The following is a 72,089-nucleotide window of genomic DNA, read 5'->3' on the forward strand; positions in this document are numbered from 1 at the left end:
CACCAGAAAAAGTTCTAAATGCATTAAAGATTTAAAATGAAAAATGAATCTATATAAGTATTGGAAGAATGGATTATTCCTCCATAATTTTGGGAACCAAAAGCAAAGTAAAAGGACAAATGACAAACTAGAAAAAATATTTGCAACTTACATCACAAAGTCTTAATATTGCTGATATGTAAAGACCTTCAAATAGTAATAATGAAAGAGATCAACATCCCTAGAGAGAAATGGGCCAAAGCTAAAGGACCAGCATTCCTATACATTGATGATGAAAATGCAACATGGTACAACCCATATGAAGATGAATTTGTCAATATTGAGCAAAATTACATATGTATTGCCCTCTGACCCAGAAATTCTACATCTAAGAATCTATCCCAAAAATATTCTAGCAAAAAATGTGAAAATATACATGCATAAGACTCCTTTATAACATAATTTGTAAGAGCAAAAGACTGGAAACATTTGGGACTGGTTGAATAAACTATGATATGGCCACGCAACAGTATATCATGTATCTATATGAAAGAACAGGAAATAACTCCATATACAGTTATGGAGTGATTTCTAGAATTTATTATCAAGGGGTAAAATCAAGGTGGAAAAATTGTACATAATATCTACCACTTATCTCTGAGAGGTAAGAGGATATAAATATGCATGTATATTTATTTTTATTAAAATACAGAAGGATAAACCAACATCATTTTGAAAAATGTTTAGCTATAGGAGAAGGAGCAAACAAGTGGCAAAAAGAATAGAAAGTATTAATAGATTTCTCTGCATATACCACATTTTATAGGTTTGATCTTAAAAGAATGTAAATATTTTTGCATTATTAGAAAACAAAATAAAATTTTAAGAATCAATCCCTAAAAAACAAAATAAAACAAATAAATCTAACTGTATATTGAATAGATAAAACTACACCAACATGAATAATCTAAAATGACTTTAGAACATCACAACTTGACTTTATTTCTAAGGAAATACTCTCAAGGGATAAAACAGTGCAAAAAAACTTGAACTGCATTTTAGTAAATATAATATTGATAGATGTGTTAGTATCACAGTAATTCTGAAGTATATTATATGTGTTTAATATATACATTGTGAGATAAAGCAAATTAACAATTATGTGGATGTCTTTGGGAAAAGCTGTAGTCCTGAATTTAAATTGGACTTTTCAGTATTAATTCATAATTCATTTTATATATGTGTATGTATTTCCTTGCTCTATCTACTTAAAAAGCCTAGAAACTTTGATGAACCTAGTTAAGAGTGAGCAACCTTAAGAACTAGACTATAGTCTCTACGTATAACTTCCCACTGAAAGGGATTATGGCTCCTTGGAGAAATAGCTTTGTCCGAAACAAAGAAAAGAACAAGTTAAGTCTAGAACATCTTCTCATATCAGAAAAACCACAAAACAAAAGGAAATGATCAAAAATACAACAGTGGTATCAAAAAGACTTACGAGTCAACCTGAAGATTGCCAAAGATAGCCAATTTGAGTGTTAGGGAATTAATATTGTTAAATGTTGGCAATCATATTGTGGTTTTGTAGATAAACATCTATTTCTTGGAGATTCATGCTGAAGTATTTGAGAGTGATGTCATGATGCAAAAAAATTATAGCAAAAATAAATAGTACAAAAAATACAGTGAGAAATAAATGAAATATAGGAAAATGTTTATAATCTTTGAATCTGGATTGTAGATACATGAGTATTTATTGTACATTTCCTTCCAGTTCCCTATATGTTTCAAATGTTTCATAATAAACATTTTAAAAAGTAAAGCCAGGTCCTCTCTTTTTGTCTTTTCAGTTAACATAAGCTTGAATTCCCTCTTGGCCATACTTTTTCTAAATTTCACAATTTGAATGTAATAATATAATAACATTGAAAATCAAAAGAAACAACTTCAAAAGCCAATAACTAGTTTAAAACTCATTGCAAAAAAAAATGTAACTTTAACATCACACTTTGCTTTTGATTTTAAAAATCAACTTTATTATCAACATTATTCATCAGGCTTAGCTCAAGTGACTTTGATAATTTCAAAAATATCTACTTTACTAATGAATGAAAATGTAAGCTATCATGTGCCTTGGGTTGTGAGTTTTCTAAAGACAAATTTTAAAAAGTGGTTTGCTTCAAGAAAACCATTTTAGAAAGTTTGTAGTCTGCTTAGGTGCTTACTTTGAAGAGGACAACTCTCATTTGGATGCTAATTTCATATATATTTGTTAAAAATGCATCCCAATTATAGCTCATATTTTCCTAACACCTTCATTCATCTTTAAACTTCATTCTGTGCATAGTGCGAATGATCATTGAATATAGTAAAGATAATGCAACCAAATCTTTTGGATATTTTAAAGCTGATTATTGTGCCACACATATTTCTAAAAACCCACTTACTCGTTCTTTCATTTTCAGAGGCCTTATGAGATAATCATTCTAAATTCACAGTGCAGTTATTTTTCAGGCATGTTTTAGAGGTTATGTTGGTCTATATGAGGTCTGGTTGTAAGGAAATGCAAGCACAATATAAGTGGTCTTAGTCTATTTCTTTCCAAGGTCACCCTATGACCAAGATGCCTTCTGGTCAGTTTCATGTGTCAGGAATCAGAGCCAAATGTCCTTCAAGAGAAAGACTCTAAGCCTCTAGGCATTGATGTACTGGCCTCTGTGCTCTGCTGCTCCCTTCTCTGTCTCATCTTAATACAGGCCTTGGAGAGCATCTAAAACGAATGACTTGGACTGGAAGGCGACACCTCTAAGGCCATCTCTGCTGGTGATTGGAGGGCAGTGCCCAGCGTCCCCCGCTGCTAAGACTGTCATTCAAAGCTGTTGCTCCTAGTGCCCTGAGTTAGTGCGCAGAAACAACTGGTTTTCTCAGCCCTCAGCAATTCCATACTCGGGGTCTCTCGATCAACTTGGCCTGCAGCCTGCGTGGTTCTGGAGCTGGGCTGCGTGCAGCAGGAGCTTCCTGACTGCACATATTTCTTTCTGGCTGTGGCAGGATCAGCAGCTCTTTTGGCAACCCAGGTTTTTTTGTGTGTATATTTGGAAGATATCCCTGCAAAAGGAGCCTGGAGTGGGTTTCTTTATCTCTCTAAACAATTCTGTAACCATTTCTGTTTAAACTAGCTAGGGAGAATTGTGTTCATTACATCTAAACCATGACCTTTTCAGAGGTACTCTATTTTGTTAAACAAAATATTATGTGAGACCTCAACATACAACATGGATAAAAGCAGCGTGGCTCTGGTTGTGTGCATTTGGAGGAGCGATGAGGTGAAGGGGGGCCCAGCTCACATGTCCCCCAATTTTCCATCCCACCATCTCAGAATGGTCCCTGAGGCACCTCTGAGGGACCCTAAGACTCCCAAACACAATTCGAAAGTCTATTAACACGCTCGCCATTAATTATGAAACCCATGCTTCAAGTTGTAGCAATTGTATAAATGAGGTATGGTGTTCCCTGGGTGCATGTGTGCACTCACAAAATATTCCAGAAAGAGATACAAATTAGTTTTCAAAAGCCTCGGATAGGTATATGGGTGCTGGTTTGAAAGCGCCCAGCCTGCACTGAGATCACCACCAGCCTGCGTGCCTGCAGGCAGCCAGGCTGCGTGTCCTGCCCATAGTGCTCTCACACGCCGCTTCCTGTTAGCTCTGTGGCGGGGCCACTCTCTGAAGATTCCTCCGTTGCTGGAAGTCCCTCCTCTCAGAGCAGCTTCTGCTCAGAAAGATGGTTTGCCCAGACGCACGGGCCCCTCCCGCACAGCTGCACATCAGGCCAGGGAGACAGGTCATTTCCTCTGAATATTTAAAGCTATGATTTGTCTTTGGCCACTGATGTTGCCAATGTCCCCACTTCAGATGGCTGCCTGCTTTCTGCGCCTTGCTGAGAACGCTAGCAAGCCCAATGCAGGCCACCTCCTAGCCCAAGTCCCTGTATCTCAGCAGACGCCACAAAGGACATACTCCACTTTCATCCTGTACTGCCTTTGAATGCTTATTTGCCCCTAATGGCTTAGAGGGACTCCTGAAGTGAGAAGGCCTCTCACTCTCTTCTCCTCTGAGCTAGTCCTAAGCAGCCGGCTTCGTCTCCGTCTCCGCAGAACCCAGCCCTAGGCCCGCAGAGTGTAATTTGCCTCCCCAGAAAAGTGTCTGCAGCCTCCAAGATGCTTCCCTCCATCCTCACTCTCCAACAGGCAGTTCTATAAAGAGGAGACGGTACACTTTTCTGTCCCAGCCCGGTCACAGCTAGGGCATGACTGTGGTCAAGTCCCTGGACTCACTATGTCTCAACCTGGATTTGTAATATGTGGGGCATAAGGGTTCTCTCTGCTTTGAGAGAATATAGCTCTGATTTAATAAATGCTTCTAGCGCTTGACAAACATCCATGAGGTGTTTCTTTATAGATCCTCGAGTGTTGGTTGCTGTGATTCTCTGAAATAGACTTCACAGTTTAAGAGCATCTGAGCTCATGGAAGAGAAAGATGCTCTATACCTAAGAAGTTATTTATTAGCCCTGGTTGGGAACGTTTGAACTGAAATTTTAAAATATGCGTATCAATTAACTGGCATGTGAAGGTCTAGCGTATGTAAGTGCCTGTGTTTAGTATTGAGTGCCCTTGAGAGAGAGGGAAGGGAATTCTTCTTTTGCTCCTGGATGGAAGGTAAAACCAGAAGGTAGGTACAAAGAAATGTAACGTTTAATAAGGGAAAGATGTAGGAGTTCATTCTGAATGGCCCCTATTCTATTAAAATGGCTAGGCGTATATGTTGAAAATGAGGGACTGGAATCTTAAAGTAAGTGATAAAGTTGTTGAGACATTTCAGAAATAAAGGCATTAGACCAATGGTTCATTAACGTATTTTAAGTATTTTAAAGCACACATCTAATGTATATATTTAACACATTTAATACAAATGCACTCAATGCAAAATACACTTAATGTATTTTAAAGCATGCATACTGAAAGAAAAAGGCAAAATCATTCTATGTATTAGAGACTATGATTATAGCAATAAAATTTCTTTTGATTATATATTTTTACTAATATATTTTTTACACATAAAACATAAATTATTAATTAAATTCTTTTTAGCCAGCCAATTGGCACACAAAAGCATAAGCACCACAAAACTTAAATCATTTTCTTGCACAGAAAATCTCATACTTCTTTGATTTTGAGCAATATCTACTCCATCTGTTTTAAAGTCTCTGATTTAAACTTTTCTAGAACATTCATGCTGCTCCCCTACGTTCTAACCAGCCTTGCAAACTGATGGTTTCAGTCTCAATGATTTTTCATGGACAGCCATGACGTTTGAGGCCATGAAGAAGGTCCACAGTGTTGGGCTCACCCTAGGGAGACAGATATCTGTCTGGCATCGTCAAAAGTAGCAGATGCCCAATGGAGAAACAGTTTCTGCCCTCTCCATACGCTTCTCCTATGTGCTTCTCTACATACACAAATGTCCTCAAGTCAAAACTGCCTTCCTCTCTAGATCTGCTTCCCTTTACTGCCCTGTGGCTTCCATTTAGTCCACTGCTAAATAATTAATTATCTTAGTAATAACTAATAATGGTAATAATAACAATAACAGTAATGGTAACATTTACACAGTGCTAAGTCTGTGCCAAGAACTGTGGTAAGTACTTTCCTTATATGTATTCATTTAGTACCCCTGTGAGGTAGGTACAGTTATTACAAAGTCTCATTTGACAGATGAAGAAACTGACGCACAGAGAGGTTAAAGTTCCAGAGGTAGCAGAATTAGGTAGCAAACTCAGGATTGGAGCTTAGGAGAGGCTTCACCACCACGATGCTGCTTCCATGCTAGGGGTATTTTAAACATGTGATTTTTTTTTTTCTTTTAATTGAATTAAAATTTGTGTCTCTCATGAAAGAAAAAGTGTTTTGGGTTCCCTTTAAGAAGTTCCCAGAAATAGGTTCAAGCAAGCAGGCTCTGTGCCCAGTGCCCTACTGGGGTTCCAAGAACTGTTGGTCTGCAGCTGTGGCCACGGCGCCCCTCCAGGCACTCCCGGGCTCTGCGGGCAGCCCCGCCAGCTCTCTCCTCCCACATCTCACGCAAGATCTGCAGTGTTGGGGAGTGAAGGCAGCATTCCACATACTCCGTCACCCACTGATTCAGAGAAATGGCCTTTTCGTGCACTTAATATCCTCTCTTTCAAATTAATCACTAGCATTAAAAACCCTTAAAGATGTGCCTTGTTGGGAAGGCATCAGTTATTTTGCATCATGCCCAGCCTCACTTTTGCTGAGTATGGGATTAAGTATGAACAGCTGCATCCAGTTATGGACAAGGGAGGAAAAGGAGATTCACTTCTTTTGAATTCCAGAATCTTCTGGGAACACATGACCACAGCTCAACGTTCCATCTTATTCTCGACAACCCAATGACAAGCTTGATCTTCAAACGCTGAGCGGAATTGTGATAGAGTTAAGTATTTTGAATAACAGCCTTTGTTGTGAACAGCCTCATACACTCAATCCCAAAGTATCTGGAGTTCTTTTTGACATTCAGCTTTTCTAGAGATCAAGGCTTTGAAAGAACAGGCAAGATTTCTGATTCATCTCTGCCTGGATTGGATGTTTTTGCAGGCATTAAGTAAAGGAGATTTTTCCAGAACCTTGAGTTATAGGAAAGAGATTTGTCAGCCTTCCACTTGAGAACTCTGTGAGATTTCAAAAGCGTTAGCGATTGGGGCAAGAATGTGAAGTCACTAACAGGCGTAAATTCAATTAGGATTATTTTAATTTTCCTTTCCACCAGCGCTTCATGGAGTCCACTTTCAAGTTCATACCTGACTTCATTAGACATGTAACTTTTGCTCAGGACAATGATCAGTCGTCGGCTCTTCTCTATCAATGAGTGGATCTCGTCAACAACAGCTGAAAAGGCAAGAGGTGCCACATTAATTCAAGAGATCTGAAAAGGTCGTCATGAGATAAAAATTATTTTGCACGGTCCTACTTTATATTATTTAAATCTTAACCTTACTAATGAGGTTTTTTTTAAGACAAACCATTTATTTTCAGTTTTAGATGCCTATGACAAACAATCATCTAGGACACAACAATAATGAACATTGAGCACTTACTCAGTGCCATGCCTTCTTTTAAATTGTTTATGTATATTAACTCATTTAATCATCATAATGACCCTATGAAGAAGGTATTGTTATTACCCCCATTTTACAGACAAGGAAGCCAAAGCACAGAGCAGTTAAGTAACCTGCCCAGAGTCACACAGCTGGTAAGTGACAGAACCAGAATCCAAACCCAGGCGGAGTATATTTCCCCTCACTATTATACTACTTTGCTTCTCTGTGTGCACAAAGGAGCACATTAAAATCAGAATTTAAGGACTGAAAGACAAACGAAAGACCAAAAACAAACCTAGCCATTATTTTAGACCAGGGGTTGGCAAATGTTTTCTGTAAAGGGCCAGATAGTAAATATTTTAGGCTTTGCAGGTCACACTTTGTCACAAATACTCAACTCTGTTGTTGTGGCTCAACATATATACAAATGTTTGTGGCTGCATTTCAATAGGGGTGGCGAGTGGGATTTTGACCCATGGGTGGTATGCCAACCCCTGTTCTAGACGTCTGACCCTTCTCAAACAGAGGTTTCAACCAAACCTAATTACAATTGAACACACAAACATTTTTTTACTTGTATTTAATAACTAAGAAGAAATCTATTTTCAAAACGACTCCTAGAAAATAATGCAGATGTAGTAAAATTATGCAAAGCCAAGCATAAATGCTTTCTAAATATCATATGCCTTCTTAGATACAAAGAATTGCCACACAAAAATACCACAGTGATATATGCGCCTGACAATTCGCCACATTATTCCTTTTGAGAAGTTGTTTACCACTAAACAGTAGTATATCTTGTCTTTCTAGTTAGTCATATTTCTCCTTTCTAATTTGTAATACAGGAGGAAAGAATGCAATTCCTTCTTATTCACTGCTGTAACTTCAATGCTTAGCTCACAACTTGCCACAGGGATGGCTGGCACTCAATGAATATTGGATGAATGAGCGAATGATGCTAACAATGACATTTGTGGTTTTTATTAACATCAGTATCCAAAATAATTTGACACCAGATTTCAAATGCTCTGGAAGACTTTGGAAAAAAACAGAGAAAGCATGGAAATGTTACTATTTTTATTTTAATTTTAACTATAATTTGCTTCACTATTTGTGCTGTGGCCATTTGTATTCATATATTAATGAAAACCATTGAATTCCATAACTATGATCTAATAGGAATCACCAATTTCCTCATTTCTCCCTTTCCAACTCTCCAATTTTCTACTCTAATTTTCACACCCATATCAATGCAATAAAGAACGAACATTTCCTAGTAAGAATTAACCTGTGTCTATAGTCCAAACATGGCTTATATAAGGAATGGGTTCTGCGGTACAAATATTCTCACTGTGGGTCATTGCTTAGATGAATACCTCACGATAGCACCAACGCCGGAGCTGGATCTGAAAATGAAACTCCCAGTCCCTTTCCCCAGATTTTCAGAGAATCATGAAGTGGAAAGAATAGAGCTCAAGAGGAGAGACTATGGGAAGCACACTGTTCTCTCACAATTGATTATGTTGACTTACCTGGTTTAAAGGACCTTGTTTATTTGTTTGTAAGGAAAATTGGATAAGCTGTCTCTAGGGCTAGTGATTAATTTTTCAAAAAGAAAATATCCCAGATATTTTTGTGTCTGGCATTCCCTTCTTACCTCCTCCAGGCATTACGTCCCTTTCGAATATGCATAACTTATACCCAAAATGCTTCTCCAACACCCTGGGCAAGATCTCCACAGCAAAAGTGTACTCTTCTCCATTTTCAGGGCGACAGTCTTTTAGGTAAGACACAAAAGCATCATATGTTTTTCCATCTAGGAGATAAGGTTGACTCTTTTTATTAATGTGTAAACAAAAGTTTATTTAAGTGCAAACCTGAGTGAACATGACAAATAATGAGTATAGAATCATTGAAAAAGAAAACTGAAATATAGTGTTGTTTATATTTAAACCTCATATACTAACCAAGCAACCAAATAGCCAAATTTTTTTTAAGCATCTGCTTTAAGACGCCCACTGCTCGACATCATAGAGGGATAGAGAGAAATAAATACTATAGATCAGGGCATTAAAGGAATTTAAAGACAGGCCAAAGAGCCCAAATATGCCCTCATTCCAGGAGTGGAAATCAAATCTCACTTTAGCTTATTCACGTCACTTAATCCTACCACCATCCTAATTTCTACCCTCACAATGACCCCCTAGGAAGGGAAGATAGAAACAAAGCTGTGTTGACACTGGAGAGTGGGAAGAAACAACAGAGGTGATTGAAACAATATGCTACAGGAACACATGCTGTAATATTTAAAATACTATAAGATATTTAATGTCAAAAGGAAAACTTCTGATCCATTGAAAGGTTTTCACTGATCATAACATCTGCTCCTATTTAATTTTCTGATAATGAAACAGTATTCCCATGGCTAAGGGAACAAATTCTAGAGGAAACGAGTTACCTAAAGAACAATAGACCATTTTCCTAACTAGATAACTAAAAAATTGTACAATTCTCTCTTTTAGCTTCATCCAATCTATTTGAGGAAGGCAAAGCAGACACATGTACCAACCTGAGAAAAGTTACAAACACACATTCGCAGAAGGAAAACAGGGTAACACAAATGAAACAAACAAAATAACCTGGCCAGGGAAGAAGGAGTAATCCCCATGGACATGCATTCTAAACGAAGAAAATTTTGAGTCGGGTCCTAAAAAATACAACTGATGCTGACTGGAATCGGTAGAGGAAGAAAGGAAGTGGTAGGGGCACGGTCTGTGTTTATGCCATGACAGTTGGTTAGACGGCAGAGGAGTCAGATTGATGCTTGGGTATTTAACGGGATTAATGAAATTGCTACTGAGTTAAAGGCTAATATTATCGGATTCTTCATTGTCAGGTAACAGGATGAAACCATTCATGCCCTTTGTGGTGCCACTTCGTTTGTGCTTAACAGCCCAACCCAGCATCCTCAACAGTGGTCAGGCTAACCAAACACCACTTTCCCTTTCTAGCAAAAGCGTCTTCAGTTCTATTGATACCTACAGCACTCTGATTCAGCAGTTCCAGTCAGAACGTATTGTGGATCTAAAGCAATTGCTTTGCAGAACTGCATGCATACGAAAGATAAGAAATTTTGATAAAATTGCAGAATTACATAAATATCAAAGGTAGAAAAAGTTGGTAAAAATAAAATCAGTTATTAGTTTAATCAGAAAATAAGTCCCCCAAATACTTTTTAATTACTGTGAAATATAGCTATTTGTTAGTGATGTAAGGGCCAGTGTTTCCACTGGCATTGTCATTTCGTCAGTGATGAAAATAGGCACCAAGATGTAAGACAACTTAATCAGCACACTTTTTTAAAAAGGCACACTTTTGGTCTTATAATTAGGGCATAACAGATTGCAATAAACCTGGAAGACAATTCCATCAAATATGCGTTTATGTTATATACAATATAGCTTTGCTCTTACCCATGAAAAATTAGTTTTTCAAGTATTAATTGCTTTCAAATTATTTTAAGCAATTCTCTTAAGAGTTTTTCAAGTATTAATTGCTTTCTTATTTTAAGCAATTCTCTTTTTTAAATATAAATCTGCTAATTTATGTCACAATTTTACTTTAAATCCAGGTAACAAAAGATTTCGTGGCTTTGAGAATTGACAGAGCAAAGTCCTCAAGATAAGGAATTTTAAAGCTAGTAGTAATTTTTTTGTCTGTTTGGTTGGTTGGTTGATTTTGTATAAAGGAAACCATCATGTGAATGAATATGTGGGATTACAAGGAGTGAGGTAGACCCATGCTTTTCAAACTCTGTGTCGTGAATGACCATGTTTTAATTTAAATTGCTTTTTTAATTGATTAGTTTCATTTCCAATCCTTCATAAAACAATACTAAACATACTCTCGAATATTGTAGCAATATTAAATTGCTATAAAAGTTTGTATTTTTGCACTTATGTCTCCATTTCTGCCCTTTTCATAGACTTTCTGTTCGTGGACCACACTTTGAGTAGAAATGATTTAGAGCACGTCTTTAAATGTCTCTGTGCGCTACCATATTGAGAGCTAAAGAGTGTAAATTGAAAAAAATCAGTTGTAAATCAGGTCAAACACAGCTTAAGAGAAAAAAAAATCTCAGTTGAAAATCAGAAAGGGAGAAATTAGTCAATGTCCATTTGATGACAAATACTGGTCTATGCAAGCAGACACTATTTGGAGAATATCAAATACAGACATCTCTCTCCATAGCAAAATCGCACACCCACACAGGCTCAAAGCTCAATTTATTAACTTTGCAGATTTTATATTGTTAAGTTACAAGCTGTAAATGTAAAAAATGTTTCTATAAAAATCTCAAAGGAACTAATATAAGAATTTATTTACAAATTGAGGTTAGGAAGTCTTTGTACTTATGACTATAAAAGAAAAGACATTTCAGTACATTTTTAAAAGTCTTCTGCATAGCACACTATTATAACCAAAGTCAAAAGACAAATACAACCTAAGAATATTTGCATTTCATATTATAGGCTAACCTCCCTAAAATGCAAATAGCTCCTTGAAATAAATAAGCAAAAAAGAAAAGAAAAGAAAAGAAAAGCCAAGCCAAGCCAAGCCAAGCCATCAGCCCAATGGGAGAATAGACAAAGGATATGAATGGATATGTTGAGAAAGGACATGCAAATGAGTCTTAAACAAATGAAAAGTTGCTCATGCTCTTGTATAGTAAGTGAAATGCAAATTAAAGTGAAATACACTTTGCCATATAACATTTTACCTATCAAATTGGCAAAAATCCAGAAGGTTGTGGGTAAGGCTGTGGGAAAACATTTACTCTCCTCCTTTGAAGGTGTTAGGTAATATAGCAGTAGGGGAAGGCAAATTGGCAGTATCTATGAAAATAACAGCTGCATCTGCCCTTGGTATTTCCAGAAATTCCACTTGGGTGAGTTTTTCCTTCAGATATACTGCACACACATGAAATAATGATGGTATGAAGCTATCCATCGCAGTATTTTTGTAATAACAAAAGATTGAAAACACCTGAATGTCTATCAAAAGGAAACTAAATAAACAGTGGTATTTCCACACAAATAAAATACTGTGCAACACTAAAAAATGAGGGACTTCTGTATAATGTAACATGGAACTGTATCTAAGGTACAGTAAAGAAAAGTTGAAAAGAGTGTGCATAATAAGCCAACATTTGTTTTTTAAAAAGGAGTGGAATAAGTATATTTATAGTCAGAGATGCTATCAATGAGGGGGAGAATGGGAATCACAGACATGAACCAAGCTGGGACAGGGTCTTCCTACTGTATAGGTTCTTAGACATTTGGGTTTTGAAGGTTTTTTTTCCTACAGACATACACACAAACACACATACAAAACCAAAGGCAAGTGCAATGGATTAGATTGATTTTCCCTAAATTCAGTAATCACCTTGAAACTTAAGGACTTCTAATCACTTTTAAGTATAGGGAAACTGAGTCATAGCATCACCAGGTAGACATGGTAGTAGATAAAACCCGGTCGATATAGGAGACTAGAACCTGGGTCATTTGGTGTCTATCTCAGGGTCCTTACAGGTACATTATGCAGTCTCCTTTGCCAAGTTAAAATGATGAGCCATAATACAATTCAATTCAATTAAGCCAACTTTATTGAGTGTATGCCCTACACAAGGTACCTAGGTGGTGTGTATACAGTGGCATCCAGATATACAGTTCCTGGGCTCAGGCATCTCACAGGGCATTTAGGAGGCTATGACATGCATACATGAAACAACTAGAGAATAATTTTTGGCACCATATACATAAGCACAAAAAAAGGTGGCACAAACAACATTCATAACGGATGGTATATGCAGAACAATTTTTCCCCATGGAAAACTTCTCCCACAGATTAAGTCAACGATATAATCAAAGTAAGATGAAGATTAATGGTTCCTTATTTGATTTTTCAATGAGAGCATAAGATAAGAGATCCCAGCATTACGGTAATTGTTACCTGTTAATGTTTCATCTCTTCCCATTAAATGTCTATAAAATAAAACTAAGTCAACTCTATAAATGACACCCACAACCACTAGGCACACTACTGCCACCAGGATCAAAGTGGCTATGATCATTCCTCTCGTGAAGACGTGGCCTGGGATATCAGCTATGTCAGCTAGAAAAGAAAGAGAAAAAGAAAAAAATAATAATCAGAGAAATGTTAGCAGTGTCCTCCGTCATCACACTGCGGTTGTCAGTTTTGACCTTTAACACTAATCCAGTTGTCCACCCAAGTGCTGACATGTTCCATTGAGTTACTCCACTTACCTGCCTTTGGTCTGGAGTAGTGATCTTTCTGCTCAAATTTTTAAAGAATAAAAATGTATACAAGGATATTCATAGACCTAAACTGAAAACACTGTACAATAATGTATTCTGTCTGCACCTGTGGAAATCAGATTTCTGGAGTGATAAAATACTAGGCTGAAATACAGAGGGACTCGAACCTAAGTCTCAGCTAGCGGGTTGAGAACATAAATAGAGATGCATAGTTTTGAGAGAGAGAGAACTCTGGACTGAGCTTGTGTGGGTTTGGAGTCTGGCTCCATCAGTTATTTTGTATCCTAGAAAAAGTCATGGATACCCCTAAACCTCAGTGTCATCATCTGTAAAATGAAGATAATAATAGTTCCTGCTTCACTTGTAGGGTCGCTGCTTTGAGAAAGATTAAATGAGATATTATACATAAAGTAGTTAGTGTAGTGCCTGGCATACAGCTCTCAGAATTTTAGCAAATTTTATGTATGAAAGTGCCCTTTTATAATTAAGGGCCCTTAAAATTGGATTTCCCAGATTGATTCAGTTTACTCTCATTATGGACAATATGAGATAATATAGAGGAATATAAAGAATAACGTAATTTTTAACAACCATCCCACAATATGGTGATGGCCATGTGAACATGACAGTATATTTCCTTCTGAGTTTTCTTTTTGTCCCTGAATGTTTACACTTAATTGAGACCACATGGCAGTCACTGTTTATTTCTGAATATTATAATATGAGCATGTCAGTAGGTCATTAAAATTATAATTCATATCCCAATATTTTTCTTGATTGCAATTTTTCATAAGTATACATAAAACTGCAATGAACAAATGCATATACATTTATCTGTATTTCTGATTATTTTCTTAGAATAGATGCCAATGGTGGGAGGATTTCTAGGTCAAAGAGTGAAAACATGCTTAAAACCTTTGGCATCTTAAATAGCACAATTTTTAGGGATTATCTTTCCAGTAAAATTAGGATGCAAGTAAGCAACTAAGGTTGTTTAATAAGTGAACTCTGAACAGATCCAGGCCCTGGAGTTCCTGTATCTTTGAAAGGTCTACACAGTCATGACTATGCCACACATATACACAAACACACATGTGCACATTGGCACCCAGTTCCTCCAGGGGTTATGGTGGGTTGTGAGATACTGTTCCCCAGCCTACATTTGTGACCACAGCAGGAGAAATGACAAGGGCAGAACCTTCTAGGGCAGGGATAGGACAGTCCTGCACTGCTCTGAGAGGGCAGAGGTGGCTGTTGGCAACCAGTCACCAAGAAACTCAGGCAAGGCAGTGGTTCCAACGAAAACAACACATTTGAAAGCCTCACCCTCACACGTGCATAGACAATAGCATAGGCATTCACACAGGGTTTGGGGGACACCTGTGACAATTCCTGTAGAAGTTAAGAGCACAGACTCTAATCAGGTCTGAATGTCAATACCTTTACCTGCTATGACTCTGGGTAAGTTTCTTCACCTATAAAAGCTTGTTGCTAAGATTAGATGAACTCATGGGAAGAGACTAGCACAAAGCCTGTACTGAATGTTGGCTATTATTATGGCATATGGTGGAGGGATGGCTCTGTGTGTACTAGGTGAGCTGCCAGAGGGCTCCAGGACAGCAGAACTGTCAAGGGTGGCCTCTGGCATTAGGCTCTCTCTGCCCCACTCCTTCCATTTCTCACCAAAGCCAAGGCACAGTCATCTGTGTGCGTGTATATGAAGCTCTCTCTGTGCGTTTGTGTGTGTCTGTGTGCCTCTCTCTGTCTCTCTGTTTCTCTCTCATCTCTGTCTTCATATTTCTGTCTCTGCCTCTCTATCTCTGTGTCTCGGTTCCTCTCTGTCACTGTGTGTATCTCTCTCTCATTCCGTCTCTCTGTGTCTCAGCCATTTCTGAGTAGCTACTGAGCCACTGGCCCTGGGCTGTGCAATTTTGGTAGAAGATGGAGGTGGGTGACTCTATCAGGTGGGCACTGAACAACTTTAAGAACCCACAGTGCAAGCTCACCCTACACTGATCTGCAAATTTCCCTACAGATGCTCTGGGTGGAAACACTGGGTATACGGGGGGTTGCCCTGATTGCCTCCCCATGGCCTCAGTCCCCACAGTTCATGTCCCTAAGCTTCACCCACCTGCCTGCTCTGGCCCCCTGATTTCTACATGGGATTGGAATATCAATACAAGAGCAAACTTTGTGTTTTCATTCTCTGCTTGGAATCATGACAGAGAGATTCCCAGCAGGGACTGAGCACCAGTCCCGCCACTGAAAGCCTGTGACATGAGATGAATCATGTCACCCCTAAGGAGCCGGGTTCTGGTGTGGAACGTGAGGAAGTGATGATCTTCCATGAGTCCCTCAGCAGCAATATGCTAAGTTTCCACAAACTTCCAAAAATAAAACTTTCAAACCTTTTTTCACCAAGATGAAGCTTTTGGTGTCTGTGCCTCCGTCGCCAGCCACAGTGCAATTATATAAAAAATTGAGGTTATTTTCACTAATATTCTCAATTATCAATAGTTTTGAAGAATAAAATTTGCCTTCTGAAGTCCTATAAGAAAGTAAAATAATTTAGTAGTAGGCTTTGTTCATCAGCAAAATTACCTATGAGAGGAGAATTTCTATGTTTAAAATACCCAAAGGCAGCTACCCTGTTGACTATGTTTCTGGTGGGTACTTTTTTTTGTTGTTGTTATTGTTTTTTAATAATATACCAAGAGGCTGTATCCGGTGGATGCTTTTAAAGGTAGACCACAATAATCCTCCCGCTCCTTTGTGGAGCACCAGGACTGGTGGAAACAGCCCTCCAGAGGCAATCTGGGGATGGCATTGTCACTACCTGGAACTAAAATGCGGGGAGAAAGGATGCTAAGTTGAAAGCATAAGAAAATATTCTCTGTCTCAATTACTTTCTCCCCTCCCCACTGCTTGTTCTTCCCACAGAAAGGTCACCACTAATTGTGACAATGCTGTAAGTTGTTTAGCATAGATACAGATTCATATCAAGTTTGTCCATTCAATTCCAGAGATTATTTTTATTTTGTTAAATCTTAAAAAAAAACAAAAAAACAAAAACCACTATTCTCAGACACCCCCCAGGCACAGGAGAAATACCAGTTAATGCCTTGCGACAACCACTGGCAGTAAGCTCTCTTCCTCTTCCTCAGAGGATTCAAGCTGTCTTGTGGTTGTGTGAAGCAAACACTCATGACGTCTACTTCCCCCGCCAGTGACATGCTCGGAGGGGCTGCACGTCAGCACAGCCAGGCGTGGCCCCCACATGCCTGAATGCCTAGCAACAAGCGTCTCCGGTACCCAGGACATGGACCTTACTGTAGCCTCCAGCTAAGTACATTTTACAACCATTCTGTACAGAAGTCACCCATCCGAAAATAGCAACCATCTAAAACCAATGAAAACCAGAAGACACAAAAGGCCACTGAGAAGTCAAAACAGATGACATAAAAAGTGTGTGGTATGCATCCAACCATAAAGAAAGATCTCCCTGCTCTCTCAGCGTATGCTCATTCCTGAGAGGTTTGATGAGTTGGTCTTCTATTCCTCTGAAGATCAGAAAGAGGCCATTAGCTGGGAGAAATGCCAACCTCCAACAGAGGTCTGTGGCTGGGGATAGGATATGCTGGCAGGACAGCCACACCATTCATCCAAATTCAACATTTATTGGGCACCAACCACGTGCCTGTTTTTGGGCAAGGAGCCAGACCTTGCTGTGTAAAGAGCTAACAGACAAATGTTAGCAAGAATTGAGAGCTGCCGGCATAATGACAAAGAATATACCAAAAACAAGTGTAAAAAGCAGAAAAAAAAAATAATAAGGGCAGCTAAGATGCTAGACACTTTAGGATCACCACCGACTAGACCCTGAGTAGTGTATCAGTATAATAATTAATAATCACAGTATGACCTAAAGCCATTCAGAAAAGTTTAAATGACCATATTCAGAGTATGTTTTGTTTTAATAAATCTTTAATTAAATTGTTTAATTTAATTAAATCTTAAATAAAATTGTTTTAATAAATCTTCCTTGTTGGAAGAATGTAGGCTATTTAAGGATCAATATACACGTCCTTTGGAACTTTTATGGCACATTAGTAAAAGTAATGCACTTACATTTTTCAAAATGCAAAAACCATGGCCTAGGTAATTACTCTTTTATAAGAAGCTACTTAAAAATCTCCATCACCACTAGATCCTTACTGATCAAAAGCTACCTTTAATATACTTATTTATTTTAATTTTTTTTTAAAGACTGGGTCTCTCTATGTTGCCCAGGGTGGACTCAAACTCCTGGGCTCAAGTGATCCTCCCACCTTAGCCTCCTGAGTAGCTGGGGCCACAGGCACACACACCAGGCCCAAAAGCTGCTTTTGTAAGGTGATGCTAAAAACCCTCATTGACCTTCTCATGGACATTCTTTTTCTAACTCAGATCTTGGAAATAAATTTCTGCATAATCCATCAACCTAAAGTATGACAACTGTAATTATAAAATATGTAAATTATAATTATAATTTAAACTAATCCCAAACACCACATCAGCCACTTAGGAATCCAGCATTTTTTATATCATGTATATGTGATATAATTCTTATATTACATATACATGATACATGTCATGTATCACATATACATACCAGTTTCTACTTTTGTTCTCTTCATGTACATTAGGATCTGATCCATTTTCTGTCTCGAAGATCCAATAAACCACATCATTTTTGTTCAGCAAAGCAGAGCAGTTGAGCTGTACATCTTTTCCTAGGTAAAAGTTGACAACCAAAGTTTGGATTTTAGGAACTCAGATATTTCAAAGGTTTCAAATTAATATAATCAGTGTATGTTAACCTAATACAAAATGTAGTGTCACGTCCCAGAAAGAAAATAGATATGCCTTGTTTTTAAATTTAAAAAAATAATAAAACAGAAGAATTAGGTAGTAATTACAAGTCATCACTAAGATGTGAATTGGCTTCTCTTTAAATGTTTATTTTTAAATCAATTATTAAAACTTAGGGTGACCAGTGAACTTTCTTTTCAGTATACAATTTAGTAGGTGGTTTCAGTTCAACACCTCACTGCACTTTCTAGATAAACAAAATGGATGAATCACGAAAAAAATTAAATTAAATTAACTAGACATTAAAGACATCAAAGTGCAAGAAAAATAAAGAGAAAGAGTTGAACTAAAAGTGTAGTCTGGAAAGATCCCTTCCAGCATGAGCTGAGATAGCCAGCCATTTAATTCCACGGAGGAATTTGCTTTGATTTGAAATAAACAGGAGTCTCGGAGACAAGAGAATCCAGGAAGCTCCCGACACGTGCACAGGCTTGGAGGATTATTGCTAAAGGCTTGAGCAGCGTGGGAGGCTGCGAAGGCTGGATGCCATCACCTGCAGTCTATGGTGCTTGGGAGAGCAAGTCCCATTAGTGGAAAAGGCCTGTGACAAGCACATGACTACAGTACCCACCCCCACCCCCTGCCCCAGCTATTGGAGATGAAAGGCAGGTTAGATCTCACAGACCTGCATCCTAGCCACCCCAGCTCAATTTGGAGTGAACTGAGACACTCAGCCCCTCACACCACGTGCCCAACAGAAGAGCAAACACTCATAGGAAAAAAAAGAATACAACCATCATTCACTTTGGTTGTTTGATACACAAAGATCGGCAACAGTAAAAAAAATAACAGATATGCAAAGAGGCAGAAAATGTGAACAATAATCAATAGAAAAAAATAGACGATCCTCATCCTGGATTTAGCAGATAAAGACTTTGAATAACTATGTGAAAGAAAATAGAGGAAATGATGAATAAGTGGATGAAAAGAGGGACATTTTAAACCAAGAAGTATAATCTACTAAAAAATGTCAAATGAATATTATTTGGTATGTCATGTATATATGATATAACCAACTATATCAGTAGTCTATTAACTATAGGGGGACTAAAAACTATACTGGCTGCATTTCAAAAATGATCTAAAAACGCACAGTTTATGTGAGACACACTTTAGGTGTAAAGGCAAAGAAATGTTAAGAGTGAAAAGATGTAAAGAAAGAAAAAACCTGCCAATCCCAAACAAAAGAAAAGTGATGTGACTATTTCATATTAGAGAGTATAGGCACTGAGAAAGGAAGTATTATGATAGACACAGAGACATTTGATGGTGGTAAAAGTGTCAATTCAACAGGCACAAATTTGTATGAGCACGTAAGATAGCCTCAGCATACATAAAGCAAATATTGACAGACCTAAACAAGATGTAGACAAATTGACCATAATAGTTGGAGATATTGACATATTTCTCTCAGCAACAGGTAGAGCAGGCACACAGAAGATCAGTAGGGATATAAATGATTTGAACAATACCATTAACCAACTTTACCTAATTGACATTTAAAGAATGATAAAACCAAAACCAGCAGAAAACACCTGCATTTCAAATGCACTTGGAATATTCATCAAGATATACCATATTCTGGGCCTTAAGCAAGTCACTACAAATTTCAAAACATTGAAGTGACACAGTGTATAATCTTGGACCATAATGAAACTAAACTGGACACTGATAACAGAAAATAGCTAGGAAATCCTCCACATCTTTGGAATATAAGAAACACAAGTTATCCATAGGTGAAACAAGAAATGACAAGGGAAATTTAAAAAAGTGATTTGAACTGAATAGTGTGCAAATATGGCATGCCAATACTTACTAAAAACAGCTAAAGTAGTGCTCAGAGGGAAATTTAGAACTTAAAATGCACATACTCCAAGAGTAGATAATTAAAATTAATTCTCTAACATTCCATGTCAAGAAACTAGACAAAAAAGTGTCAATTAAACCCCAATGAGTAGAAGAAAAGAAATAATAAAGATAAAAGCAAAACTCAATAAAAATATGCAGCAGGCAAACCACAAGTGCAAATGGCATCGTACCCGAGCTACCCTGGGCATATGTGGTCACAGAAACAACTGTGACTCCAGCTGTGGTTGTAGAGTGTGGACTTTAGAAGCAATCAACACAGCCTTGAAACCCAGCTCTTGGTAACTTTAAACAAATTACTTAGCCTTTCTATGCTTCAGTTATTCAATCCATAAAATGGGGATAAACAACTCTTAGAGTTGCTTAAAGGATTTAATTTAGTAATATATTTCAAACACCTAGCACAAGATCTGGTTTAGCGTATTTAGCACACGAAATTCTTCCTTTCCCTCGTGAAAGAAATCATTCCATTGGACATACTGATTCATAAGGCCTACCTAGACAAATCCTAAATGTACAGTCAATTCAGTCCATTGATTCAAAGTGAATCATTAATCAAATATTCAAACCACAAAATATAGAATCATCTCTCCAGAGTGTTCTCACTGAATTTCCATATTTAGCAATGACAATAGAGAAAAGCCACACACATGGCGACGAAAGCCCTAGTTTACAAACCACAGGCAGTTCCACTGCCTCTCGAACAGACTGTTCCTTTTAATCAGTTTAAAAGTGGCAACATTCAAACAATGACATGCTTTTGTTTTAGTCTTGTAATGTTCTTCACTAAATATGCAATGTGTTGTGCACCTGATGTCCTTCAATAAGAAATCATATTTACCCTCAGAAGACTTAATTATGCCCCCATTCATAAACTCAGAATATATGTATGTCAAAATATACCTAATTCCACTTCAACGTGGGTAAGCTTTGGTCCAAGAACAGCTGGAACTATATTACTATGATCTAAAAATGAAAAAAAGAAAAGAAAAATGCATTAGTTTTGCCTTGAGCTTCTCTAGGACACATATCTGTTATAATATGCTCATTTGATACAACGAAGATTCAAATAGTCACGCTCTGTAGTTACTTGGGTCAGATTTTCATTAACTAAAGGTCTCAGCTCATATGTTGGTTGCTTCATTTCCCATCAACTCCACACTCACAGAACTGTTAAAAGCACCTTGAATCTGGGTTTCTCTCAGTTCAGATCTGTGGCTTCTGCTCACCCAAGCTAAAGGCAGAGGAAGACTTTCCTCCAGGGGGACAGCTGACAGACCCCTGAGATGACCAAACTGCAGGGTGAGAAGATGCAAAGTCACTGGGAAGTGCATTCTGTCCTGCCTGATTCCTGATTCCTTCCCTCTGTCCTCCTCAGCTCCTCACTGATAGATTTACAGGGTGCAGGGCCAGGGGTGAGACAAGACAAGCCCTCACTCTTGGGCACCAACCTCCCTGGCAGGACGCCGAGAGGAGTGTCCCTTCAGTACTGCACTGCGGGTGTCTCACCTGACTCACCCGGCCCTGGCCCTGCTGGTGTGCTGGGCTGTAGGCTCCGTTCTGCTTCTGTTCCCCAGTGACTTCTGACCCCAACCAGGAGTACTGCGCATCTAGTGATGCTTAGGAAGGAAATCATCTCCCTGCAGCCTTCTACTATTACTAAATGCTAGATATAGCCTAAGGCAGCTGATACCGCACTACATTCGCAAGCAACTGTGGAAGTAGATTTAACATATTGACTGTCACTCTAGAAAGAAAACAATTTTTCCCTGGGGCCACGGTGTTTGAGTAAAACAAAACAATCCTTTCTAGTTTATTGTTTTTTATTGTTTTCTGTGCGTAAGTTATCCACACAATCCACGTTTTTTAGAATTGTCAATGTTAATTGTAACAAAAAGAATATCAACAAGATTTTCACGAACCAACTGCAGGATTTTGCTTTACCAGACCCCAGGATCAAAACTAGCCTCAGTTAAATACAACTCAATGGTAGTCAATGTGTTAATGAAAAATGTGTTATTTTTTATTGTTTTCTGTGCAACTCAAATGGCGCTAGAATCAATTTTTACACTGCACACCAGTTGACTTGTATGTGACTTATGACATACTTATTGAATTTGTTTCGCAGAATTGAGTCTTCATATGCTTCACGAGGCCCTGGGCTCAAAACTAGCGTGAGTTAAATACAGCTTACATGACAGTTAATGTGTTAAACACAGTTATCGTTGGCCTTGGTATCAGCACTGATAACTTTTGTCATGACCCAGACTATTCCACTCTAGCAACTTCAGTGCTTCTGGGCTGTTTCTGAACCGTGTCCGGAACAGCCCTCCTGGAGCCTACGGGCGCTCAGCAAGCAGAGTGCCTGGCTGTGCGGATTACACCGTGACTCAGGTCCTCTGCTGCAGCACCCATGCCACCCAGAGCCCTCTCATAAAGTGCAGTGCTACTGTGTGAGGCATGGCAGGGGCAGTGGGGGGGCAAGGACGCTGGAACAAAGCCAGCGCAGCGGATCCACAGGTGAAGAGTCAGGACGGGGTTCCCCTGGGGTCCAGGCTGTCTGGGCAAGCCTGGAACACTGGTAGACAGGCGGGAGGAGCCGAGATGTATCCAGAGAAAGAACTAACTCTCAGGTCTATGAATTTGGAGCAACGTGGGCTTGATTCAAGGACCAAGGAGCAGGAGGTGATTTTTGAGTAATGGGGAAAATTGCTACTGGCTACTTTCTCTGGATCCATTTTTCCCCAGAAACTTACATGGGAGACCTGGGAAAAGGTGGTACGGAGGACATCATCATTAAAGGACACCTTGAGTAAAGGGTGCTCTCTACTAACACTCAGATTACATCATTGGAAACCCAGATCAGCACTGGGTTTCTACAAGTGGTGCAAAGGGAAGGGGACAGCCCCATTTGAGGTAATGGAAAGAAGCCAACACCCTAGTGAGTGAACCTGGCATGACTAGTCTGCCTGTGAAACTAATGTCACAGAGTCGAAATGGCACAGAGATTGCCAGCAGGGAGAGGAGATGTCACCAGACCAGCCAGAGCATGAGAAGAGGAGAATGGGAGATCGGGGTGGGGGGAATCCAGAGGGCTGTGATTCCTGAGCAGAAGCTGAAGGCAGTGGTGCTGCTGGGGTTCAGAAAATGACACCACAAAGTGTGGCACTTTGGCAGGCTGAGTGCTTTGAACTAAACGATGTTGGAAGGCCTCAGAAACAGCCTCAGAACTCAAATCTCTTTGACCTTCTCCTTCCTTCCCATTTCTCACCTGAAACTAGTCATAGAAACCAGACTTACTCTTCCCTGAGTTGGGTCATAGAAACTAGAACCCCCTTTCTCCAAAGCAAGCCATAAAACCTAGAAATATTACTCTAAACTTCCCCCACCTTTCTGTCCAGGAGCTGCCTATAAAAAAACTCTCTGCCCTAGCTTGTCTGATAGAAGGTGCTAAGACCCTCATTCCAGAGGGTCCAGCCCTATACTTGGGAAGAAGGAATCCCACAACAGAGAGGCCAAGAAGAACATGAATAGTCAGGCCTTGCTGGGTTTCCCCACTCAGTCCATTACCAATAGTTTATACCCTTTTGTCCAATCACCTGTCTACACAGCTGTCCATGCTTCATAGAACCTGAGCATAAAAACAAACAGTTTTCCCTGGGTCTCGGGGTCTTCATTTCTGAAGGCTCCCATGCCACATAAAACTTTGATTAAATAAATTTGTTATACCTTTCTTTTGCTAACCTGTCTTTTGTTACAGGACTGTTGGCCATGACCCTTACGATGGGTGAGGAAAGGGATCAACACCTTTCCGCCCCTACAGTGCTCACCATGTGGCAGCTGAGAGATCTATATCCATGACCACAGGTGAACTGGAATAAAGACACAATATAGAGAAGGTAGAAGCTCCGAGTCCCACTGTCCTCAGCACAAATCAGAACACCTCCTGACTATTGACTCCAACTCCAAGCTCTACATTTATCAAATCCAAAGAAAAATGGCCAAGATGGTGAGGAATCTAGGCTGTTGGTTGTCATAGGTGGCACCATTGAAGGAACTGTTGCTGTCTCCGTAATTCACTCAACAGGCATGTCATAAGCACCTACAATGTACCAAGTGCCAACTGCAGGTGTGCAAGGTGCAAAGATGAGGAATAGAACTCAGTTCCATCCTTCTTTCCAGAAACTTTTCAGGTTGCTGACAGAGACACACATGGAATCGGATTCTGACAGCAATCAGAAATACAAATTAAGAGGCCACAGAGGCACAGATGAAGAGGGACATTTGAGCGGCATCCTGAAAGACTCAGTTGGCGTCCTCCAGGAAGACAAGGGACATCAGATGAGCAGTGAGATAGGGAATAGCCTGTGCAGCGGTGGGGGGCGGGGGGGCGGGGGGCCAGGCAGTGAGAGATGGCCCTAATAGCAGAGCTCTCCTGGCCCTGGAACCACCCTTGAACTTTGCACACACTTGTAAGTAATTCAACTCGCCCAAGGTCACAACCGCATAGCACTATTGTAAGGATTATATGAAATGATTCAACTCAAGGGCTTGCCACAATTCCTGGCCCAGAGTAACTTCATTAAAAGAAATGATGGATATTCATACTGCTTCCTCAAAGAAGGAGGGAAAGAGTGGCTGATGGACTGACAGCAAAGACGGATGGAGAGAGGATGCAGGTACTGACGTATCAAAGGACCAGAGATTGATATGAGATTAAAGAATATACATACAGGAAAGTAAAGCTGAATAATTTAGGGCAGATGATTAGACATAGATTTAAATTTAGGGGGTTAAGAATTCAGTTATGGGATTACCAGGTTCTGGGCTGTGGCAGGCAGAATAACAGCCTCCAGAGTTTTCCACATCCTAATCTCTAGATCCTGGGAATATATTATGTTACAGGTCAAAAGGAGCTTTTCAGATATGATTAAATTAAGGATCTTAAGATGGGGAGATTATCTTGGATTTTCTGGGTGAGCTAGTGTTGTCACAAGGGTCCCCATAAGAGGGAGACAGAAAGGTCAGAGTCAGAAAGAAGATGTGATGATGGAAGCAAAGGAGAGAAAGAGAGACAGAGGGATTTGAAGATCCTACGCAATGGGCTCTGAAGATGAGGAGCACAAGCCGTGTTCTGGTGGCCTCTAGAAGCTGGAAAAGGCAAAGTAACACATTCTCCCCTTGAGCCTCCAAAAGTAATACAATCCTGCAGAAACTTTGATTTTAGGGAGGACACTAAATTTGGGGCAATTTGTCACAGTAGCAATGCATGGGTGAATCCCTGTGTAAGTGGATGGCTGAAGTGCAGAGGACAAATATTACCAAAGCAGAGAAGGGGCAGAAAACTGCGTGCCCACGGATTCTGTTGAATGAGTCATCTGCCCGGGTTTATAGTCTCCCTGGACTATGGATGAGAAAGTCTGGGGTGGATAGGCCACCTCTCTTCAAATACTCAAAGACGCTGTCATTTTAAGAAGGGGCTGGATTTCATTTGTGAAGTTACTGGAGGCAAACAAAACCTGTGGGTGGAAGCTACGAGAAGGCATACTTGGACTCAATGGGAAAAAAGACTTCTCGACAATCAGATATTAAAATCTGGACTAAGCTGCTGGGTGATTTGGTAATTTCCTCAGTAATTCCCAAGAAGGGACTAGATGATCAGTTATTGGCTGTGCCGTTATGAAGAATGTCTTCACTGGGTGAGGCTTAATTAAATTACCTCTAAGGTCTCAGGCTTCTGCTCTTCCATCATACATAGTCGGAGTCCATGACAAACCAAACTATTAGCATCCTCCCCTCCCACCACCTGTGTTCTTTGCGTTCTCCCACCTGAAAGCCCTTTCCCCTGCATGTCCTGCTGCCTCTTCATGACACTCGCCCTCCAACACCAAGGTCAAGGGAGAGCCTCCAATTTCTCACCGCACTCTTAAGTCCTCACAGATGACGCTGCTTCATACACCGGGGCACCTCTGTGTGGTTTATTCCCTCTCCTGATAACCAAATTCCTGAGAATAGTACCATACTCACTTCATTTCCTACTCCCTTGCTTCCCTTGCCTCCCAGCACTAAGTACAGTTTATTGAATACAGACATCCTCATTAAATATTTGTTGAGTGCAAATGAAAGTTTAACAACAAAAGCTTCCACAATTTACTCAAATTCCAAATAAGAGAATAAGAGAAAGAGCCAATTCATGTGAGGTTTATTCCTACAAACTTTCATATGCTGCCCTCCAAATCTTTTTTTTCAGCCAGGTGGATGGGCGCCAAAATGAAGATTTTGACCTTTGTATTTGAACTAGTGGTGTAGCTACAACCTCAACTAAGTGGCTTCTCAATTCCTATGCAGCTTTAGAGGAAAGAAAAAATTCTGTTTTGCTAAGATACGTTTGTTTCTCCCCAATTCTAAGATTTCTCTTACCTTCGACTACTGTTATATTGAAGGTTTTGGTGATGTTAAATAACTTTCCATTATGACGAACAGAAAACACACAGGAATAAAAGCCCTGATCTTCAAACACGGCATTCTTCTTTATAGATGGGTTTTCATTGTTCTCCAGTAGCTTTTCACAGTTCTGTTTTTAAGACAGTGAATTGAAATACTTTAAGTAAAAGCCATATTCATATTACAATCGTTCAAATTTTTTTAACGTTAAAGATCTTTAGAAAAAAAGGGAAACAGAATGGAAACTAGCAACCCTTGAGTAAATGTCCCCGTGATTTGGCACAGTTTCCACTGAATCAATGAGATGCAGTCCTGTCCCTGTCACTATTGTTGTCATTAATACATGCAGGGAAAGAGAGCATGGGGCTGTGGGGCTACTTTCATCATTTTCCTTTAATCTCTCTTTCACACACACATACATGCACAGGCACATGCAGAAACACTACAACAAAAATCCCTGCCTGGGTCGCAACTCTTATTTTGTAACATGTGAGTCCAATCTCATGTCCCCCGGGGGTGGGTAGTAGGTAGGAGTGGAATTGCTCAGAGAACTGAGTACCCAGGAGATGGCCAGCCTGGCATGACGTCCTCCACCAGAAGCCGGGGGGCTGATCAGGAATGCAGCAAGAATATTCAAATCCATAGGCACACTATCTCTCTCTCTCTCACACAGATTTCCATGTATGCCACAGAAATTAATAATAATAATAAATAAAACCACCTCCTTCAATCCAGCCCAACAGTCACCCATAGGTAGGTCCTGAAGCAAACCAGGGACCAGATGGGAAAAATGGGAGCTGATTGGCAGTTCCTGACCATTTGACCCTGCTCCTGCAAACACCAGACAGGGAGAACCTCTTCTCCCCCAAAGCTGGTAGCCACTGGGGCTAGATCCAGGGCCTAGAATGGGCCTGCAAGGCCCCCACATGTGTTCCTCATATCAGTAAACTGTTTATATACAAGTCAAATTTTTATGAACTCACACTGATTTTTTTCCCAAGATATACAAAAGATCAGAGACTCTTCATTTTCATCTCCAATCAGTTGTTTACTGATTTAGCATCCTTGCTCCCCTCCTCTCAGGTAGGTCATGACCAGTTAACAGGCTTAGCATACTTAGCCCTGTGGTCAGCTGTTGAGCTAAAAACATTCTTGGTACACCTATTTTCTAAATTTAAATATCTGCACGTTGGAATTTCTTAAAACCCAGTACCCTAAATCTCACAAATTTACATGTACTGTAAAACATTTGTACGTTTGGCAGGAAATAGAGCCTAGTCAACTCAGGACTGACTCAGATGTTTAGAAAACATTTCAGATAAGAACTCTCTTTGAAAAATCACAAGTAAACAGCATTCGAGCAAAAGGTACAAACAACAGTTTCAAAGAAATCATCATCAGTTGCCTCAATTTTGCCAAGTTCTTCTGCTTAGACCACTCTCTCAGAGCTCTCCAAAGTTTCCCTGACAGAGTCACACTACTCAGATTTGTTCTTCTATAGAAATTATACAATTTGTGCTGTGTATGTGCATGGATGTGTGTATATTTTTATGCACACACACCCTATACATGCATACACATACATGTATATATACAATCTCCATAGCATTGTCTAAAAGAGCTCTTACAACTCAACAAGTAAAAGATAACTGAAGAAAATGGAGAAAATAAACACGCAATCCACAAATGAAGTAATAATAAGATACAATAAATATATACAAAAATTTAATTTACTGTCAAGAAAAGAAATGAAAAAAAAAAAAAAGAAACACTAAGAGTTTCAGAAATTTTCCATGTCTGATTTGTCAACATTCTTAAAGTATTATTTCCCAGTATGGTGAAGGGTGAAGGTGTGAGCAAAGAGGATTTTTATTTATTTATTTATTCACTTATTTATTTGTTACCAGGTGTGGGGTTTTATCTGGCATAGCTCCCTGGAGAGGCTAGTTTGATCATGTGGATCAAAAGCCATATAAATACGCTCATAGCCTTTGATCCAGTAATTCTATATTTAAGGATTCGGTTTAAGGCAAAAATCATATAAACACCCAAAGATTTATGGAGATGACATTGATTTTATCCTTTAAATAATATGGCAAAATAGGAGATTCACAAATGTCCAAACACAAGGGGATTAGTTATATGAAACCAGGCACAATGCAAAATGGAATCCCATGTTTGGAATAATATTTAAAGATCTGGAAAATAATCACAATATAAATTTTATAGGATAAATGAAAGACACAAGTAATAAAATATACTATTTTTTAAAAGTAGATGTTTACACAGAAAAAAAAAACATCTCTGGCTGGTGGAATTATGAGTGATTTTTGCTTTCTTCGTTCTTTGTTTTTGCATCTTCCAATTTTATAAAATGAACTAATATATTCAGAAAAAATATATATAATAAAGTTTTAAATGTTAGGTGTATGTGATAGGAGAAAAATGAAAATCCTTAAACTAGCATCCCCCAAAATTAATGTATTGAAAGGGAAGGAAAATGAGGGAAGGACGGGGAGGGGAAGCTTTACCACTTGTTGGTCACAAATCCAGGGCAGCTACCGTGGCAGCGACATCACGCGTCACTGCTTTGCAACACCCCAGAGGACACCAGCTCAGACAGGCCGACTGAGCTGTGTGGGGTCAGACAGCGTATTCGTTACGAGACCAAAATGGTCCACAGCCTTTAGTCCCTCATTTTGGAATTTTATCTTTTCAATCAAGTCTTAAGTTAAAATACTTTAAAAGCGTTACCTTATACAATGATGTGCTGCTGATCAGTTTTTGATAGTAACTATTTTCACATGTTATCTGCAAAAACTTTTTAACTTCCACAATTTTACTAGTTACTTGTTTTTCGGTAAAACAGTTGTGTTTATTTCTTCTGATGATGTTTAATTTCCATTCCTGAGTGTGATTTCTATGGAATAAAGATATAAGGGTATTTTGTAATTACTATGAAGACTGCAAATATCATCTATCTTTAGTAACCAATCCGATACATTTTCCCCTTATTTTTGTATGAACAGAGTGATTCATTGATGTCCAAACTCTGTTCTGCCTCCTCTTGGTTCAGTGCAGCAAGAAATTTAACAACTGTCATGGGGTGGGGGGCCGAGGGTAAAAGATATAAACCTGAGCAGTCTACACACACACACATACACACACACATACCCCTACTGCAGACCATATTTATGGATGTCAGAACAGCAAACGCTTAAAACCTCAATCATCTGTGGTGATTAAACAAGTTCAGAAGGTCTCAGCCCCAGGATGGGAGGGTGGCCTTGGTTTCATGAGACCTATAAACAAACTCCTGTTATTTTTTTCTGAATGTGTGTATATATATATTAGGTTTTATATTTCTCAGGGCAGTATATTTAAATCCCTTTTTCTTACTGTTGAGTAAACTGAAGTCTAGAGTTTTTGCCCTCAGCAAAACTGTATTAGCTCTTTAAATGCTTTACCAAACAAAAGTGAGTTTGAATAAATGTTACAGCTGTTCCTTCTGATCAGAAATTAATTTGGAAAAAGGAAAAAATTAGCAGTCTTTTTAGAAGGAAATTTTTTAAAGACAAAACATTTGTCTGATGTTCTCTTGCACTGCACTTATGATATATAGATCCATATACTAAATACAGCAGACATGTGTTCTTAACGTTTCATGTGTGCCTAAAAAATTTGTGCCCACATTAGACTCTTCCAGTTCCCCTTCAAGTCTACAATAGGATGGAAAAAAGACAAGACTAGCACTCACTGAGGTCCAGGTGTTGCACCATGTATGTGTAAGGGAGATGACTATTTTCTTTAGGTTCGGATGAAAATACCAAATCTCAGAGAGGTTAAACGACATGCCCAAGGTCACACAGCTGGTACAGGATGGGGCCAGGATGCAAATGCACATCTGTTTGGCCCCAAAGCCAGGAGTGCTTTGCACAATACTAGACTTTCACAATCCATGTGAATCTGGCCCCTTCACTGTGGGCATGAATTTATACAAGATTGGCCAGGCCTGGAGAGAGGGTATAAAGCTGTCATCACAGTTAAAGGCAGTGGGCCCATGGCCATGGAACATAATAGAGCTACCTGGCTCTTGGAAAGGATTCAAGATCCCATTGGCAGCATCCTCTTTGCAGGTGTGTTTGTAAAGTTTCCCCAACTTCAGCCTCACTGAGGTAGAGAGATATTTCCAGATCTCGTTGACCTGTTGTTTACAAGGACTAGAGTACATGAATATTCCCATCTTGTCAGATCATATTTTTTTCTACCTCTGCAGTCCTCAATTCTTAACACTCAACAAATACTGACGGACTGACCACCCTCCCTGTGACGGGACACTGCGCTGGGAATGCGAAACAAGCAGCACAAGCAGCCCTGCACCTGCCTCCACAGAGCTCAAACCCAAAGCTGTGCCCACCACTTTCCTGCTACAGGCCTGGCCCATCCCATCCCGGTTAAAGGAGCCGCTCACTTCTGGCCATGCACAGAAGGGGTTTTAAAAGCCCCTGGCTCTCTCTTCCGAGGCCCCTCACCCAGCCAAGCTTGCTGCTCCTCAGCCTGGGATCTGATTATTAGGTTTCTGCATGTGCTTTTCTCTCTACCTTCATTTCTTCAACTCCATCATGGAAAACTCTCTCTCTCTTGTATCCCCTTCTTTATTAGTTGACTTCTTTCTTAAAATTTAATGTGACAAAGTATCAGTTCCCAGAAGCATTTGATTATTAGCAATTAATTCCTATAAAATTAAAGGATTACAGTTCTAATGGGAGAATTCCGGGGATAGAGTCTGGTCTTTGACAGATCCCAAACCAAACTACAAAGTCTTTCTCGCCTGAGTGGGTGCACACACACACACACACACACACACGCACACATGCACACATCTGTCTGCTATGAACAGGATACTGCTTACTAATCACCCTATATTTGAAGATGTCTGTATCTTCTGTGCTCCTGGGTGTCCAAAACAAGCTGTTGTCATGTAGAATCCTGTTTATTGTCAAAACCATTGTCAAAGCTGCTTCTCCCACCATCATTTTACTCTCAGACTCATCAATCTCCAAAATCCTTTAAGGTTCATCACCAGGGCCACACTGAGCCACCTCGTTTTCTTGCCCTCTTCTATCTGCTACCCTGTCTCTCCATGCCTGTCTGACACCCTACCACTACCTGTTGATTCCCCTTTTGCTCCCTAACCCAGGCTGAATTCTCCACTCTCCGTATCAGAAAGATGGCCAGTGCCTTCTGTCTCTAACATCTCCAAGTGATGGTCAAAGAAGACTGGTGGTCTCTGCCCTGTCCAGAATACTTTGTTCCTTTAAATCATGCCTCCTTTCAATCAGCAGTAGGAGGGAGTGGTGTTTGGTGTTCTTTTCCCTCTACTCCGCTTGCAAGTATTCATTCTTCTTTAGCTTGCCATGAAAAGAGCCAGTTGTGAGCCAATTCTCCCTCAAAAAGTCACATAAAAGTATCACTTTTTTAAAAGAAAGAGTTCTTTGATTTCTTTCTGACTCCTGGGAGCTCCTATGTATAAAAACAAACAAAGATGACCTCATTTTGTGCAAAACCACAGCAGCGATATCAAGGTTTCACTGTGATATCTCACTCTGCTGTCAACGGCATGGTTGATAATGATCAGGACTCAGTCTAGAGGCACTGACAGCACACTGTCACCATGCAGCTGGCCCTGAGCTATTTCCTGCAGGTCAGTCTCAAATCTCTGTAAAAATACGTATGTAGGTAGATGCATATAAAGAGAACCAAGTTCTGTAAGAGTGGTTGAGGCTGTCAGTGGTTGCTTTCATTTCATAGAAGTTATGCCTCTTGATTATGAAGATCCTGGCAGAATCCAGGGCTATGTCATAAGTAGACTGCAAAGCCCTTCCCGTGTTCCCTCTCTCACCGCCCCTGGCTGTGGGCTTGTGATTGGCTGCCAAACACATACTTTCACCACTACCACTGCCACCTGGCTCCCAGGGAAACCCTGCAAACCAGGCTAGGGTGGGTTGACATCAATCCCATCCCTCCTCCCCAGCCTGGCAATGCCACCCAGGAAACTGACACTGCCCCCTACTCCACAACATGTTGATATTATTATAAAGTCCAAGCCATTGATTTAATTTGACCAGAGAGTCTAGACAACAGGAAAAGCTGAGTGTTAAAACTGACTTTCTTTCAATGTTTGCTTATCATTGACAAGTATTCCTTAAAAGGAAATCTTATTAAGATAGATCCTTTCAGTAAGATCATTAAGAAAATAAACACGGGGAGATTGATTTATTTTTTTTTCCATAATGAAGTATGTTATAGGAAGTGTAAGAGAGAAAAAAATGCATGGATTATCTGACCTTTCAGATAACTGCATATTTGAGCTGCTGAACAAAGGCCAAAAGTGCTATGAAATATATTCTAATTGTAAAGAAAAGGTGTACTCACCCCATTTGGAAAAAGTAAGATCCCCTGTCATCTAACTCAACTGGCCAAAACTCCAAAACATAATCCCACGAAGTAATTCTGGGTGAATTGCCTGGGTTTAGCTCAACACGTTCATGTGATCCATTGCTTCTGTACCATCTGATGGTGGTTGTTTCATTCTCAGGCACAGGTGAAAATAAGCAATATTTCAGATAGAAAGGTTCCCCTTCAACCGCATTAATGTGGGTACGTAAAGTACAAGTTTCTTCAAAAGATAAGCAAATAAAAGAAAAAAAAAATGACGAAGATAATTTTTTTCCTCTCCTAACGCGTTAGGTGAATAAGCATGGTTAGTAAGAAAGTTCTGAGGAATCTCAGTCACTTTCCTGTGGGTTCCCTTACTTTAAGGTCAATGTTTTCAACACAAGCAGAGATGAGGTGCTTTCAGAACATAAATGAAAACACAACTTCTGACAGCTTCTTCCAAACAGGGAAAGTATCAAACTTAACCTACCATTGCTAGGAGACAGATAAGTGTAGTGTCATCTTTTAAAAAAACAAAATTACACATTACAATTTCTTCACAAGGAAAGCCACAGTGTTGCCACACTTAACCCCAAAACATCCCCAGTCTCCTTGGAAAACAACAAACCTAGAGACCTTGGCGTTCTCCATCTGCATCATCAGAGTTCTCAGCTACCTTGTGCTCAACCAGTCTACCTAACCACTCCCCAGCAGGTGTGGGGATGGTGGAAGGTGTGCCTATGTAGCTTAGGGCGTGAGTAATTGCTCTAGGTTTCCATGTGGATAATCAAGAATTGCCTAATATATCAGTCCAAATTTTGGTGTCTGTCACTTTCCCTCCCTGAGCTGGCTCTCTTTCTCCCTCTTTCTCAATGAACCCAGATTCTCTGGCTTTCAAAATGTACCTGCTCCTGTCATTTACACAAGGCAGGTGCTCTTCTTCCTCCTTTCGTACTTCTGGTAGTTCAAAGTCAGCTTTTTTTTTTGAAGCAGAGTCCCGCTCTGTCACCCTGGCTAGAGTGCCATGGTGTCAGCCTAGCTCACAGCAACCTTAAACTCCTGGGCTCAAGCAATCCTTCTACCTCACCCTCCCAAGTAGCTGGGACTACAGGCATGTGCTACCATGCCCGGCTAATTTTTTCTATATATTTTTAGTTGTCCAGATAATTTCTTTTTATTTTTTAGTAGAGATGGGGTCTCGCTCTTGCTCAGGCTGGTCTCGCACTCCTGACTTCAAGTGATCCTCCCGCCTTGGCCTCCCAGAGTGCTAAGATAACAGGCACGAGCCACCGCCCCTGTCCCAAAGTCAGCATTAAAGGGCCTTTCTCATATCCTGTCCTCCAGTGGCTCCAGTGTGCACTTTCACTGCATTTTAAAAATGAGAATCTTTACATTGAATGAAATATTTCCCTGAAGACTTGGATAAAATACCCTTTCTATAGCTAGGGTTTATTTCTCAGAGCAACAGTCTGGTTTTAACTCAATGCTGTTAACCACAACATTAAGAGGAAGGTAGCTTGAATGGTAGAAGCGTTCTTTGAAAACACTGATGTCAAATCTACCTTATAGCACCAGAGTTAATGAGCACCAGCTTTATGTTTGGTGGTTGTTATGCAATCTCTATTTTACATTTCAATACCTCAACATGGAAAGTGCGACACATGTGTATATGCTGGTGTCAGTTTTAATCGACATTCATAACTGTGTTAAGTCATAATAAAATAAAATAACATTTAGTTTATTTTCCTGTTTTAGAGATAATATAATAAAGTACACAAATCATACAATATATGCTCTTTTCTGTCTGGATTACTTTGTACATCATTACGCTGTGATAGGCATCCACGTTGCTGCCTGTATCAGTGATGTGTTCTTTTCTCATCACTCTGTAGTATCCAATTGTGTTACTACTTGACAATTTATCCATTCTATAAATGAATAAATATTGGGGATTTGGGTTATTGGACAAATGTCTATTGGACATTTGGGTTATTTTCAGGTTTCCAGGTTTTGGCTAATCTTACAAAAGCTTCTATAAACACCAGACTGTATTTTGATGGATATATGCATTCATTCTTTGAATATTGTTACCATATGAAGAAAACTAATGTGAACTACATACTCTCCAGGGTGAGTGGTTGGCAGTGAAAGTTCACACTCCCCAGGCAGCTAGTATATCTAATCTCATGTTTAGCATTAGAGGCCCTTGGTGGTTAATATAATGCTAGAAATTGTTTTTGATTGGAGACATGAGTAGAGTTTAAAACATGTGGAGTTCAAAGTGCCAGAATAGGCACTCCCATCTTCCACAAACAGGGTATGAGAACCCCACAGAGCCAAGAACCTACACACCAGTTGGAATATGTTTAGAATTGTCTTGAGTTTGGACAATTACAAGATGTTGTCACCCAGCTTTAACTAGGTTAAATCAATCCTACATGTAGAACATTATCACATCTGCTTAGAGTGAACCATTTATGAGACATGCTCTCCAAGTTCCTAAAAGGACAGAACAGACATCCAAGATTTCAGTAACCTTACACAACAGGCTGCATAACTGTTTCTGTGCCTAAAACATGCTTTCATTATAACTGTGAGCAAGGTTATCAGTGTATATCCATAGAACATGGGACCCATTACACACCTTTTCCAGCACCTTGCTTTTTCACTTAGTACTTTCTGACAGATCATTCCATATCAAGAAAAGAAGATTTACCTCGTGCCTTTAACATCTAGGAAGTATTGCATTACATGGATCTCAACAATAAATCGATCCACTTAAGTAAATACACCCCAAGGTTTAGAACTGTATTATTTGAAAGTATCAAATCTTAATTTGCTATATCTTCGGCAGTAATTCTCAAAGTAGGGGACGTGGACCCAAGTGTTTCCCTCTCCTAGATAATAGATCAAGGCAGAGTATTATTTCTGCTCCCTCTTTCTCCTCCAAAGCCTAAGGAAATCCTTGCTACTCAATCATGGAACTCTTTTCCAAAGAATGAGGCTTCAGACTCTAAAAAAACCAAAGCAAAACAAAACAAAACAAAAACCTCAAAAAACAGAAAACCAAACCTCCAAGCAATCACTGCTAATAAATTAAAATTGGTATTTGACATCTGCTGTGAAGTGTACTGGAGCTCCCTTGCCTAATCAATCTCCTTTTGTGTATATTCCTTGTAACTCTACTTTTATTTTTTAATTTCCATAAGGTATTTTCCATTTATTTTCCTTATTATTACCTAACTAATGAGATGAATTTTTGGCTTCCTCTCTAGAAGGAGACAGTGTGCATACAACTTTCTAAAAATCAGTGATAAAGATGGCTGTTACCTCTTTGGTTTCAGATAACACAAAACAAATTTGCATCTCAGGCAAATATAAATTATTTCAAAATGCAAGTTTTTACATCCTGCTCTCTCCCCATAAACTCAGAAGGCTGGATCTTTTCTATTTCAACAATACCATATGCGTCTCCTTTACATGCTCTCTTTCCTATGAATCTTTCACTCGCTATGCCAGGAATGCCAAATTGTTGGCAACCTTCTAAAATAAAATTTCAAATCACTCATTTCAATCAATTCAGCTTCTTCAGTAGCTAACACCACATAAAAAAAGCAAAACTTTAATATTACTTCTACATTATTAATGAAGTATGTTTGTGAATTTTTATAATCACTTACCAGAGGTGCTTATGAATATAAGTGTCCAAAGTGTCAAGGATAATTGTCCACGATGCATGTTTAGGATTCTGCTTTATTCAAAAGGTTTCTCTGGAAACAGAAGAAGACAGACTCAACCAAAGCTTTCAAGCATACCTGTCTTATGAAGAAGGTTTAAAAAAAATCTTCTGGCACACAAACTTTAAAAAAAAAAAAAACTGAGAAGATCTTCATACTCCATAATATAGTCACTAATTCTCAGAACCTTCAGACGTATAAAATTAATAAAATTTCAAGGCAATGAGTTTTGGCTCCCAGAAGAAGTCCCCAATGACTCATCTTTCTAATACAACAGAGCCTGATGAATTTTAGGCCTGGTCTGCTAAATCCTGTCTCCAAGGCCCAAGTTGAGGACAACAGTAACTCTAGAAAATCTATCATTCTATGAATAAACAGTCTGTGACATGCCAATGCCAACATATGACAGCAATTCTGCACATGTAGGAATGGGTGTGTGTGTTTTTTCATACCAAAATCTCATCATGATTTGTAATTAGATTCTCATTTGTGTGTTGAATTTTTAAAAGTCCATCTTCCTTCTTAAGAACATAAGTGTCATAGATCTAGGAACTAAGTCCATTTTGTTCATCACTATATCACTAAAATCCAGCACGATGCCTGGCACATGGTAAGCACTCTCTCTCATTTGTCACTGAAGAGTAGGTGGGTGTGTGTATGTGTGAGTGTGCCTGCACTCACATCTATGTGTTTATTTTAGGGAACTGGAGAAAGAAAGTAGCAGTTTCCTACACTCCAGACCCTCCTTTACATAGACTGTGCCCCATGTAACTAAGATCTGCATTAACTTCGATCCTGTTACAACATAACCTTCACCCTTCCAGTTACAACTTCAGAGAGCAGAATGGAAGAAGGCTCCTCCTCAGTGGAGATCTTCACTGGGTCTGAATATTTCGTAAATAAACCCACGTTCCTTGTTTACTGGGAGGAGGGAACTCAGTATGACGGAAGAGTCTGGTTTCAGGAACACACAGATGTGGCTGGCATTCCAGTTTGAGCCCCGACAAGCTGTGCAGCCTGGGGCAAGTTACGTAAAGTTCTCAGAGCCTGTTTGCCCATTTCCAAAACGGAGATGATGAGAAAGCCTGCCTCCAGAATTACTCAGTGATGAAGTCATCTAATGTTTAAGCAGTCTTCCTCCCAGCCCAGAATAATTCCCCTCTCAACAACTGCCCCTCACTTCCCATCCTAATAATAGGACCGTTAATACCCAAATCCAGGATAAAATTTAAAGGTTAAGCTGCCAGACCATTTATATCCAACCGTATGAATAACATCACCAAATATTTGGTGGAATTTCCAAGAGATAATAATCAATAATGTAAAGACAAAAGGGATAAGTGTGTATGGAAAGTACCAACCGTTCATAATCAAATTAGAACAGTTCTATGGTTTGAAACCTCCCTGCCGCCCCCACACACTACATTTTATCATTAGCTCTGTCTATTCTTTTATTTTGGGTAGAATGAAAAGTGTTACTTCCTTTGTGTCACTCCTCTGGTTAAGGTTGACATAGCCTTGTAAAGAGCAACACTTCCTTTTTTTTTTTTTTTTTTTTAATTTTCAAGGTCTGCCAAGAGATAAAGTTATTATAGATGATTCAGCATTCTGATAAGTTAACTCTGAGCTTCAATATGAAATATGTTCGGATCCCAATATACAAAAAAGTAGCTGATATTCACACAGCTCTGTGTGTGGATGTGTGCATATAAAATTTTTAACATACTTGTTAAGTTTTATGTGTGAATTTAAGAGATTAAGATTTTATTATATAATGAATTCATTTCCACAAAAAGAGCTATTCTGAGAAATGTCTTAGATACCTTAGCAAGTATTAATAAAATAGATGGAGGAGGATATAAATATCAATTTCTTTCATGTAGGAATTTTACAGTATTTTTTAGTGTTATGTTTATTGTTGACATAATTTATTTTGCTTTTTCATAACTTTAAAGTTTTTCTTCTTTTCTTTCTATTTTAAAATTTTTCTTGTTTCCAAAGCAATTTACACCCAATGCAGGACATTTACAAAATAAAGACTGAAAGAAGAAAATAATCTCAATGTGTATAATACTTTAGCATGTTTTCTATATATTCTCAATAATTAAGATGATGTTTAAATAATTTCATATACTACACTGCCATGAAATATTATATGATGAACATTTTACTGTGTTACAAAACTCTTGTTGTTAACATCATTTTAATTGCCACCTAATATTGCTTTATATGGATATATTATCATTTATAAGATGTTTTATGTTACAAAATAACCCAAAGCTATCTTCATGTGTAAAGCAGTATTACTCAGTTTTTTGGAGCATGAGCTCTGATGTCAGCCGGGCTGGATTTGAATCTCCATTCTCCCTTTTACCGGCTGAACAACTTTGGGCAAGTCACTTACCCTCTCTGTGCCACAATTTCTTTATCCATAAAATGGGATAACAATACTATCTCCCAGAGCTGATGCAAAAGTTACATGAGTTACTATTGCTAAGTGTCTGGTGAATCATACATATCACTTAAAGCTTAACTATTATTATTTGTCTACATTTCTTATGATTTTCTTGGTGCTACCATATGGCAGTGAAGTGACTGAGTCAAAGAATATATTTTAAATGTACTTAAAGGATAAATGCATACAGCCAAACTGCATTCCAGAAATGTTGCAATAACTCATACTTCCTCCCTCGATAGCACAAGACAGTCTTCATCTACTGTCTTGAGCAAGCATTGAGCATTCTCCATTTTTAAATCTAATTAAGCAGTCAAACTGGAAAAGTGGTATCTCCTTGTTTTTCGACTCTGCATTTCTTTTGGTATAAATGAGGCAAATATTAATCATGTGTTATTAGCCATTTTATTTCCATGTTTATGAACCATTGCTTTATGTCTTATGTCCAGTTCACAGATGTTTAGTATTTTGACCAACTTGTTCTTTAGTTTACTTTTAATCTGTCTTTTGATGTGTTAACGTATGGAAGGTTTTATATTGATACAGTCATATTGATCATTATTTTGCTTTGTGATTTTTCCAGTACTCTTAAGTGTAGAACATTACTTTCCTCTCAGTGGTCAAATAGATGCTTTTATGTATTTTCTTCATTTTTTATGGCATAGTTATTATTCATTTTCTTTTACACTTAACTTTTTTCATCCACCAACAATTAATTGTCCTGTTTGGCATGAAGATAGGGCCTAATTAAACTTACTTTTCCCAAATAGCTACTAATTATCTTTCCATCATGAATTAAATAGTCCTGTACTTCCTCTATAGTTTGCTGATACCAGGTTATAATATGCAGGTCCTTCCTGAACACTCTCTGGAAAGTCTAGCACAGCTTGCTTGCCCAAGCCCAAACACACACACACATAGGCACACACACACCACTCTCTCCCTACTCTCCCACCTTGTTTTATTTTTCTATTCATAGCACTTATCACTAACTTATATATTTTCACGTTACATCTACTTGCTTATTATTTGCTGAATTGATGAATGAATTAAATCCACAAAATATACACAGTTTAGAGTATAGGTGATCATCTGATCCACTGGCACAGCTCTATAATCTACTTTAATGCCGTTTAAATCATGACATCTTGAAAAGTATGTTTTAGCAACTAATGTGAAGCCTAGGACACTAGCTCTCACTTAGGGCTTAGAAACAAATAATGATGTCTGGGCTCCACCCAGCCATCTGGGGTACAGCCTGGGCATCCTGAACCCTCAAAGCTCCCCAGGTGATTCCATCATACAGCCAGGGTAGAGAGCCACCAATCTAGGAGGCTTATTTGTATACTTATAAAAGTAAATTCAATATATCTTAAATATATATATTAAATATTTGTGCATATATGTATATACATCCATAAAGAATAGTCACAAACTGGTCCAATGGCATGAAGTTTTCTCTAAATGAAAAAAAGATTTTCTTCCAAAAATTGTGTGACCTAGGATGAAGGTCAGATCCAAGCTGACGACTCTCTCTGTCGCCCAAGGTAGTGCAGTGCAAGCCCTTGCAGAGTGCCCAAACGGTCATCTCCTGAAGCCCTGGTTCTGCCCAGCTGCCCTTGTTTATAGACACCACTCTGAGGAAACTGACCATTCTCTAGAAAAAATAATTCACGGAAACCCATAATTCACAGTGAAGGAGCTGCTTCAAAGCTCTTTCTAATGAGGAACCTGAGACTCGAGAAAGTAAAATGGCCAACCTCACCTTATAGCTAGTTACACTGACTGACACACAAACAGACGTAGACTGCCTCAGTATAAACTGCTCATTAGCAAGACGTGGAATTGTGTAGCTCCTAAGATAAACTGCCTTGATGAAAATCATAACACCACTTTGGTTTGTTTTGGATTTTTAGAGACAGAGTCTCACTTTGTTGTGTTGCCCAGGCTGGTCTCAAGCGATCCTCCCGCCTCAGCCTCCTGAGTAGCTGGGACTGCAGGGGTGTGCTACTGCACCCAGCTCAAACCAGGTATTTTTTAAATGTAATCCTTTCTCCAGTGTGTTCCAAGCATAGGTGTTTTACTCAGATGATAGAACAACCAAATGCAAAGAGGAAAAAATGATCTTGGATGTAACATGCACATACACTCTTCCACTCTAAGAAACAAAGAATTTGTGTGGAATTTGGTTTCTCATCTGTCCAGGAAAATCAATGCCACCTCATGGTCCTTGTCACACAAGTGTGTGTTATTATTATCCTTATGTTCCCCACTCCGCCTATGCCTGTGATACTCTGCCACTTGGACCACCCTCCCCACTTCTCCCAGCGCCAGATCCCTACGGTCCTTGCTACTCAGCTCAAGGGTGGCCCTTCTCAAGGAAACTCTCCACATGCTACTGCCCCCAACAGGGTGTGCTCTTGTCCAAGCCCGCACCACGGGCACATCCCTCACTCCTGGACTAGCCCCCGCAAGCTGGTGAGGTCCCTGCGGGCAGAGAGCCTGCTGTCCATTCTGTGTTGTCCCGGAGTAGTTGTTCTCAGCCTGTGTATGTGTATTTCTACTGGAGGGTGGGGAGGAGAACGGGACAGGCTGTCCCAGCAACCTGCGCAAACTCAAGTCCCCAAATTTATCCCTCCCAGCCTATCCAAGGCCCCCTACCTGAGAGGTGTACCCCAGATCCCAGCACTGGGCATGGCACAGAACGGATGTTTGTGGAGATCTCAAGAATGGAGCTAGGGAATTAGAAGAAATTAATAGAATCATCTTGGATCTCCATATCTGACTGGGATTGCCCAGTCATTAATTTGTCTGATAACCCTAATGCAACCTGCTGGACATTTTTAACCTCTAGAGGCACATGGGATTAAAGACAAAGGTTTTGAAATCAGGAAAGGCTAGGTGTGAATCTGGGATCCATTACTTAATAGCTAGATGCTCTTGGATAAGTGACAGAAACTCTCTGCTTGCCCCACCCTCTTCTTTCACCAAGCATAATATAAAAACAGTTCCTATTTCACTGGGCCACTAAGAGGACTAATTGGGCCACTAGGAGGATTAAGTGAAAATAATACCTCTAAAAGTTTTCCACACAGTGAGCACTCAAGAAATGAGAACTATTGTTATCACTTATTCTAGCTGTTCTCACGTCTCCAGAAAGGAACTGAGAATGTAATAACCTCTAAAACTACACTGTCAGGGAAAGGTGACCGCTGCTGTCTCTCTCACTGCCTCCGTCTCTCTCTCAAACACACACACACACAATTGATCTTGTTTTCGGAATCCCTGCCTGTGAGGCTGGGTTTCCCCTTGCCCCGGGGGGCAGCGAGGGTGCGGAGCGGTGCGGGTGCGGTGGCCCCAGCGCCCATCCTTACCTCCTGGGGGGCGTCCCTGAGGCTGGGGCGGGGACGCCGGCCCCTCCTTCACTCCGGGTGGCGCCGCGGAGGCCGAGTTGAGAAAGCAGGTGAGAAGAGCGATACCCCGATTACTGTGAAACCTGAAAGGAAAGAGGCGCCTCGGGGGCTGGGGAGGAGTGTGATTAAAGAGATAAGGCCACCGGAGAGGGTTACAAAAAGAAAAAAGAAACAGAAAGTAGGAGGAAAGAAAAAGCGTCTGGCAGCCCTGGCTGTGAAACCTGGCTGGTGAAGGCTGCAGGTGGGGCGCTGGTGTGGCGCTGCTGGGGCGCTGCTCCCGGTCGGGGACTGCCGCGGTCAGGGGTGCTCCCGATCGCGGGGTGCCGCCTGTCTCGAGGGGTTCAGGCCTGGGGGGCACTGGCTCCTCCACCCAGGCGCCCGCCTGCGAGTTCCCCCGGGGGCGACCGGGAGCAGCCGGAAAATCCCGCGCCTCTCTCCTTCCTACTGACGGCGGCCCCCACGCCGTCGGGACCTTCTGCCCCAGCGGCCCAGAGGCCCAGCGGCGCAGCGCGGGTCCCCGGGAACTCCCGGCGGCGGCCGGGCAACCTGCAGTGCCCGGAGGTGCCGCGCCCGTGCAACTCGCACGCACCCTTCAGGCCGTCGGGCGCTGCAGTGGAGAACACCGGTGCCCCAGAGGTGCGACGCCTGCGTTTAGGGGAAGGGCTGGGGGAGGGCGCGGGGAGGGCTGGAGAAAGGAAGGACATCCGCCAAGGAGAGTCCTAAAGTCACCTGCGCTCCGAGGTGAGCCTAAGGTGAGGAGGGGCCAGTAGTCTCCTGTCCTCGGGTCTGCCCCTGGCTTTCAGCTTCCCTTGAGGGATGGAGGTTCCACTACTGGGAAGCAATAAGAGAAGAGGGCAGAGTTGTTGAATTAAGATTTAAAATTGCTTATAAGAAAAAGAGGCCAAAGGAGAATATGAGTTTCTAAATTTTTGTAGTATGGTAGAACTATTTTCAAACAAAAATGAAGAGTGAAACCCATGGCTGAGAGGAAAACAGTTTAATGAGATAGTAATTTTTATTCTTTTTGCCCAATCAAAATAATTCACTATATAAGAAATAAAAAAATCATGTCATTATCTCGATACATGCCAAAAAAGCATCTAAAAAAATTCAACACCCTTTCTGGATTAATAACGCTAAGAAAATGGAGAGTAGAAAGGAATGATCTTTCTTCATATGATAAAGAACACCTCTAAGAAACCGACAGGTTAACTTCATAATTAATTAATGTGAAACATTTTGCTTTTTCCTAAGATTAGTAACAAGGTAAAGATGTCTGTTTTGGGTTGGGACAATTGCTTTGCAATGGGTGAAGAAATGAAAATAGAAGGCATAAAGATTGGAAAGAAAGAAGTGAAACTACTGATTTTGGCAGAGGGCATAATTGTATGTAGATCGCTCTTTAAAATATAGAAAAAAAACTACTGAAAATGTTAAGTGATATTAGCAAGATAATGGAATACAAGTTCAATCCACAAAAATCAATTGTAATTCTATATATTAGTGATGGAAATTTGAAAAATGAAGTTTGCTAAAAATACCATTTACAATAGCATTAAAAAATCAAATACCAAAATATAATTTCTTTGGAAGATGTAAAAGATATCTGTTATGAAAACTACAAAATATTGCTGCAGTGAAAGATCCAAGAAAATGGAAGGACGTACTATGTTTATGGATTGGAAGACTCATTATTGTTAAGGTATCTATTCTCCACAAACTGTAGAGTTTATAGAGTCTGTATATTTTTAGACTCTGTATGTTATAGAATCTATATTTAATGCAGTCTAATACAGAACCCAGGAGAATTTTCAAAGAAATTGAGAAGCTGTTTGTAAAATTTACACGAAAATGCAAACAATCTAGAATTGTCAGAACAATATTGAACAAGAAGAACAACACTGGAAGACTTACACCTTACACCGACTTCAGGTTTACAATAAGGCAAGAGTATTAATAACTATGAAAGTGCGATATTTGCAAAATCCTATAAATAGAAAGTAGACTAATAGATCCACACATGTGTAGTCAATTGATTTGTGACCAAAGCACCACGTCAATTCAATGGGGGAAAAAAGTATTTTCCAAATGTTGCTGGAACAGCTGTGTATCTCTGTGGAAGAAGGAAAAAAAGAACCTTGATCCTTACCTCCTCATTCTATATATAGATATTAACTCACAGTGGACTATAGACCTAAACGTAAAAGCTAGAACCACAATGATTTCATAAAAATACATAGAAGATTATCTTTATGCCCTTGGGGCAGGCAGACAAAATTCTTAGGACATGAAAACCACTAGTCAGGTGAGACAAATTGATGAATTGGATATCATCAAAATTAAAAATGTCTGCTAATCAATGACATCATTTAAAAATAAATTGGCAAGCCTGGAAAAATTCTCACCTTGCGTATATCTGGCAAAGAACTTGTATCTGCAATATGTAAATAATTTCTACACATCAACAATATAAAAAGAAACACAATTTAAATAGGGCAAAATATTTTACCTTTACTGAAGATATGTAAATAGATAAGAGCATGGAAAGGCTCAATATCATTATCAGAGAACTTCAAATTAAGACCACAAGAATACTCATTTAAAACAAACTACAATGACTAAAATATAAAGAAACATGACTATACCAATCATTGGTGAGGCTGCAAAGCCACGGAACTCTCATACGTAACTGGTGGGAATGTAAAATGGTACAATTAGTTTGCAAAAAGAATTTGTCAGTTTCTGTAAAAGTTAAACATACACCTACCTACCTTATGACCACTCCTAAGTATCAGCCCAAAAGAAATAAAAACGTAAGTCCACAAGTATGTTCATAGGAGCCATAATCATAGTAGCCATACTCAGGAAACAACCCTTACATTCATCAACAGGAAAATGGTTAAACAAACTTGTCTAGCCATACAGTGGAACACTACTCAGCAATACAAAGGAACAAAGTATTGACTAATGCAAAACACGGATGAATCTTTAAAATGTTATGTTGTGTAGAAGTAGCTGCATGACTTTATTGATATGAATATCAAGATCCGTCAAAACCATGGAGATAGAAATTAGAACATTGTTTGCCTTGGGAGTGAGATTGACTGGGAAATGGCATGATGGAACTTTCTGGGGTGATAGAAATATTTCTATCTTGTTTTGGGTGATACCTTCACAGATACGTTCAACTGTCAAAACTCATCCAACTGAACACTGAGGATCCACATTTTACTGTAGGCAAATTTGACCCAATTAAAAATAATTCTTTGTGTTTTTATAATTCACAGACATTTTCACCATGATTGTGTGGTAGACACCCAACAAGGCTTGGCTTAATTTGTTTTATTCACACTACCTTGTGTGGTAGGTGAAGCATCTATTACTCTTGCTACACAGAGGAAGAAATGAGAGTGGTAATGCTGACATGAGAATCCAGGTCTTCCGGGCAACTTCCTGAGCTCACTATGAGTGTGCAGCTTTGAATCATGAGCCATTGGTGCTGAGCTTTAGAGCTCATCTTCTCCATCCTCCCATTTTTCAGTTACAGAAACTGCCCCAGAGAGCTCAGGTGACTTGGGAAGTGGTGTTAAGATTAGGAAAAGGGATGATGGAGAAAAAGCTTAGCAACATTCATTTCCTGCAAGCCAGCACCATCTGGGGTCTCTGAAATGCTTCCTTCTTCCCCCTGTTTCCAGGATGGGCTCTGAACCCCATCAGGGCACTCAGGGGGTGTCCTTTTCTCAGCTTTATAGCTATCATTGCCCCCTTCCTCTCCCCGCCCCTCCCAAAGAGGTACTCATTACACATTCAGAAAATGTAAATGTTGAATACTTGCAAAGGAGCTTATAATATAGACAGTTAACACGTTAAAACATAAGAAATATGGGGCAAATCAGAAACAACGATATTATGGAGCCAAAAAGATATCATTACAAATTTCATGTAGTGATGTTCTATATACTTGCTGTAGAGAAATCCAAAATTTGGGTCTGTGCTTTCAAGTAGCTAATATAAAAGAGGGAAATAAAATCAATTCCAAAATTCCCTGTGTCCACGAATTGAAGACACACCTGTCATTCTAGGTGGGTGAGGAGGGAGGAATAAAGGCACAGAAAGGCACATCTATTCCTGAGAATCATACTGGAGAGAATTTATTCTTTAGAGGTCCTCATTGAGAAAAGTCACAGACTATAAACAACATTACAAGAAACACAATGAGGTTTCATAATAACAACTGTTGCCATTTATTGAATTCTTACTCTGGTCTAAATACTTCTTCTTTTTTATTTGATAAGCTTAGAAATCCAAAGTGTTTGACATTATTATATTCATTTTACCTCAGGAAACTAAGCTTTGGAGAATTAAGTAACCTGCTCATTGTCCCACAGCTGATGGGTCCACCGCAGAGGGTGACTTGTTGATTCCAAGTTCCATGATATCAAACAGTCAGTTATACAGCAACCTTCTCACTGGCCAATGTTTTAGTAATTCAATAAAACCAAATGGTAATACATAAAAGCACAATAATCTAACAACATAGGATAGCCAGATCTAGCAAATAAAAATAGAAGACATCCAGTTAAATTTGAATTTTAGATCAATATCAGATGAAATATTCTCTGAATTCAACTTTAATTGGTGTCCTGTATTCTATTTGGCAACCTAATCTGGGAGTATAGATTGAGAGCATAGGGTACCTAGAAAGATGGGTAACCACAGATCCTTTAGGCAACCTTCTAGAAATATGATTCTTTTTAGTTAGGATTCCGAAAGGTATTGGGTGATAGTGAGTTTGAGATTATATTCCTTGTCAACAGTCTGGAGTTCAGATTTTTTTTTTTATCAGTTAAATACAGAATCATAGACTTTATTAAGTAGCTCAACTGAGGGTAGGATCGCCATCTAATTGCTAAATATGAGGTGCCAGCAGGACTCCTAGCCTGAATGGACACTTGCCTTAGCTCTGTATCCATGCCTGTGGTCCCCAGCAGTGTGTGCCTACCTTCAGGGAACCGAGCCAAGCAGCCCTGACTATGCACATTCACTCCATTTTGGCAGAGCAGTTTTGCAAAAATGCCCTAATTTCATAGAAATGTTACAACAAACAAAGTTGTCTCAAATTAAAAAAAAAAAGGAGTTTTGTAATTGAGAGACATGAGATATACTGATAAGGTCATTGCAGAATTATTTATAATGATAGATATTTAAGTTGTATCCCTGTAGGACAACCATGAGATGGAACACTATGAATATTTTTAAATGTTTAAAAACAATTTCGATGACATACCAAATATTTTCATTATGATGTTAAGTAGGAAAAATGGAAAACTCCATACAAGTAATCTCAGCTATAAAAATGGTATGTGTAAAAACAAATAAAAATTTTTAAAAAAGAAGAAAATTTCCCAACATAATCTTAAGATGATTCTACTCTTATGAATGATTTTTGTTATTTTCTGCTTTTACTTTCTCTTCTTCTATAATATGCTATCACTTTTATAGTGAGAAAATAATATTTCTAAAGAGAATAAAAATATACAAAAGGAACTTTAGAACTGAAAAAAAAAGTTTATCCTAATGGCAAAGGGATGAGGTATTCCAACAAAACGGTCAATATTGAGAAGATAAGACTGAGCATCTGCTCCAAGGAAATAAATAAGGAAATTCTGGCACGTTGGGAACAAGTGTTACTACCAACGTTCTACCTGAGGGGATCAGAATGTTCTTCAAGATAACATGAAAACTGATTCTACAATTAGTTTGATGTTCAGAATGGAAATTATGGACAAGGAATGAGGAGAAAGAGAACAAGAAAAATGAAGAGAGAAAAAGAGCACAGTGAAGATATCCTCCTCCATGACGGAGGGGTGGAAATGGAAGGAAGTAGGGGTGCTGAGTAGGGGGAGGATTGAGAAAAATTTGTGGGCATTTTGCATCCCGCCAGAATCCGAGAAATGGAAGTAAAGTTACTATATCAAACCTAGGCCTGAGCACCTTTGGCAGTCCTACTCCTCATGCCTCAGCTGCCAGTGGCTCCCAGTGTCTGGTCCAGGGGCACACCCCAGCTGGGAGGAATTAGGCAATCTGTAAATGCAGATGCGTTAGCACCTCCAAGCAAGCACTGTTGCCCCTGGGAAGTCAAACTAGAAGTCCTTCTTGGAAGTTTGCTTGGTATGGGCATTTGGTACCTCACATGCTTCCAGAATTTGGAATTCAGGGACCGCTTGTCAGCAACGTGGTCTTCCCTCCATTTGATGGTGCCCTGAACTTTCATGAGATGCCTGAGGGAATCCTGAAGCTCCCCAACCTGCAGGCCACCTGGATCGCTCAGAGCCTCCATTTCAATAAGAATCGCCTTAGAGTCGTTCTGGATGAGGGTGCTGTGCAGGGCAATCTCCTGCTCGTAGGCAAACTCCTTGCTGTGTGTGCTCTGAGGAGTCAGGATGAAGATGTGCCTCCTGCTCTTTCGTATGTTGGTTTCCACTGCAGTGGCTGCATCTAGTCACACAAGGAATGGATTAAGATGTCCTATCATTGTCTTTTTTCAATCTAGTGCTTTGATCATAGATGTTCCAAGCATTTAAAAACTTCTTATTGTTGTAATCTGGTGTGAGATTCTGACACTTTTTCAGAAAAGTGGAAATGTAGTGGGCCAGAGAACCTGTTTTGTTCTTCTTATTCCTTTCTCCATGAGAATATCAGCCCCAATGCCCTCATTTTTCCCAAATTGATCGGTTCTAACTAAAACAAAGTCCTCCCAGCTCAATGGGAATGAGACATTTAGCCTATCATTTCGTGGGAGACTTAAAATTCAGATTCATTAGCTACATATTATCTTTTTATTAATAGACTGTTTGCTTACATGTTTCAAAGGACTTAATGTTGTAATTCACATATGAAAGACACAAGCTCAAGAAGCCTTGCTTTTACTGAAAACTTGGCACTTGTCCAGGAGACCAAATTAGAAGGACAAGGATGAGTGTTTGGGGGATGAAGAAAGAGATTTTACTTTGCCAGTAAAGAAAAATGGTAGACCTTCTCATCTCAAAATCCAAATTTCCTGAACACAGGCAGAAATACAGAGCTTTTAAAGAGAGGGCCCCTCAGTTCTAGGCTATTGTGGTTAATTACTCTAATCATCCCATCTCTGCCAACTCTGCCAAAGACAAAGCCTGTGAACTCCCCATCCGTCCACCTGGGGGGGTGGCATCACCTGGAAGTTATTTCTTTTAACAAATACATACTTAACCTGCCTCAGGGATGAAGGCCAGGCTGCAGTTCCCAAAAAGAGTCAGGGAAGTTTTAAAGAAACAGAAAATCTTTTTTTTTTTCTTCTTCAGGTCCTTCCCTCTGTGATATTGCCCCTTTGAACTGACCAAAGTCTCTAGGGAAGTCCTGGATTCACTTCATCCTGCAATAATCTCTGCTGTAGGAGCTGATTTGAGCCAGACTAGAAAAATCTTAAGGAAGATGGGATGCCTTTTCCAAGTCAGAATTTATGGAATTTCAACTCCATGGTGATTCCATTTATTAATAGCTCTGGGTGGACTTAGAAAGAACACATGACACATGTAATTCTCACTGCAGGCAGTAAAAGCATATTCAGTAAACACAAGAATAAAGCAACTCAAGATATTCTTACTGATATTTTATCAATGGTGGCTGATATAGTGCAGATGCTGGAGGCAGTCCAACTGACAGGGGTGCTCCAAGAAGGAGGAGCACCACTGCCCTGGGAACCCTACCTGGAGAGGCAGGAATGCACTCACCTTCTGACCTCCTGCCTGTGCCTCCCACTGGCCAGACCCAGCCTATGGTAGAGGGCAAGGAAGTGACAGGTTCCATAATGATCACCTACTCAGGCCTCCCAGATTTGACAGGGGGTGGCTGCAGAGTATATTTGATGGGCAAATGGAAGGTGACTAGCATGAGAATAAACACACTACATTAATCAATCATGAACTTTTCTAAGGGAAGAGTGAAGTTTGGTGTTGTTTTGTTGGGTTTTATTTTATTTCAGTTGAGGAAAAGTCAGAAGACATACACTGAAGGAGGGAAGTGGGAAACCATTCCAAATGAGTATGCTAGCAGCACAAGCTTGAACATCAGAGAGCTAGCATCCAAGGTTGGCCAGGGAGAGGAGTGACCAAAAATGAGGTTGATGGACTGAGAAAGAAAATATGAGAAGCTTGAGGCCAGATGTGGCACAGAGTGTGACCTCACAAACAACTGGAGTCCCTGCAGGTCCTTGGGCACACTTGGACATGAAAAGAGCATTTGAGAGCATTACTCATTATTTCTACCTGCAGAGGTGGCCAGTGGGAGAAGTGGGGAAGGAGAGAGCTTCGAGAGAAGAATGGATGGCATTCTCCTAAACTGTACATCTTACAAGTCTCTTGAGCCATTACTGGATCATTCCAGGATAGATCAAATTCAACTGTTGTGAGTACATTTAAATCTATAGGCATTTGAATCCTTCTCAGTAAGAATGTCAATTTAAAATGTTAAAATGAACATTTATTTTATTAGGCTTATGCCCATGTTATCCTGGCCCAATTCACATTTCAAACCCTTCCTGATCTCTGACTAATTAGAGAAGAGTTTACAAGGAGGGTTCATTAGGTATTGTACATAAGTATATGGAGGGAAAAGAAAAATAACCACTGAAATCTTTGGAATTGTGATAAAACTGTCAGAAGTACATAAAATTGGCCAAAAATATTAAGAACCAGAAGCCAAAGTTCTACTTGTTCTGGTGAGACTAGAAATTTTCAAATGTTTCACAAATATGAGGAAAATCATAAAGACTCTCTGAGTCATTTAAAATATTTTAGCTAATGCTTATGGATATCAGAATAAAATTCTTCAGTTTTTAAGTCCTCTTTACAAATCTTATGGAGAGAATTATAATAAGATATGTCAAGAGTTATCCCAGTAGGGGATTGAGCAAAATGGGGGCAATGCCCTGCTAAATCCACAAAGCAAAGGACCCCTAACTCTGTCTTCACATCACCAACATTACTGTGAAAATCTCATCACTAGAGCAATGATGGGGGTGGGGAGAGTGAAGGATAAGTGTCTCCTCATTCTGGAGAAATATTTAAAAACTTTTGTTCTTAAGGCCTGGAGTAGTAAAGGCAATTCCTTACCCAGTGCAGGAATAAGGCAACCTAGCTCTTCGCCTTCTGATAAGGGTGAATTTCTATCCCTGATGTATTCTGATAGCTTTACCTTCTCCAGGTAGCACATCTCTCCCATAAATGCAGAGGTTATATCCACATTTATTTTCAAGAACATCAGGCAGAATCTGGTGAGCAAAGTACTCCACAGGACTGGTTCCCTCTGGACTAGGTTTGTAGTTCCGAGGATAGATAACGTAAGCATCATAGATCTTTCCATCTGAAAATGAAAGCAAGAAGTACAACTTCATTACTTGGTTCTAAAATTCTCATTGGACTTTTAGTAGACGTTCCTCACCAAGTTTTATGATTATTGGTGAATGTATCTCATTCTCCAAAATATTCTAGAATCAAAAGATGATGGTAATCCACTGCCACAACATATAATCAGGAAATAGTAGTCTTCATCCCAGAGTCTTCCTCCTTTTTATTGTCTCAGACTGAATGACAGAAAATGGACAAGAGCCTGTCTAGTGTAGTTAAAACCATTGCATCCAGCTTGATTAATAATCTATCAGGCAGTGTTTATGGTCATGGATAGGGGCTTGCTTCTGTGCTGGATTGACCTCAGTTTCATCTTTTGTTTTCCTCATACTTCCCCTGGGGAGGTGAAAATATTAAAGGCTAATAGTGCCCAGGGAATAGAATGTTTTTAAGGGGTCTGAATTCTACAAGCCAAACAATTAGCTCCTAGTTGAGTCAACTGCATGAAAAATCTAACGTTTGTCTGCCTCCAAATGAAGGAATGGTGTTCATATTTAGCAGGCAGAACTGTCTTCTTTCATGTGCATACTTATGTGCATAGGTAAGACTTTTAAGGAATAGAGTTTCAGGTAAAATACGCCTGCATCCTGATGGACCTCTCTAACCTGCTTATACCTGGAAAACAGGAACAATTTTGTTACTGTCTTTAATTTCATAAAGTTTTACCAACACACATGTCCCAAAATATTTCAACCTTTCTGGGCTTGGGGCAGATTCTGTTACTGGGGATTCGGTAGGAGCAGCAGTCCTACTAGGGACAACTTTGAGCTGTTCAGATGAAGCTATAGACCACGAGGAGATACAGCACAGACTGGAGAATAGCCTCTGGGAAAACTCAAAGGAAAAGTCACTGATAATATGTTGGCAAGCAAAATGGAATCTGGGTTTAGTGTTAATAGCTATTAAGAGATTAATAGACAAGTAACCAATGGTCATTATGGGACTTTTTCTTTGGAAGAAAAACTTGAAATTTGCCACTTACCATTCCTAGTTTTATAAGGTCTAGCTATGTCTCTCCAGAGCAGAATAACCTCAATCCAGAACACTTTTAGGATGATCACCAAGGTACTAATTAGTATTAACAAGATACTACATCCTGCAACTATGTGGTAGGTGCTTTGATGATCAACTGTTCAAAAGATAGGGAGAGGAGAAAAATGGTCATTATTATTACTAAAACAAGATAAAATAAACAAATACATGGGGGCTGTCCTCCATTGGGAGGACAAGAGATTCCCCCAAAAGACATCCACTTGGAATTTTCATGGTTGCTTTAAGAATCAGTAAATTAACATTTGTTGAGCCCTTGTTCTGTACAAGACATCGGGCTACACACCATACAGGAGTCTAAGGGCAAAGAGACATAGAGACACGTGTAGACTTAGCTAAGATGGGAGGTACAAGTGTGATTTTTGCTACCAAAGGCTTACAGAAAGAGAGCTCGCTCCAGGCGAGACTGAACAAGCGGGCCTTCCTGCAGGAGAAGTTCTTTGAAGAAGGGTAGGATTCAGAGAGATGCAAAAAAGGAAGTGCCCTTCTGGCCAGAGAGATGCTGTGAGCCAAAGTACAGAGAGAGTGTGTGTTTTCTGAGGAGCTGGAGTAACTCAGCTTGGGGAATTAGTGGAAGATATGATTAGAAAGGTGGGTCAGGGTTAGGTTCAGACCAGACTTGAAACCCCAGCTAAGGCATTCTGCCTTATTGTGAGGGTCACAAGAGGAGTGATGAGTGGGCTGTTAATAGTGAAGGTGGTTCTCACACAAGACTAATCTGATGGTAGGTGGAAGGTTTGTTTCTGTGGGAAGAGACTGCAGGTACTCAGAGTAGAATGGGGCGTGGTACTTGGCATGGGAGATGAGGAGGGTTTGAACTCCTGCAGTGAGAAATGAATGGGCGAGCCTGGTGTTGGAACATTAAAGAGAAAGTCTGAGAGACTTGTTGCATCTGAGGCTTGGTGGTGTAGGAAAGGAAGGGAGAAACAAGAACCATGTAAGTTCCTAAAGCGTATTTGAAAAAGAAGTCCAGTTACTAAGTTTTAGGTCCTACACATGCTCTGTATTTGTCTTATGGCAGACACTACTTAGCCATCACTGAACTTTATCCAGGCATTCCTTGCTTCACAAAATGCGTATGCAACACGGCTTCCATCTTCAAGGATTGTAACAGATTATGTAGAAATTGGACTTAAGAACTATGATCATTCATGGTATTTTTGTCTATTTTAAGTTTACTTCCCTCTTTAGGATTGTTAGCTATTTTATCTTAGAAATAGTCCTATTTAAAGATGAATGTGAAAAGAATCCCAATTGAGATTTGGTTATATGGCTCTTTTTCATTTTCATCCTAAGTCGCCATGCATGGACTCCCCCAGTTTTGACTCAGAAAATGGCTCATATTTGTAAGTTCCTCCATTACCTCTAACAGTTTATCAGCTCTCTGGGTATCCAGCACTATGAGATCAAGGATGACCCAGGTGATCTGGGGAAGCTGGGGGTAAAAAACTGAAAATTGTCACAAATCTTACAGTCTACACTATCATCAGGTTAAATGATGAAAACTATAAGTAAATCATTTCAACTGGATTCCTTTCCAGTTCACCCTCTCTAAAACTCCTGTCTGGATGCATGCTAGGAACACATACTTTTTGCGGGGATTATTGTGAAGTAACTGTGCCAGTGGCTGGCCGCTTTCAACTTGAGGAAAGAACTTGATCTGAGACCTTAAGGGAAGCTGAAGTTCAGTATTTTCCTAAGTGTGAATGATTTTATAAATGTGTAGATAATTCTTGAGTGTGATGAGAAAACACTAAATACTTCCTATAGGTGCTTATAAATAGGAAAATGCTGCCTGCATTTGAATCTTGGCTCTATAACTGTAGTATTTGGCAAGTTGCTCAACTTATTTTGCCTTTGTTTTCATGTCTATAAAATTAAATGATAATAGCAATATCTTCCTCATGGAGTATTCAGAAAATAAATGAGAAACTTAAATGTAAAATAATTAGACAGGGTCTGGTACATAGGAAACGATGAATAAATGTGTGCTATTATTATGAACGTCAAATATTTATTTAATAATATTTCATAATATGGAGACATCAGCTTTTTAAGTTCTCGTTTTCCAAAATCCAGAAATGCTGTAATTTCAGGAGTGAAGGAGTTTATCATGACAATTCAACAGCAGTAGCAACAATTTTCGTTTAATTTATACAGTTGTCAAAACAGAGTGCAACTATGTTGATCTGAAGAAAAACAGGTGAAGTACAAATAAACTAAAAGGAACAAAATCACCAAATACCTGTAACTTGAAAAGAATGCAAATACACAGATAACCAGAGAACATTCATTAGCAATAACATAAGCAAAGCATGAGATGGAGGCAAAGGTAGCATAGGTGGGGAGAACGGATAGATGGCTCCAGGGTCTACTGTGCCCACCACTGTCCCAAGCATGGCCCTCACATAACTCCTCGACAGGGTGCAAGCCAGGGTGGGGGACCACAGTTATCACTGGCAGAATCCTGATGGCCTACAGAACATGACAGCTCTTCAAATCATCTACATGAGTCATGATTCTATTTATTTTGTAAAAACTTACACATTGAAGGTTCAAGTCAAAATTAAAACCAAAAAAATCCCTTGCACCATCACCGGCAGAGACCTACCATGGCCGTGTCATATTGGTGACCTGCTTTCCTGCACCCCTAATCCTTTCTCATCTTTTTGTGTCCTGTGTGTTTATTCAAGTGAATCTGGGTCATACTCCCCGTATCTGATGAACTCAGAGTTTAACACTCTCTTTGGCTATTTGATAAGCACATCAAATAATTTCCACGTAGTTATACAGCCACTAAGGACAGCCACTAAGGAGTGACGAGTGTAAAAATATATTTTTCTCTCCTTCCTTTTGTACAGCATCAAATACTTCCTATAACAAATAGGATGTCTTTGTCTGGACATGCAAAGAACAAGTGACAAAATTGATAGGTTCTCAGGAATGAAATGCATGTAAAGCTATTTTCCAAGACAACCTTGAATTCATAGACATACCAAGGGAGTCGGTAGAAGGATTGGTCTGCCCCTGTGGGAGTAGTTCATCACTGACATTATTGAACATTGGGTATTGTGACAATAAAAAGCACAATGACTTGTGGATAGCTCTATTACTGTTTTGAAACCTCTGTAGACAGCATACTCCCTTGTTGCCTGCACCTGGGAGGGATCACTCTCTTCACCCTGCTTTGGTTGTTTGTGATGCCACCCATTTTCCATAAAAGAGAATGTTGCATTTTAAAAGATTATATATAGTATCTAAAGTTAATCCATTAAAGATTAGTCAATTTCATAGTGTCAAATTTTATTCCATCAAATTATAATGATGTCACCAAAAGCATGCTAGATTCAGATAAAACTACAGGGAAGCTATAAATAATTTGGCTTTCCAATTTATGGGGAAAGTTATTCAGTTTACCAAACATAAATACAAAATAGTGTTTTGTTGCATAATTAAGCCTTTATGGCTAGAAAAGTAGAAATGTACAAACAATGTTTTTTATTAATAACTTTGTTGTGCGTTCATTTATTCACTCAACGAATATTTATTGAGCACTTGCTAGGTGTTAGGCACTGCACTACAGACTGAGGATACAAAGGTGGGCAAGATGCCACCCCTGCCCTCACAGAGCTTACGATTGTGTTAAGCGGACCATCGAACAGATTTCAGTAAGACAATGACCAGTGCAACAATAGAGACAGGATGCTAGAGGAGTACATGGAAGATGTGTATACCCCAAACTAGTAGTCAAGGAAAGCTCCCCTGAAAAGGTGGTACCTGAATTGCATGTTAAAAAACAGAAGCAATAAAGAAATGGGCTGTGCTAGCAGATTTTTCCATGAGTTCGACCAAAATTTAATACTTCATAAACTTTAACCATGATAATGCATGTCTCATAAAGTGGTATCTAAGATTTTCTTACTGAAATGTCAGTAGTTGAATATTCCCCTTTTTGTTCATTTTGCCATCCAAATGTGTGTTCATTATGACCAAAAAAAAAGTATAAAAGGGAACATATTTATAACAGGTTATAAAAGATATAAAAAGAGCATTAAAGGACATGTTCATAGTTTACTGTTGGTGTGTTTTCTTTCAAATACAGTGAGAAAGATGGAGCTCAAGAAGTTAGAAAAGAGAAAGATGACCAAAGAAGCAGTTGAGTTTGCAAGAGGACCTGATGAGCATGAGGAGGGAGAGGAAGAGGAGGAAGTGAAGCAGTGGAGAAGCTTCCCACATACAGAAACATTTTGAGAAGACCAGATTGCAGGTAGTCAGTGTCCTGAAGAGGGGATGCTCATCTCATGAGATAGGCCATTCCCATTGTCTTCACGGATCCCCTAGAACCAAACTCCAACACATTGTTCTCTAAGAAAGTGATTTCGGCTTAGAGTTGACACAGCAAACTCAGGTGACAAAGCATCAGGAACACTCCTTACTTGGATTTTTCCGACTTAGTGTTATGGTGTGCCTTCTTACGCCATGCAAATTCAGGGCCAGACAGTTATATTTCAGTGACAAGTCCTCTTCCTTCACATCAGCTATCCTTAAAACCTTGGTCAGACAAGTCATCTCACTGCTGGAACTAAGAGAGAAACTTGTTATTTTTAATGCTTACTTTGCAAGTACAAATTGTGTGGGAGGGGGATGTTTTAATTTCAATACACAAATACCTTTGGTTTTGCCCTTCCTCCTCTTCAATTCTTGCTTCACCAAAGTCCTTAACTTTGCTTCCATTAAGATCCCAAAGGACAAGAGCCAAGAACTGAGCACCTCTCCCGAAGCAAGCAGAGCAAGTTATGTTCACTGTTTTTCCTAGATGGGAAGTAAATTCACCAATAAAATTAAATTCTGCAAGTAGTATTTAATTTCATTTAATGTGCAAAAAAAGTTCATCGAACACTTAGTATGTGCCCTGCAATGATTTCCCTCCCTCATTTCTGGCACCTTCATCTTTCTGTGCCCTCCCTTGGCCTCTTCCTCTCTCCCTCTATCTTCATTTCACTCAGTTTGGTTTGACGCTCAGCTCCCACCACCTCTCACCCACAGGGGAAACTCACTCTGGGAACGACTCAAGTGTCACTAACCCCACATTGTAATGGAGGATTGCCCTTTACTCAAAATTGGAGGTATTTTGACTGCTCTCTTCCACACCTTTCTCCTCCTACCGATTCTCTTCATCTCTCGTAAGCTATCTTTGGAGTTAAATATGTTTTACCCAGCCCTGCTACCATCCTCCAGAAAGAGCTCTCCAGCTCTCCATCCCACCTCCTGGATAGAAGAGGGGCTAAAATGAGATGCACACATGAAAGTGTCATGAATTATCAAGTGCAATACAAATGTAAACGTTGTATGTTACTGTGCCCAGGGTTTCTAGTACTAGCTAGTGCCTGGGCAGGTGCTTCCACAGGTATCCCCTCACTTGATCCTCAAGGTTCCTGGTAATTGCCTGACCCCTGCTAAAGAAATTCAGACCAGGGGTCAAAAGGAAGGATTTTTTTCACGTAATATGTATACCATTCTTAAAGATTTCTTACCGATTTCCACTTCCTTTGTTTCATTGTGTGGAGGAGCTATAATTTCTGGAAACAAAGAAAAGCCTTGCTCATCTTAAAGACAAAAAAAAGAATATAAATATTAGGAGAGCATTGGATGGCCATCAATATAAAGCTTGCATATTCATAATTCTATCCTATTTCTTAGCAATGCTGCTCCAATTCTTCTGACAATAACCCATGGAAACACACACACACAAATGACACAAAAAAGATTTAAGTAAAATTTTCTTACTACCTACTTTCTATTCTCTTCTATATCACTAAAACAATTGCTGGTCCAAGCCATTACATCAATTGCATGATCTAGTAACTATTAGAAATCTACAATTCTACAGAATAAGTATAAAACTACAGGGAAGAAGATTTCAAAAGACCCATGAAAATGATATATGCATGAGTCCACAGTGCTTCTCAAAGTTCTGTACCATTGTGGCCCATCCTCAGTGAAAGACGCCCCTTTCTCTTAGGGAATTCTAATTCCTGTGGCCACTGAGCCCAGAATCAGAGAAGGGAGTGTCTTTTGGAGCACTGCTGCAATCCTCTACCCTTAACGGCTCATTTCTCCCAGGACAGTGATTAAGGACCACTGCAGGGGTTGATGTTAAATAGTGAGAGGCACTAATAGGAATATGATCTGGTGATGGTTATTTCACAGCAAGGAAGCATTGAAAAACTCCAAACAAAAATTTTTCTCCAATATTGCTTTGCCATAAAAGAACTTCTATATGTAAAGCTGCTATTTTATATATACACTATAGATCAAGCTGTGCTAAGGAGAACCCAACTCTTTGTAGATTTCATAAGCTATGATTTTAAAGCCTTTCCCCTAAAGAAGCCTTTATAAAATTTAAAATAAATTTGAAAAAAAAATTTAGAATGAAGCAACCTACTTGGTCATTGATGACGTGGGAAGAGTTGCAAACCAGGATTGAAAAGCACTCAGCAATATTTATGTACACCATTGTACCTCATTGTAAAGTTTCTGGTTAAACTTCTAATCCAGTGCATTATATTAAAGATTGAATTCTTTTTTCTTTTATTTACAGAATCTCTGAGACCAAATTGGGAAAAGGAAAGTTGTTCTTGCTCTCCAAAGAGTTGTATTGCCATTCAAAAAAAGTAAATTATGTTAGCATCCAAATCACTTTGTCTTTGGAAAATTAAATCAAAAAAGAAAGAATAGATGTGGCTTTGGATTAGGGGTGTAATTTCCCCCTCAAATTTCTTATGTCTCAATAAATAGTGCATTCAGAAAATCTCTGCATTATAAGGACAGAATATGCAAGGGAAGGTGGAGCAGGAAGAGTATGAAGGGCAAAACTCAACCAGAAGGGCCCAATTTTTCCCACCTCGGTTTTTTTTCAAATATTTTATTTTGTTACAGCCAGTAGCTTACCTTGAACTGTGAATGATCTGGTTGCTGACACACTGTAACTAATACCATTTTCATTGTGTGTAAATTTACACGTGTAATCACCTGCATCCTCACTCATTACGTTGTCAATGACCAAAAATGACCTGTGTGCCTTGTACCTTGATCCTTGAAGAGCTTGACAATTCTGAAATAAGAAAATCCATTCCCTTTTCAGTAATTCTTCCCTTGCTTCTAATTGTGTAATTTTCATCTATCTCCCCGCTCCCAAAACACACATTTCCTTTTACCTTAAACCACTCAAGAGGTGCAGTCCAGTTGTAGAGGTCAACTGTAGGACAATGTATTTTGGAATTTTTTTCCGATCCAGATATTGTGGAATACATCAGATAATCTGGAATGTTGCAATTCGGTTGTTTTTTGTATATGGTAACATTCCTGTATCCAGTCTTATTGAATGTGGGACTATTAAAATAAGTCAGACAAAGAGTCACTTAGCATTGTACAATAACTTAATCCAACTCTCGCCTTTACTTAGTATTGCTGTTTTTCCTAAAACAATTGATATATAGTGGCTATTTTTTATTTAAAAATAATCATTAAAACATAGAGTTTCAAATTCCTTTTTGTTACCCTTGAGATAAAATATACCGCTACAGTAGTCCTAAGAATGACTCCTTTACCATTTCTTCATATATTACATCACTGTATCTGCTGTGATGCCACGATTCCAGTGTAATAAAGGTAATTAGTATTTAATGAGAGTTTACTATGCACCAGTCATGATGTTGAGCACTTTTCATACATTACCTCATTTTATTCTCACAATTTTTTTTTTTTTAAGTAGGGTCTCACTTTGTTGCCTAGGCTGGAATGCAATGGTATGATCATAGCTCATTGCAGCCCCAAACTCCTGGTCTCAAGTGATCCTCCTGCCTCAGCCTCCCGAGTAGTTGGGACTACAGGCATGAGCCACCATGCCTGGCCACAATACTACTTTGAGGTGAATTACATTACTATAGCATATGTATTTTACAGATAAGGAAACAGAGGTGGAGAAGGATTTGCCAGCATCGCACAGCTAACTAGTGGCAAAGCATGAATTTGAAACTGACACTTGTCTAGCCTCAGAATCCAGGTACTTAATTAACACATCCTGCTTTTTGATGGAATTCATCTTGATATTTTGTGCCAAATATGAGTACAAAATCAAAACATTTGCAATTTACATACAGAGTAAGTGATTTGTAGGCATACAATCTCATGTAACCCTCTGTAGCTTAATTAAGTTTTAAGGCACTAGCAACTGCCCTTTTTCACCCACCAGAGGCTTCCATGATGCCAAACATCCAGGTTACTGGGTTTTGTACTGGTTTGTTCTTAATTCCAGCCAAAAGTGAGCAATTGGTCACTAGGAAAGCTAGGTCTTTCTCTAATTGGGCTACAAATTAATTCCTGTAATTGCAAATCCACATAGTTAGCTCATAATCATCTAAACCCCAACGGGAATGTATTCCTGGAAGTACTCTTTTCTTAAGATGACTTTATAAATTCAACTGTTCCTGAAAGGACTAGGAAAGGAATGGCAGCTCAGACTATCTGCCATGAAAGTGGGAACAGGCTCAAAGATTGTGTGGCTTTCTGGACAATACCTTCTGACGATGCAAGTATAAATGCCAGAATCGTCCACTTTGGCTGGCAGAAACTTAAGATGCTTGCCTGAGGAAAACACACGATTTCTTTCCTGGGTGGAAATACTTTTGTTTGTTTTTGAGTAATACCAATCCACAGGGTAACGAGATGCTTCTTTTTTAGGACATCTCACAATTAAAGCCTCATTTTCCAGGCCCCAGGATAGTTGACCTGCAAATAAAAAGTATAAATAAGATCTTGAAATGACCATATGAAAAGACTGTAATTCCCATGTTCTTAGTATTTCCTTCTAGAAATGGGTCATATTAATATATGATGATACTTTTGGAAAGAATAAGTAAACAATTAAGATATTTTATGAAACGTTCTGCTGGGTATCACAAATTAATGAATTAATTTGGAGCTACATCCCCCTCAGTGTTCCCATGGTAAAGCAGCCATGTCTAGCGAAACAAATTATGTGTCAGTCAACAAATGCCTACAACAACCTCCTGTGTACAGGCACCATGTTAAATTCTGACGTATTTGAATGTGTAAAACTAAAATTATGATATATTTGCTATGAATAATTTCTTCTGATTATTGATGGAAGAATGATTACAGAGAGCATAATGAATTCCTAGTTTACAGTTCAACTGGAACAACTGGAAGCAAGCCATTGAAAACAAGGAAAATATTCTTAGAATTACTTAATTTTAAAACATTTACATTTTAGGTGAAAAGCAATACTTACTATACTTAGCTGCTGTGAAATGTATGAGAACTGTTAGAAATACCAAGCTCCAAAGCCCCATTCTCTGTTTATCAATCAAAAGCCAAATGTTGGTAACTGATTGCTGAGGTTACGCCGGATGAATCAGTAACACGTGATGCTGAAGGTTGCCACCAGGCGATTGATGGAGCTCCTTAAGATTCACAGTTGGGAGGAGTAGTCAATGTCTCTATGGAGAAATAAATCCTACAAAAACAGAAATAAAATATTGATCATCCACGATTTTTACCTGCTCAACACCACCCAGGATAATTAATCCATCAACATGTGTTTATTAAGTACAAATATGTATAACAGCAGGTTTCAGACATGCAACATGGTATTTATTCCTACTGAATCTTTGGGTCATATAACCCTCACCGTGATCAAGCTATTTCACAGTTATATTTTACCAGTTTCCTCAGCATTTCCTGAAAGAAGCTAAATTAAGAAGAAAGAAAATGAGGTTTTATTTTTGAAAAAAAAAATAAAACCACAAAATTCAGTAGTTTCTAGAAAATACAATATTCTATAAAGCCATACAGGCTGGTGGCAGTGTGCTCACATACCTAATTCACAAACAGATGCACTTGCAAATAGTCATCACAAAGCAACTAAGAAGTAAAGGAAAGTGAGAACTAAAGCATTAGCCAGGTAATTGTCCTAAACTCTACTCCAAACCCTCAAAAATGTGTCTCTGCCTCAGTATGTCCCTAAGAATCACCAAAGGTTTTGCAAGAATAGTTGAGGTCTGTAATAACTAAATATTTTTCTTTTTTCTTGCAGCAAAAGAACCATTTACTATATTAATTCTTATCTTAAAAAATCAGGGGAGGGATGGAACCAATATAGAAATTTACAAGCATAAGAAGAAACACAGTAATTCTTAATATATTTCAAGAAAGTACATTTCCTCTAAACATGAATTGCAGATACTTTTCTTATTCCAAACTTTACATAAGTAATTGATGCTTACCCAAAGAGAACGATGGAGCTAAGAAAAGTGTCCAGCCCTGTAGGTCACTTCCTGTCGACTACTCACAAGGACGCATTCTCTCTTTTATTTTAAAGGGAAGCCACTCAGAGACATCCTGTAATTTGCCACTCCACCACCCTGAAATTTTATGTTTAGCCAAATCTATGTCTTGTCCAAAAAATGCTGATGTGTCATGTACTACGAATTCTTGGCATTGGTAAATAAATATTTAGACCTACGAAAAACATTGAATAATCCTTTCAGAAGAAGTAATCAAATCATTTCCCCCTGTTTTAGCATCAGTTTCCCAACCTGAATGATGAATAATGTGCGCTATTTACATCCCTGGTATCACTATACTTTTAGTTCCAAATGATCTTGACATCTGGGGGGGACCTTGAGGCTGCCCTTCCAGCTGTTCCTTGACACTCCATTTGACAGACACTAGTTAGTTTTGGCAGCATTTTGGTGGAGAGTTTCAAAAGCAAAGAAAGTGCTTGGAAATGCAAGTCTGTAGTCCTAATGTGACTCAGTCTCATTCCCAAATAGGTTCCAGCTCTGCAGACTCAAGACCCAGTAGGGCCCTCAAATGAAAAAAAAAAGAAAAGAAAATTTTTCTCATGAGTTCAGGGAAATAGAGGGAGGCTGTGACTTAGAAGTTTACCTCAAGGGTAAGGACAAAGAAAACCATAACCCTCAACTCTTGGGTTCCAAGTAAAACAAATATTAATAGCAAAATTTGATTTCATCTATGCACAGTTGTTATGATCTTATTATGCCTAAACTCAACTTATTTTTCAAAGTCATCACGTCTCAGAAAGGTTCAGGGCCTAACTCCAGACCAGTACACTAATATAATAAAGGCTAACCTTTCCCTAGAACTTCCTGTATGCCAGATGCAGTTCTAAATGACTTATGTGTATTAATTCCTTCATTCTCACAATCACCCACTGAGATGGGCACTACTATTATTATTTCCATTTTATAGACAAGGACACTGAGGCACAGAGAGGTTAAGCAATTTGCACAAGTCACCTAACACGAAGAGCTGGAGCCAGAATTGGAACCCAAGCAGGCTGGCTATGAAGACTGGACTAACCAATGAATCATACTGCTGCCACTTGTGGAAGGTTAAGAAAGGGGAGTTCTGTATACATTTTTTTTTTTTTGAGCCAGTTTATTCTAGCATCTGTGCTCCCCACAGTGGCTGGGTTGACCACCGGGGTGATTGACCATGAGATGCTGGTATAAATTCGAGGAATGAGGTCTGCTCATTGTTACACTTGATCTACTTTGGAAGTTCTTATCAAGATAATGTTATGAGTTTGGGCTTGAGACCTCAGAGTTAGGAGCCAGCAAGTTTGGAGTGCTGCCTGGGGTTTGCTACGCACCAGATAAGGGTTTGTTCAATGAAATAATACAAACTTGGAATTGTTTTATATTTTGTAACCTAAAAGATCTTTTTTAAAACATTTATGAAGTTTGGGATGGCTGGCACAGTAGCTCACATCTATAATCCCAGCATTCTGGGAGGCAGAGGTAGGAGGATCACTTAAGGCCAAGAGTTTGAGACCAGCCTGGGCAATACAGTGAGACCCCATCTCCATAAAAAAAAAAATTAAAAATTAGCTGGGAATGGAGATAGGAATCCATTAAAAGGAAAAATTACTGAGAATCCCAATGTGCTGTTATAACAACATTATCACTTTGGTGAGTCTGGCCCTGCAGAATAAAGTTCATCCTCTTCTTTCTATTCTTAAAAAAAAAAAAAAAAATTAGCTGGTTGTGGTGGTATGTGCCTGCAGTCCCAGCCACTTGGGAGGCTGAGGCAGGAGGGTCACTTGAGCCCAGGAATTTGAGCTTGCAGTGAGCTATGATGATGTCACTGCATGCTAGCCTGGGCAACCGAGAGAGACCCTGTGTTAAAAACAAACAAACAAACAAAAAGTTTGGACATTTATTCCTTAAACTAGGCTACATGTGCATTGGTTTCTTAGTCTTAAAAAAGTTTAAGTCAAAATTTTAACATCATAATCATGAAATTTTTCAGAAGCATTTAAATGAAGTCATTCATTCAACAACTAAGTCCTTTTGCTCAAAGTATAATACTGTGTGGTACTTATCAACATCACTCAAATTTTACAGATAAAAATAAAAACCCAAGACTAAGACTGCTTAACTAATTTAAACCAAGCTCACCCAGTTGTGGCTGGGTTTGAAACCAGACTTGTTGAACCTCAAAACCAAGGTTTTTTTTTTTTATTAATGTCAACTAAAAAAGAGAAATTTTAATGGTAAAGCTATTCTTTTTATAATTGGGACTGGGTTACTATAATAAGCTAGTCTAATTTCTTCTTTAAAAAGAACTAAATCTTTTTTTTTCTAACTACTCTGACACATCCACCATAGAATATAGTAGTTTATAGCAACTTAAGACAAACTGCAAAAAGGCGATGGCTTCCAATATATAAATAAAGCAAGAAATTTTAATCAGCTATGAACTTCTGCCAAGTTAATCAGAACTCTTCCAGTATCTGCTGGTTTCTTTGGCAAACACCTTGTTTTTAAGACTTCTCATAACTACCCTTCATTCAAATTCATCTAATATCATACAACCTAATTTAACCAGTTTTCCTTGATTTGGGGTTACAGTGTTGAAATCTTACATGTGCTTATTTATAATCTACTTCTCTGACATTACCATTAAAACAAACAAGCAAACAACACAAAACTTCTATTTCAAGAATAACAGCTAAACAGCTAGCTGCTTGCATGAGAAATGTGGCACTCATATATTTCCTAACTTGGAGTTGGCCAATGTCACAGCTAAATGCAAGATATAAATATCTTAATAAACTCCAGAGCTGGCTGTGAATGGCCTGGTCTTACTGTAAACCCATGTCAAAAGCCAGGAAATTTTCATCACATTAAACTTGTATGAATTTCAGTGAGTCAGGCTTTCATTCAGTAATTTTCACAATAAACAGAGAGGTGGAATTTTTCCCTTATTTCCTTTAGAGAGCATCCTAAGTGCCATTTTTCTTCTGTTTTTTTGTTTTGTTTTGTTTTGTTTCTTGATGAAAATATCTGTAGGGCCTGCCATGGATGGAGACCCTGCATGGCACTGGATGGCCTGGCCTGAGGGTACAGAGAGTGCACCGGGCTCACCCAGCTCCATCAACTGTGTCACCTTGGAAAAAGCTCTTGTCTCTGGGATCCTTTCTTTGCCACACTCCAAACTCTAGGGCTGCTCAAGCCTCCATTCCTTCCTTCCAAACTCCTTCCTGCCTCATGCAATTCTCCCCTCCAAAAAACAGAAGAATCTGGTATATATTCAATGGCCACTAGAACTAACCAAGACTTCTTATTTCCAGAATGGAGCTCCTAATCTCTTGCAGCCCTACCTCCCCGACCCCTAAGAAGAGCCAGAGTCTTCCATTGTCTTCTTATCTCAATGACAGCAACTCCATCCTGAGTGTTGGCTCAGATCAAGATTCCTCGTGTTTGATGGATTCTCTTGCCCACATATCTGAGCTGCAATCCATTGGGACCACCTATGGGTTTCACCTTCAAATGACATCCTACCTGCAACTACTTCTTCCCACTTTAGCAGCTACCACCCTCATCTGAGCCAGCATCGCCTCTCACCTGGACTTTAACAATGGCTTCTAATTTGCTGTCCCTATTTCTACCTGTACCCTTCTTCAGTCTATTCCTGACCTTGCTTCAGAGATTCTATTGGAACTTAGGTCAGCTCAAGGGGACCCTCCAGTGTCTTTCTACTTCTCCCAGTTTAAGTAGCACCCCCAAGTCGGTGCTTAGATTGTACCTTTGCAAAGAGACTTAGCCTGACTTCTCAATTTTCTTTTCTTTTTCTCCCGATTTTTAAAAATTGAGGTGAATTTCATACAACATTAACCATTTTAATGTGCACAGTTCACTGGCATTGAGTACATTCACAGTGTGGTACAACCACTACCTCTACTTAGATCCAAAACATTTTCATCATCCCCAAATATAACCCTGTACCCATTAGCAGTCACACCCTTTTCCTCCCTATTCCCAGCCCCTGGCAACCACTAATCTGCTTTCTGTCTCTATGTATCTGCCTATTCTGAACAATTCCCACATATGGAATCACACAATTAGTGCCCTTTGTGATTGGCTTATTTCACTTAGCATAATGTTTCCAAGTTTCATTCATGTTGTAGCATTTGTCAGCACTTCATTTCTTATAATGATTGAATAATATTCCACTGTGTGTATACACATTTTGTTTATCCATTCATCACATTATGGACATTTGGATTGCTTCTAACTTTGGACTATTTTGAAAAATGTTGTTATGGACATTGGTGTCCAAATATTTGTTTGAGTCCCTGACCAATCAAGTTCAAATTGCAATGTCTCCTCTCTCATTCTCTATCTCCTTATCCTGAACTAACATTTTTCTAAGGCATTCCTCACTGTCCAACTTTCTATCTGTGCATGATGTTTATTGTTTATTTCTATTTTCCACCAGTAGAAAATAGTGGAAATGAGGCAAGATATTTTTGTTGGTTTTGTCCACTGATATAGCTCATGTGCCTGGAACAGTGCCCAGAACAAAGAAGGTGCTCAGAAATGCTTGTAGAATGAGCCAGTACAACTGGCTAGGGGGTTGAGTTTGGAGTCTGAAAAATAAAGCTTTTATATATGGATTTGAATAAGAGCAGTGTTATCTTCTACTATGCTCTTACTTCTTTCCTTTGAATCTCTTTCTTCTTTTATCTCATAATTTAAGGTGAGACCTAAGTCACTACTGGAAGGTCCCATGGGAACTCCTGAGCAGAAAAGAAAGTGAGTATAGAGCAAGCCAAAAGAAAATCTGTGGACTGAGGACAGACAGGAGAGAGAGTAACAGGAGGGGCAGCCATGTGAAAAACAGCCACATTCTTAAGTGTCTGCATATGTGAAATGACTAAACCATAACTAAGAGCCATTCAAGACTACTATTTAGACCATTGTATAAATTCCCATATACTAATTCTGGAATATATTGCTATGATTGTCATTTGTCATTCTTTATTTAGATCATGTACATCTTCTTTTGTCTTGAGGTCAGTGTGGTCTTATTTTCCCAGCATCAGAATCAGCTTCTACAGTTTTTATGAGAATTCTAAAATTTACACGGAAAGTTAAAGTACTGATAATATCCAAAACATGGTTAAAGAACAAGAACAAAGCTGAAGAACTTACACAACTTGACCTTAAGACTTAATATAAAGCTATAACAATGAAAAAGTATGATATCAATGTAAAGACAGACATATCAATCAAACAATTAGAAGAGAGAGTCCAGAAATAGACTCAAATATATACAGTAAACTGATGTTTAATTAAAGCACCAACATAAGTCTACAGCAAAAACATAGTGTTTTCAACACATGATAATGGAAAAATTGGCTATTTGTATGAAAAAATCTCTATCTCACATTATATTCAAAGATAAAAATGAATCATATTACATAGTAGAAAATCTTCAACTTGAAGTAGGAAAAATGTTTTTGAAATGGATACAACATCATAAATCATGGAAGAAAAATAAAACACAGTTTGCACTTTATTAAAATCAAGAACTTTCTTTCTCTAAAAGACATCATTAAAATTTAAATAAGCCAAGCTACAGACTCAAGAAAAATACTCACAATCTGAAAATCAGATGAAAGACTTGTGTCTATAATTCATAAATAATTCTGACAAGGTGATATGAAAAAAGACAAAATAGCCCAATTAAAAACTGAGGAAAAGACTTGAACTGAGAATTCACAAAAGAAAAATATCAATGTCCAATAAACACATGAAAAAGATGCTCAAAAATATTACCCATTAGAGAGATGTAAGCAATTAAAACCACAATGAGATTCTACTTCATAGCTAATATTAAAAAGACTGACAATACCAAATGCTGGCAAGGATGCATTGCAACTAGAACTCTCATACATTGCTGATAACATTGTAAAGTGATGCAATAACTTTGGAAAATAGTTTGACAATTTCTGATTAAACACTGACCATATGACCCAGAAATTCTTCTCCTAAAGATTTTCCTAAAAGAAATAAAAAATTATGCCAGAAAAAGACTTGTATACAAATGTTCACAGAAGTTTGATTCATAATAGCCAAATACTAGAAACAATAACAATATCAATCAACATGTAAATGGCTAAACTGTTCTATAATCATACAAAGGGATATTACTCAGCAATAAAAAAGAAGGAACTTCTGATTCACAAAATACAAATGAATTTCAGAAACATACTAAATGAAAGAAGGTAGATTTAAAAGAGTACATACTATGTGATCCCATTTATACAATGTGCCCAAACTGCAAAGCTAATGAGTGATTACCTGGGATGCAAGATGAGGAGTGTCGATTAACCATAGGGAGTATGAGAGAAATTTATGGACCCATATCTTAATTGAGATGATAGTTTCATACATGCTATGGTTTGGATGTTTATACCCTCCAAACCTCATGTTGAAATTTGATCAATTTGGAAGTGGGCATTAAGGGGAGTGTTTGGGTCTTAGGGGAAGATTTCTCATGAATAGATTAATGTCGTCTACTGAGGGTGAGCGAGTTCTCACTCTATTTGTCCCTGTAAGAGCTGGTTGTTAAAAAGAACCTGTCACCTCCCCCACCATCCCTTGCTTCCTCTCTCGCCATGTGATCTCTGCACAGGCTGGCTCTGCTTCACCTCCTGCCATAAGTGGAAGCCACCTGAGGCCCTCACCCGATGCAGATTTTCAATCTTGAACTTTCTAGCCATCAGAATCCTGAGCTGAATAAACCTTTTTAATAAATTATCCAGCCCTCAGGTATTCCTTTATAGCAACACAAAAAGAATTAAGACAATAGAGTATACATCTGTCAAAACTTATTGAAATTTATACCTTAAAAAGTGTGTATTTTAGGGTATTAAATTACCTAGCAGTAAGATAGTAAACAAAACAAAACATTAAATAACACCCACCATATGACTCAATAATTCACTCCTAGTATTTACCCAAGAGAATTAAAAACACATGTCCATAAAACATTTATAACACAATGTTTATAAATGCCATATTAATAATACCAAAAACTGAAAGTAATCCAAATGTCTATCAACAGGAGAATGGATCTTTATTTTTGAATGCAGACTACTCAGCACTAAAAAGGAAGGAACTACTGATTTAACAACAGATGAATCTCAAAAACAGCATGTTCTGTGACTTTGAGTTTGTTTCAAAATAAAAATAATAAAGCCCTGCTCCCCCAAAATTTTGCTAAACAAAAGAAACCAAACACGGAAGAATATATATTTTACATATTACACTTATATGAAGCTTAACAATAGGCAAATTATAATCTATCATGCTGGAAACCAGAAGTATGTGGAAATTTGGAAAGGGATAGGGGCAACTTTCTGGAAAGAAGTGCCTTCTGTACTGTTTGGGGTGGTGAATACTTGGTGGATACAATTGTCAAATCTCATTTGACTGAGCATTTAAGATCGGTGCTTTTAATTGTATATTAGTTATTTCTCAGTAAAAAGGAGAGTAAAAGAAAAGAATAGAAAGTCTTCCACTTAATGTAATAAGAGGAGCACTGTACTGAAGTCAAGAGACCCAGATTCATTTCTGGGATCTGTCATACTGTGATAAATTTCCACTAGAGTCCTTGCCAATATTTTATCATCAACGCTTTCATATCAAATGATATGCAGAGGAAATTGTTGATTCTTTTTCAAAAATTATTCTAAGAACAAATTGTCCTGTAAATAATTCTGGGGTCTATCATTTTTCTTGCAAAACTTTTGGATAAATTTCCCTTCTAAATTTATTTCCATTTCTCCACTTCAGATTAAGGGCAATTGGCCAGGCTTACTTCCAGTTTCTTGGCAGAAAGCAAAGATCATTTTTAAAATATTTAACGGGGGCAACACATAGGCACTGATCAGCCTGAAGAACAATTCTCTATAGTGTGGGTGAGTCTCATCCAATCAGTTGAAGGCTTCATGAGCAAAGACTGAGGTTTCCCCCCAAAAGAAGGGATTCTGCCTCGAGACTGCAACATAGAAATTCTGCCTGAATTTTCAACCTGCTGCCCTGTGAAATTCAGACTGAAGACTGCAACACCAACACTTACCTGAATTTCCAGTCTACCAGCTTGCTTTACAAATTTCAGATTTCAAGCCCCCACAATTGCATGAATCAATTCCTTAAAATAAATCTCTCCCTAGGTAGATAGATGGGTAGATAGGTAGCTAGATAATAGATAGATAGATAGATAATCTCTTCTTGGTTCTGTTTCTCGGTAGAACTCTGACCAATGCAGCCTATATCAATGACTAGACTAATCAGACTAGAGTTGTTTAACTTCAGACTGTTTTAATGTAACTATGGTGAACCACATAATAATTTTTTAGTTTGAGCACTTACGAGTGATTTAATTTTCCTCTTAATCTCCATCATCTCAACCTTTTACTCATTGAAAAGCATAGATA

General features: G+C 39.0%; 2 protein-coding genes across 2 annotated transcripts; both read right to left on the bottom strand.

The window, feature by feature from the left end:
- Window positions 1-6,588: 6,588 nt before the first annotated feature.
- Window positions 6,589-36,891, bottom strand: IL18R1 (interleukin 18 receptor 1). The gene is made up of 10 exons (XM_069494681.1): window positions 36,834-36,891; window positions 33,151-33,394; window positions 29,470-29,635; window positions 26,692-26,845; window positions 21,175-21,237; window positions 18,146-18,266; window positions 15,903-16,042; window positions 13,169-13,330; window positions 8,814-8,972; window positions 6,589-6,944 (listed from the first exon to the last, which is right to left on the bottom strand). The coding sequence occupies exons 1-10, from the start codon at window positions 36,889-36,891 to the stop codon at window positions 6,589-6,591; spliced, it is 1,623 nt and encodes a 540-aa protein (XP_069350782.1).
- An 11,886-nt stretch (window positions 36,892-48,777) lies between these two features.
- IL1RL1 (interleukin 1 receptor like 1) lies at window positions 48,778-62,625 on the bottom strand. Its single transcript, XM_069493854.1, has 10 exons — window positions 62,565-62,625; window positions 61,831-62,041; window positions 60,469-60,643; window positions 60,203-60,365; window positions 58,786-58,857; window positions 57,922-58,063; window positions 57,688-57,833; window positions 53,184-53,330; window positions 51,990-52,157; window positions 48,778-49,256 (listed from the first exon to the last, which is right to left on the bottom strand). Exons 1-10 carry the CDS (start codon window positions 62,623-62,625, stop codon window positions 48,778-48,780), a joined length of 1,764 nt encoding a protein of 587 aa, XP_069349955.1.
- Window positions 62,626-72,089: the final 9,464 nt, after the last annotated feature.

This window comes from Eulemur rufifrons, chromosome 19 (genome assembly GCF_041146395.1).
Source record: "Eulemur rufifrons isolate Redbay chromosome 19, OSU_ERuf_1, whole genome shotgun sequence".
NCBI lineage: Eukaryota > Metazoa > Chordata > Mammalia > Primates > Lemuridae > Eulemur > Eulemur rufifrons.

Excerpts from the sequence above, each read along its gene's own strand:
- IL1RL1 (XM_069493854.1), bottom strand. The coding sequence starts at position 62,625 with ATGGGGCTTTGGAGCTTGGTATTTCTAACAGTTCTCATACATTTCACA. Across the intron at positions 57,834-57,921 it reads GAGGAAGGGCAAAACCAAAG|TTCCAGCAGTGAGATGACTT; the intron begins GTATTTGTGTAT and ends TTTCTCTCTTAG. Across the intron at positions 53,331-57,687 it reads ACTAAGTCGGAAAAATCCAA|TTGATCATCAAAGCACCTAC; the intron begins GTAAGGAGTGTT and ends TCTTTTGAACAG.
- IL18R1 (XM_069494681.1), bottom strand. The coding sequence starts at position 36,891 with ATGCATCGTGGACAATTATCCTTGACACTTTGGACACTTATATTCATA. Across the intron at positions 18,267-21,174 it reads CCACGTTGAAGTGGAATTAG|GAAAAGATGTACAGCTCAAC; the intron begins GTATATTTTGAC and ends ACTTTTACCTAG. Across the intron at positions 13,331-15,902 it reads CTTCATCTTGGTGAAAAAAG|CTGACATAGCTGATATCCCA; the intron begins GTTTGAAAGTTT and ends TTTCTTTTCTAG.